Source organism: Odontesthes bonariensis, chromosome 20 (genome assembly GCF_027942865.1).
Source record: "Odontesthes bonariensis isolate fOdoBon6 chromosome 20, fOdoBon6.hap1, whole genome shotgun sequence".
NCBI classification, from domain to species: domain Eukaryota; kingdom Metazoa; phylum Chordata; class Actinopteri; order Atheriniformes; family Atherinopsidae; genus Odontesthes; species Odontesthes bonariensis.
This window is the reverse complement of record NC_134525.1, coordinates 24,004,577-24,076,665: the sequence shown is the minus strand read 5'-3', so window position 1 is coordinate 24,076,665 and position 72,089 is coordinate 24,004,577. Positions and strand designations below refer to the sequence as shown.

General features: G+C 42.8%; 1 protein-coding gene across 5 annotated transcripts; it reads right to left on the bottom strand.

The window, feature by feature from the left end:
* Positions 1-25,083: 25,083 nt before the first annotated feature.
* pfkpa (phosphofructokinase, platelet a) lies at positions 25,084-47,642 on the bottom strand. 5 transcript variants are annotated; one of them, XM_075452862.1, is made up of 23 exons: positions 47,366-47,642; positions 45,200-45,273; positions 44,193-44,270; positions 43,650-43,839; positions 43,252-43,417; positions 43,118-43,162; positions 42,905-43,013; positions 42,233-42,328; positions 41,428-41,520; positions 40,708-40,833; positions 40,085-40,149; positions 39,524-39,593; positions 38,579-38,725; positions 37,568-37,638; positions 37,276-37,363; positions 35,789-35,941; positions 33,936-34,088; positions 33,153-33,317; positions 29,169-29,230; positions 28,815-28,926; positions 26,908-27,007; positions 26,018-26,123; positions 25,084-25,924 (listed from the first exon to the last, which is right to left on the bottom strand). In XM_075452862.1, exons 1-23 carry the CDS (start codon positions 47,457-47,459, stop codon positions 25,768-25,770), a joined length of 2,520 nt encoding a protein of 839 aa, XP_075308977.1. In that variant the 5' UTR covers positions 47,460-47,642; the 3' UTR covers positions 25,084-25,767. The 5 variants fall into 5 exon arrangements, with proteins under 5 accessions (XP_075308977.1, XP_075308976.1, XP_075308974.1 ...); XM_075452861.1 differs by lacking the exons at positions 33,936-34,088; positions 42,233-42,328 and adding an exon at positions 42,628-42,723; XM_075452859.1 differs by lacking the exons at positions 35,789-35,941; positions 42,233-42,328 and adding an exon at positions 42,628-42,723.
* Positions 47,643-72,089: the final 24,447 nt, after the last annotated feature.

Genomic DNA, 72,089 nt, shown 5'->3' with positions numbered 1-72,089 from the left:
ATTTCCGTGGCAATTATTATGATTCTGATTATGTCAATCATTTCACTCTCTGCTCCATGTGGTATCAAACTGAAGTAACTCGAACTCCTTGCTTTTTTTGCCCGCCTCATGTGTCTGATGGCTGTTTGAGGTATATTCTCTTTTTAACAGAAGAAAAACTTTTTAAAAATTCATGCTCTGTTTGCCTCTAGCGCTATTACCTTTGAGCTCGGTAGCTCATTCCAAATTACTAACGGCCTGTATATGGTCCCCATAATGATCATTTTCACTGTGTGTCAGTAATAATTGCAAGGTTAGTTCTATTTTAGTGCAAGCTCAGGGCTTCTGGTTTTATCTCACTAGTGCTTGTATTATTCATGTCATCCTTGTGTCTTTGACTATTCCTACACTGCCTCCCATTTAAGCTTCAATTACTACTATTACCTCGTCCTATACTCCGGTAAAAAAAAAAAAGAATAAATGAAGGGGGGGGTTATTTTCTTCATTATCATCGTCATCGCTACCATCATCATCTATTTACTACACGATTCAATTAGTGAGCCATCAGATGAAAGGTCACAACTGTAATCAGTCCTTTGAGAACATGTTTCTTTTTCCCACCGCCCCTTCCACTGTCCCTGGCTTTACATCTTAGGATGGCTAATGACCTAGCTTTCCAGTTTTGTGACAGAGATGACTTGCCGTATCCACAGCAACAAAGGCGTTTGGCTGGGTGTCTTTAAAGCGACAAATACTTCCCACAGGATCAGCAGATATGCAGAGATTGGCAAGGCTTTATTCATGAACTTCTCAGATGATGTGTTATTTATTAAGCCCCTGCTTCCTGATTTAATTTTTCTTCCAAATTTTGCAAATGGATTGAACTGACTCAGGCCTAATGTGCAATTTTCCTGCTTGTGTCAGCGCTCCATTGAAGTGGATTTAGGTCTACCTGTACCTGGTGATGGATGTTTATTATCTTGTGTGGTGAATCTGCAGTTTAAACTGACTGAAACATCAACAGTAATATTTGCAGCTATTTGCTGTGCTTCAGAGATACAACTCCGGGCCTACACTTTAAAATCATATATTCATTATTTGCCTGTTCCTTACAAATTTAGGTACGCTTGAAGGCCAAATATTTTTGTTACAGGTTTTTTTTCTTTTTCAGTTGATATTACTGTAGCCTTAATTGACCCTTTGAGCAAAGATTAAGATATTACACTAGGAAAAAGAAATGTATCCAGTCTCCACTAAAATACCTTAAAAATGATGCGTGCTGCATTTCTTGATTCCCTGACTTTTCTGATTTTTTTTCTTTTTCTAAAATGTCAACACAACGGGATTGATTTGAATAGTCTGTTTAGCTTTGGAAGATTCCAAATTGACAGAAATGACCTGGGAGTATTTAAGTAGAAGCCACAATAAGAGCTGCCCAAATACTAAGTAAAAGCACTTCAATGCATGTACTATATGCTTTGGTGGACGAAACACTGCTAAAAAATATCCATCATGAAAGGAAAGGAGATAATATATTCATCTTTTCTTGACTGCAACATTCAAAGTGCTGCTTAATCATTTTCAACTATTTTTGTATTCATGTATATATATATATATATATATTTTAGGGCTGGGCAACGATTAAAATATTTAATCTAATTGATCACATGATTTCCCTGATTAATCACGATTAATCGCATTTGTATGCAAAATCGAAAAATGAATTCAAAAGTAGTGTATAGCTACTACGGTGATAAGACAATTCAACTTGGCAGTGTTTACAGATGACTTTGGTTCTGTCGACTCTGTCTGGAAGAACTTTAAAATGAAAATGGCCGTTCTATACCCTTCTCCATGTTTGGTGGATCCACCAAATACTTTCTTTTCCAGTTCCGAAGCAGACAGCAACAGACTTTTACAAAATAAAAGCCTGTGAGCAACAGACTTTTACAATAATAAAATAAATAATTAAATCTGCGTTAATGCGCGATTAAATATTTATCGACGTTAAATAATTATTGAGTTAACGCGATATAACGAGTTAACTCATTATTATCGCGAGTATGTATATATATCTATATATATATAGATATATATATATATATATATGAAGTCAGGAGGGTTAGTATGAGAAGCATACGTGAGCTGCTTTTTCTGAGTTACAAACCTTCATTGGGAAATTCTATTCTATATTAGTCTATCTCATAACTTATATTGTTACGTTTCTATTATAGTATTGTGATTTATATGATAAACCTTACATGATAAGAAAAATGAGATATGAACTCGTTGCCCTAAGTATTTAATGTGCTTTTTTGTGAAAAAAAAGCTCATTAAATGTGAATTTCTTAATTCTATTCAATTCACGGTAAGTGTACTCTGGATTTTGTTGAGCATGGCTTTCTTTTCCAAAATCTTTCTGAATTTCTCTGGCCATCTTTCTTAACCTCAAAATGACGTCCAATGAGGACCAGGGAAAGTCCTTAGGAAAACACGACAGGAGGTCATTTCTTCTGACAATTCAACCTTAACCCAAAAACTGCTGGAATGGTTGCAATGCAATTTGGTGAAGATACCCATGGTGCCAAGAGCCTCCCTAAACTGATTCGTCTTGACCTGTGAAACATTTCCTAAGGTAGTGCCAGCTGGTCAAATTTTGTAATTTGTAATTTTGAAATTGTAGCATCGAAATGCCTCCTTTAGCGATAATGGTACATGTAACAAATGTAGTCTTTTTGTAGTTTTGGAGGCGAGGTTATCTGAATTGGAAGCTCGGCTCTGCACTGTTGAAAATCAACCGATAGCGAGCCAGGCCCCTTTTGCCAGTGTGGAGCCACCTAGCGTAGCTAGCTCCATTAGCCTCCCCCTAGCAGAACCTGAGCAGCCAGGATTATATCGTGGCTGGGTGACAGTCAGGAAGAGGCATAGCTCTAAAGTCAAGCCCGTTGTTCACCATCGACCTGTCCACGCTTCAAACAGATTTTCCCCACTCAGCGACACACTCGCTGAGGACAAAACCCTGGTAATTGGCAGCTCTATAGTCAGAAACGTGGCATTAGAGACACCAGCGGCCATAGTCAAATGCATTCCAGGGGCCAGAGCGGGCGACATAGAATCCTATTTAAAACTGCTGGCTAAGGATAAACGTAAATATGGTAAAATAGTTATTCACGTCGGCGTTAATGACACCCGGTTACGCCAATCGGAGGTCACTAAAATTAATGTTGCATCGGTGTGTAATTTTGCCAAAACAATGTCGGACTCCGTAGTTTTCTCTGGACCCCTGCCAAATCTGACCAGTGATGACATGTTTAGCCGCATGTCGTCCTACAATCGCTGGTTCTCTAGATGGTGTCCAGCAAACAACGTGGGCTACATAGATAATTGGCAATCTTTCTGGAGAAAACCTGGTCTGATGAGGAGAGACGGCATCCATCCCACTTTGGAAGGAGCAGCTCTCATTTCTAGAAATATGGATGAATTTATTTGCCACCCTAAAACATGACAACCCAGGGTTCAGACCAGGATGCAGAGTTGTAGTCTTACACACTTCTCTGCAGCTTCCCACCTGCTGCTACCCACCCAATCAATTAACACAAAAGGAGCAAATCCTCTTGTCCAAAAAAAAAATATTAAAACAAAAACTTTAACTGAACAAAAACATCAAACTATTAAATGTGGTTTGCTGAATATCAGATCTCTCCTTTCGAAGTCTCTGTTAGTGAATGAGTTGATTTGTGATCATCATATTGATATATTTAGTCTTACAGAAACCTGGCTGCAGCAGGAGGATCATGTTAGCATTAATGAAGCAACTCCCTCGGACTGTTTAAATGTTCACGTTCCTCGAACCACAGGCAGAGGAGGAGGAGTGGCAGCTATTTTCAGATCAGGGTTACTCATCAGTCCCAGACCCAAGATTAGTTTGAGCTCTTTTGATTATCTGATTCTCAGTTTTTCCCACGCAAAGTGGAAATCCCAGAAACCTCTTGTGTTTGTTGTTGTGTATCGTCCACCTGGCCCTTATTCTGAGTTTCTGTCTGAATTCTCAGAGTTTTTATCCCAGTTAGTGCTGAGTACAGATAAAGTCATTGTAGTGGGTGACTTTAATATTCATGTAGATGTTGAAAATGACAGCCTGAATATGAACTTTAATTCTATATTGGACTCTATTGGATTTTCTCAGAGTGTACACAGACCGACTCACTGCCTTAATCACACCCTTGATCTTGTGCTGACTTATGGCATTGAGAGTGAGCAGTTAACAGTGTTCCCTCATAACCCTGTCTTATCTGACCATTTTCTGATAACCTTTGAGTTTACATTACTTGACTATACAGTTTCTGAGAAGAAATTTACGTATAGAAGGTGTTTATCAGAGGATGCTGTAACCAGATTTAACGAATTAATTCCATCATCCTTTTCTTCACTGCCATGTGCAGATATGACAGAAGACGACTACCTAAACTTTACTCCAGCAACACTTGACTCTCTTGTTGACAGCACTATAGTTTCAATGCGTACAGCACTGGACAATGTTGCCCCTCTGAAAAGGAAGGTAATCAGTCAGAAGAGATTGGCTCCTTGGTATAATTCACAGCTGCTTTGAAGCAGACTGCAAGAAAGCTGGAGAGACAGTGGCGTTCCTCTAATTTAGAAGAGTCTCAGTTAGTCTGGAAAGATAGTTTAACAATGTATAAGAAAGCCCTTCGTAAAGCTAGAACTGCTTATTATTCATCATTGATAGAAGAGAATAAGAATAATCCCAGGTTTCTTTTCAGCACTGTAGTCAGTCTGACTAAGAGTCCGAGCTCTGCTGAGCCAGGTATTCCTTTAACTCTCAGCAGTGATGATTTCATGAGCTTCTTTATTAATAAAATTGTTTCTATCAGAGAGAAGATTGATGGAGTCCTTCCCACTATTATCAGTGATGTATCATCAAGTGCAGCAGCTTTAGAAGTATCTTTAGAACCTGATTTGTATTTAGACGGCTTCTGCCCAGTTGATCTCTCTGAACTAACAACAGCAATAGTCTCTTCTAAACCATCAACTTGTGTTTTAGACCCAATCCCAACCAGACTGTTCAAGGAGGTTTTCCCATTAATTGACACTTCCATATTGGATTTGATCAATCTTTATTTGTTGACAGGATATGTACCTCAGACTTTTAAGGTTGCTGTAATTAAACCTTTACTTAAAAAACCTACTCTTGATTCAGAAGTGTTGGCTCATTATAGACCTATATCCAATCTCCCTTTTATGTCTAAAGTTCTTGAAAAAATAGTTGCAGCTCAGCTTTGTGATCATTTACACAGAAATAATCTGTTTGAAGAGTTTCAGTCAGGATTCAGAGTGCATCATAGCACAGAAAATGCACTGCTGAAAGTTACCAATGATCTCCTCTTAGCCTCTGATAGCGGACTTGTGTCTGTGCTTGTCCTGTTGGATCTCAGTGCTGCATTTGATACGGTCGATCACAGTATCTTATTACACAGACTTGAACATGTTATTGGGATTAAAGGAACTGCATTAGGCTGGTTTAAATCATATTTATCTGATAGATTTCAGTTTGTTCTTGTAAATGAAGAATCTTCCTCACACACCAGAGTAAGTCATGGAGTTCCCCAGGGTTCTGTGCTTGGACCGATTCTTTTTACTTTATACATGCTTCCATTAGGTAACATTATTAGACAGCATGGCATAAATTTCCATTGCTATGCTGATGATACTCAGCTGTACTTATCTATAAAACCAGATGAACCCAATAGGTTGGTCAGACTACAAGCATGTCTTAAAGACATAAAGACCTGGATGACTCAGAACTGTCTGCTGCTAAATTCAGACAAAACTGAAGTCGTTATCTTTGGACCTGAGCGTTTCAGGGAGAAATTGTCTAGCTATATAGTTACTCTAGATGGTATTTCCTTGGCTTCTAGTTCTACAGTGAGGAACCTTGGAGTTATTTTTTACCAGAACTTATCATTTGACTCGCATATAAAACAGGTTTCTAGGACTGCCTTCTTTCACCTTCGTAATATTGTTAAAATCAGGAACATCTTGTCTCAGAGTGATGCAGAAAAACTAATTCATGCATTTGTTACTTCAAGATTGGACTACTGTAATTCTTTATTATTGGGCTGTCCCACATATTCTCTGAAAAGCCTTCAGTTGATCCAAAATGCTGCAGCCAGAGTTTTGACGAGAACTAACAGGAGAGATCATATTTCTCCAGTTTTAGCTTCTCTTCATTGGCTCCCTGTTAAATTCAGAATAGAATTTAAGATTCTTCTCCTCACATATAAAGCTCTTAATGATCGAGCTCCATCATATCTTAAAGATCTCATTGTAAGATATTTTCCTAACAGAGCACTTCGTTCCCAAACTGCAGGTTTACTTGAGGTTCCCAGAGTTTCTAAAAGTAGAATGGGAGGCAGAGCCTTCAGTTATCAGGCCCCTCTATTGTGGAATAAGCTGCCAGTAAATGTCCGGGAAGCAGACACCCTTTCCACTTTTAAGACCAGGCTTAAAACTTTCCTTTTTGATAAAGCTTATAGTTAGGGATGGCTCAGGTGATCCTGAAACATCCCATAGTTAAGCTGCTATAGGCCTAGACTGCTGGGGGGCCTCATCTGACACACCTTTCCTCACTTTACTCTCTTTATGTATATGTGATATTATTGTGGTCATTAACTCGTGTTTCCCTGTTCCAACATATATCCTTTGAATGGTGTTACAGTGCCGCCGTCGTGGTGGCCCCCTGCCCCCCTCCCCCCCTCCCCCTTTCTGTCTTCTCAAACCCCAGCTGGTCGAGGCGGATGGCCACCCTTCCTGAGTCTGGTTCTGCCAGAGGTTTCTTCCTGTTAAAAGGGAGTCGTTTCTCTCCACAGTCGCCACAGGCACGCTCAGGCCGGGAGATTGGACCGAAAAACAAAAAGTTTTCAGTGCAATCTGTTGGTTTTCTTAGCTAAGAAATTGTTTATGAATTGGCTCTATATGAACGAATTGGATTATTTTATGAATTATGATTATTATTAATTAATTGAATTCCAATTGGCTTGAATTGGACTTACTATCTAAGTGCCTTGAGATGACATTTGTTGTATTTGGCACTATATAAATAAAAATGAATTGAATTGAATTGAAATTGAATTGAAATGAAAGCCGTGCAAATTTAGTGGTTTCTAACAAAAAATCCCTATACTTCGAAAGACAAGTCATGCCTTGAATAAGTACCCAAATACAGATGAGCTGAAGAGAATATTTTTTAGGATGCAGAGCAGAAACAAAATGAGAGGAAGGAAGAGGGAATTCAAACAAATTCTTCCTTTGATCAACATGGGAAATGTGAGATCACTAGCGGATGTGGCTCTGTCCTAGAGGCAGGTGGCCCGCTGCTGTAGCTTTGGACATATTGTGTCTTTCTTTGAATCTTCTTGAGATTTTCTAAAGCTTTTTTCTGTGAAAACACAGATTTCTGAAACATTTTCTGTGCTGGTTTGTTATGCTGCATAACATTGGCAACAGGAAAGTTATTAACCTGTTGGAGCAGCTAACTGAGCTTTCCAAAGCCAAGAAATGCCTGGGAGAAAAAAAAATCAAATCAAGAAGAGTTGAAGAGGAGATGTCTAGGATGCAGAGCTGGAACAAAGTGGAGAAAAAGATGAAAGAGGGTTCAACCTCTTCACTTGATCATCACTGAAAGTGTGAGATCACTGGCAGAAAAAATGGACAAGTGTGGGCCCCTGATGAGGAAACAGCAGGAAGATCAGGAAGAGACATGGCTGCAGGAACAACTCTAATACCTCTCTGCTCAGTTTTAAGATTATATGGGCAGATAGAGAATACAGACCAAGAGGTAACAGTGAAGGAGGAGAATTACAGTGCCTGTTGACAACAGATGGTGTTGGATTTCTACCACACCTTCCTCTCGGCTACACTCCCTACACTTTCTACATGTATGTCCGTTGATTTTTAGTTTAATTTTTTTTATCTATCTATAGCAAAACCATGTATTTAATTATAATTAATACTGCAGCAATATAATTTCTCTTCTGGGATTAATAAAGCATGAATTGAATTGAACTCAATTGAATTGAATAAACTGCACAAGCTTGGAGCCCCTACAGACAATTATTTCCACAGCTTATCTTTCCATATCATTCCATCAATCCACCCATCCATACATCCATCCATCCATCAATTCACACAGACATTGTGAGAGGTTGCATACAAACTAGATATGGCCATTTTTAGTCATTTCTAGGTCAACTAATCGAGCCAATTAAAGTCAATTAGTCGTGACATCATTATGATGTCATCATTAAACAAACATTAATCACCACGGCAGTAATTTGTTCCAGTTGTTTCCTGTCACTTGCTTATTTAGCTAAAATAAAACCACTCATTTTCCGTTGTCTTTCTGTCCGGTCTTTTTGCTCCTGAAGCACAGCATTCCTGTGATGGTTCAATGAGTCCTCATCGCTCTGCTAGAACCGCGGCAAGCTTGCTTCATCCCGCATCATGTACATTCGACTTTGTTGTCCAGTAAAATGAAACACTGCCATGCTTCGCTTCATTTTGTTGCTGTCTCTTGCTTCCACTATCGGTGAAAGTTCCGGCAGGAAAAGCACCGTAAACTTTAGCTTTGCATGTCTGCGTAGTGAAATATAAATCTCCTCCTGCCTCAAACCGGAATGACTTAAGTCTTGAAAAAATAGTCGACTATATGCGCCATTCCTACTCATCGAGTAATTGATTCGTGAACATCCCTAATACAAACCAAGTATGTAACCAGTAAATAACAAATTTAGCCCTTTCTTTGAATTCCTCATTTTCAATCTTAGCTCCTTGTTTTAGAAGCATATTATTACGTATGCTGAAATTAATATCAAGCTGAGCTCTATCAAGCATGACTTTAATTTGGGACACAGTACATTCCTTGCTTAAAGATAGAACAGCTGATTTTCACCTGTGAGCACATTCCTACATTCAAACTGGCAACATATAGATCATGACACGATTCAAAAAGCTCTAATCTTATAACTAATAAATCAAGGGAGACTTTTGACTTCAAGACTATTTTAGAGATTGGCAATTTAACACCGAGCCTTGATTAAAGGTATTCCTTTATTTTCATTATGTAATAGGGCGAGTGCTAATCAGCAAATATACTTTTATGACGTGTGATACAGCTGACACCCTCAGCAACAGCAACCCATATCTGAATTACAGCTGACGGACTGTTCCTTCTCACACACCCACATGGGTGTACGCACACAGCCATGATCACCACGAACATTAACATCTTATCTTTCCTGAAGTCCCTATACCAGGCCTGCCTGATCAAAGAAACAGTGTGTGTGTGTGTGCACGTGTGTGAGAGTCCATCTCGGCAGTTGCTCCGTCAGCATACTTTCCAGTCCAAAGGGGGGAGTTTGGGGGGGGGGGTTGGAGGGGAGGTCCACACAGCATGGCTGAAGAACTCATCAACAACCTCAGTCGCTGTGCTCGTGTGTGGGATGATATGCTGCAGACTCAGCCCCTCAGTCCACAGGAGCTCCCCTCCCCCCGTCACATACACAAACACATTATTATCATAAACCCGCCTGTTACACACATTAACATGCTTACTGTCTGCATTCATCCAGCAAATACGCTTGTTACCCAGGAGGACAGACATTTTTCAACGGGGGTTAAGACTGTGGAGTGTAGGAGCCTGTTATGAGAAACTAGAATTTGATTTGTTATGAATACAAAGCACAAAGCTAAAAGCTCTTGGGGTATTTAGTCTCCGGCTATAGGCTTAATGAGTCTGTGTGCGCGACGTGTACGTGCTTCATTAATGTGTGCAATGCGCGTGTGTGTATCAATATGTGTGAGTGCAAATCTGTGTTTGTTTTTGCACATGTCAAAAGACGAGAGCTCTCTCTAAGTGTAATACACTTATATGATGGCTAGTGGCTGAAGGCAGATAGTCTAATTCACTCTCAGAGGCTAATTTCATGCACACAAGTCAGTGATGCCACATGCTTGTCCTTGCCCACCACCCAGTGGGTTGGTCTCAAAGCAAAGCAATTAGCCAGCCTCACTCTGGATCTTAAAAAAGTCAACATAAACTTTTTACCCTCTTTTCCCTTGGAGGCTTTTGAAAAAGGGAGGTCCTTGAGGAGTATAAAGGGGCTGCCCGTTAACAAGCCTGTATCACTGTCATGAAAGACGTCTAGCAAATGACATCAAACACACAAGGCTAAGCTTCCTTGCTAATTAGCCAAAATAGCTATTTAGTGCCAAATCATCCAGCGAGCAAATTAACCCGTTTCTAATACACGAATGAGGAGATGAACAGAGCTTTAATGGACGCTTTTGTGGAAACTTTTTGGGCTCAATCACTGTGAGTTTGAAGAAAGAGGCAAACATGAAGGTGTCAGGTCTCGCTAAGTGGACTGACTTGACTGTGCAGGATTGCAGCAGTTCCACTGTGGGAGTTGCTAATTGGATAGTAATTAATGGAATGGAAGCCGATAAATACCTTTGTGAGCAGGCTTGTCAAGGACATGGAGGTGATGGGAGAGAGTTTGTGAACCAGAGTGGGAGAGTGAGATGGGGAGAAAGCTGCAGGACAGACACCCTTTCTCAGTCGTTCCTGCTAATCCTCCTCATCCCTTCATCTCGCTCCTCAATTGCTAAAACGAAACTACTCCCCTTCCTCATCACTCCTCCTCTTCCAGTCCTCTCCCTTCCTCTCTTTATCAGGCCCCCTGCCTGTTCTCCCCTGCCCCAACTTCACTTGTTTCCATGGAAACACAGGGTAAAAAGAGTTACTTCTCGATTAAATCAAAGATTTTGAAGTGCCGAAAATATTACAAGCTCTTTTGATCCGTGTTCCTTGAGTTCAGGATGATACTCTATTTTCTCCTTCCAGAAAGCGAGTGTGTGCCCCTGTCTCCGCTCTAAGAAAGCAGACAGAGCAGCACAACCTATTCACACTCACTGATGCAAACTGAAAGACCAGCCCTCTGTGGGACCGATGAATGGCTTGTGAGTTGACAGTTTTTCTTTCTGTTTCTTTTTCTCCTTTTTTGTTTATTTCAAGGCTTTGTAGGTGTCTCCCAAATCTGCCAAACCAATCTGTCAGCTGCTGCCGTCGAGGTCCAGTGGAAAATGGAATGCTTAATTGGGTATCCAGGCTAGAACGATAATGAATCCTGAAAAAATAAAATCTTGTGATCTCTTTATAGGATGGTGTTGTCTGATGAGGTTCCCTTGTCTTCAGACATAGTGCAGGTTACCTGACTGTCTTGTAAACCGCCTTGTCTTTAGCTGTCATCTCTTTGATCCCAATCTCCATTCAGAGCAATACAAAGAGTAGCGGGAGTAGCTGGCTCACCCAGCTTAAATAAACAGTAGCTGTGTGCTTCGGTGCTGTGCTGGTGGTGTTTGCTAGACTGCAGAACAGATAGCGACATTAGTCATGTCTGTCAACACTTCTTGATGCACATTTTGACTTTGCGTATCAGAAAAAGGCTGAGGACACAGCAAAATAAATGGATAAATCAAATGTCATGTGTCGTTAACCCTTAACGCCTGAATTTATATAGCTGTACATAAAAAAATCTTTTGTGTGTGTTTTAGCCTTTAAGTAGATGGTAAATAATGCTGAGATTATTAATGTCACTTTTGCACAAAAAATAAATAGAAATTTTGGTATGTTGCAAATTTGCGACAACAGGCATAATGGTCAATAATAAGATAACAACAACACAGTAATATAACAGTGAAAAAACAATGTTTTTTTATTCACCCTTTTTTTTTCACATATTTATTTATATAAATCTGCAACAGGAAATAGGTCCGTCACTTTGCGGTCCCACTAGAAACAAGTGCTATCTCAGCTGGTTGATTGAGTCAAACGGTTTGTAGCATAAATGCGACAATAGGCGTTAAGGGGTTAACCTGCACAGGTGCCAGTTATTTCATACTACTGATGCAGATTAAAGATCAAAATGTGGAAGGATTCCCTTTCTTACACCTGGCCACATTTCTTCTGCCAGCCTCAAGCGTGCTAGTGGTTCTGAACTTCTGTGGTTCTGACATGACGTGTGGCAAGAGATTTCATTTTATGGTCCTTTCCTAACCCAGTGAGTGATCACAGGGTTTGTCAACACTCTTGAAGGGCACAATAGAAGGGTACATAGAATAGATCACTTTGCCAAATGTCTGAACTATGTCTAAATTCAGTCCAAAAGTGGGAAATGAAAAGCTGTCTTATTCCCAATATAGAAAAAAGTCTTTTTTCGGGCAAATTAAGGGCAAAGTGACGTCCAGTGGTGGATAACTTGTGCCAATTTCAGTTCAGTTCAATTCAGTTGATCTAAATATCAGCAATTCACAACAAAAGTTATCTCAAGGTATTTTAAAGAGAAACCAGTCCTATTAGGCAGAGTTCAATCCTATCTTAATCCGATATGATCCAGTTCATTATGATCAAATTCAGTCCAGGACAGTATAATTGTGTTCATTTGATGCCAATCTATAGAAAGTTGCCGAGCTGAGCAAACCAACTAATCGGGTTGAAATTTCTCTTTGATTCAATCCCAAATCCTAAACATGCACGGGATGATGGATGACAGCGAAGGGAAAACTCCCTTTTAACAGTGAGAGACCTTCAGCATAACCCAACTCGGAAAAGAGCAGCCATCTGCCTGGAACTGTTGGGGGTGAGAGGACGCGAGAGACACATAACAGTAGGCCAGAGATACCTGCTGAGTTGGGGAAAAAAAAAGTCACGATTGTTTTCAGTTGTAAGCCAGTGAGACAGAATGTGAGACATTCCCAAATGATTTCTCAGGCTTCCCTTGGTGAACGGGCAAAAACAGGGGTATCTGAAAATGAAAGTGGTCCAATGTATTTTTAGTTTGAAAACGAAGAGTGAACTTCACTTATAGGGCCTGTGATCAGTTTATTTTATGAACGAGACAATAAATCTGCCTTCCACTGACTTAAATCATAGAAAAAAAAAGGAAACCTTGAAAAGCTGCTCACTGAACCATAAAACCTTTGGCGAACATTCAGCTTTTCTGACCACATGGCTATCTATGGCAGCCCCCCAAGTTACACATCAACTTTTTTCTACCAGCCCTTTCTGAAAATAATGGGCTAAAACCAGCCCTTGTCTCTAAATCTATGCCCACGAGAGCTGTCCCCCTTTAGTCATAGGAAAGCTTACAATATAACAAAGAATTTCTATTTCCTACCCACAGAAACACTGCACAGATCACAACACTGAGGATATACACTGATGAAAGTCCTGAAGCTTTGGCCATTGGGGAGTGCAGTTGCCATCCTGGGTGCATGGACTGAAACAATCTTTCAATGAGTGATGCACCTGGACCCGAGGCTCCCCTTGAAGGGCATAGAATTGTAATGAGATGATTTATTATTCGCTTTATGCTTTCTGTTCGGCACACAATCAGGTAATCAGAGCTGTAGCTGGCTTCCAACGTGGCCACACTGGAGCGCCACCGTGCCGCTGAGTGGAAACCACTGTCACTTGTCCAAATGCTCGGTGCAGAGGAGTGACAACAGATCCTCAGTGACACCGGTAGCATGTAAAGCTTTTATCAGAGGCCTGCTGAGCGTGTCCCTCCTTCACACATGGCTGAGTCCTGAAGGAGATGAAAGTGTGAGTTACCTGACAGGAGGCAGGCATGATCACATGTTCAAGGGCACAAACGTGCGCATGCTCACACGAGCAAAGTGGCGACTCAATTCACGCAGAGAACTTGCTCCACAATCCCACATAGGGGGCCATCTGAGTGGAGGCGGTCTACTTTACTCGCCGTCAAACTCGTCGGACTGCACTGATGTAACTTCTCTTCCCTGAACTATAACTTTTATGTATGATCAATTTTACATTGGACTGCGTCCCCTCTCCAACAGAGGAATCACGACAGTGTGAAATATCTCCAACGTGGGTGCCGTTAAATGCTGCAGGACATATACATTTTTTAATGCACACACTTTTTTTTTTTTGGTTGCATATTAACAGGGCCATATAACTTACATTGTCCCTTTTTCGTGGCTCTATTGTACTGCAGTCTCTGAGAGCAATAGCATGCTTCAGGGAGGAAGGATTTTACAGATTGGGCTGCTTTATTCTGCCTGTACCACCCCATAGAGTACAGTGGTGCAGAGCTACCACCCAGCAGAGAATGATTTATGAGGTACACACTCCCCAAATTACATCTAATGAATTGTATTGCTCCTGACTGAATTTAACACCCCTTTCATTTTGCTGCCTTTGGTAAACACGGGTTAACTGCCACAGGAATAGCAATCAATGCTGAAATGGTTAATGAGTAAACAGTGTGAGACAGTGAATATGAACGATTGATTTGCTTTTGCCCTAAGTGGGATTTATTGTGTGTGCTATCACTCGGAGCCTTAAGATCAGCTCCATTCTCTGAGTGTGTGCAGGTCCAGGCTCATGTTACTGTACCCATATGTTCCGCCTGTGATCTTGGAGAATGGCGTAAACAGATCCCACACACCTGTCCGCATGTCACATCTGCCTCGACCTTCTGCCCGTGACTGATCTTGGGATGGGGGGGGGGGGGGATACATTCAGCTTTGACACACACCTGCATCAAACTGTCGGACTCGACCGTGCCGCGGGTCAGCGTTGCGTAAATATCCCCCCGTTCTTGTTAAGGTGTCACGGCTTTTAATTGGGTCGACAAACAGCCCACCTGGGACTCATGGGGAAGGGTGGAGGCGGGTGAGGAGCACAAAACAGAACGCGGCCCGTCCGCTCCTGTCGTTATTTTTACAAGTCTTTACGACTCAATTTAGCGGCTGGGAAATAAAACAAGCGGGGTGTCGGAGCTCCGGGGCCTGAGATGAGTTAGTGGGGCTCCCTGAGCTGTCAGAGAGCTTGGTGGGGGTTGGGGATCAGAGGGAGGAACAGGGAGAGGTGAGGGAGTTTGGAGGGGAGGGGGGGTGCAAATCAACTAAGTTGATCCAGGTCAACAACAGACTTTAGCTTTGCTTCACATCTTTGCAACTTGGAGTATTAAAGAGGTGTTTTTTCCCCCTTTTCTGCAGGCACTGAGGTGTCGCTCCACATGCTATTAACATTGAGCTCTGGTAGTGCCATGTGTTAATGGCCCAGCATGTCCCTCAGAAAGCCCCCCCCCCTCCTTACTGTCATTTCAGACCAATTGGGAGCGCACACGCGGGAAGGGAGGAGAGGGCCGGTAATTAAAATTCTGTTCGGCACGACAACGCCGTTTCATGCCTCATTTCTGTGCGCACGTGGGATGAATTTGGGACCAGAGCGCAGACTTTAATTGCGCAAATAGACGCCTCTGGTGTGCACGTGGTGCCACCTCGAGGACCCGGGTGGAGGGCAGACTTATCAGCGACGTAGAGGCAAGAGGCTGGAATGTTTGAAGACAACGGCCGTAGCTTTGTGTTCAGTTTTGTGAGCGTGCAGGACAACATGCGCGTGCACGTGTGAGACAACGCTTTGCACTGCACGCTTGCTTGCGTGTGCTGATTCTGTGATGTGTTTACTCATTGAAAAGATGGGGTGGGGAGGGGCAACGCAGATCCTCCCGGGACCACATCTACAGGGCCTGTCAGTTACCGTCACTCAGTCATCAGCAGCCCACATCCCATGCTTCCCTGTTTTGACACCCCCCCCCCCCCTCCAACCTCCAAACAAAGACAGTGGCAGAGCCACAGCAGCTGCATCCAAAGGGACCATCACTCCACCAGTCTTTAACCTCTGGATCTCCTCCTCTCCTGCTCTCCTTCATCAAAGCATTTCTGGCTATTTTGTTTCCCAGCTCTGCAGAGAGTTATTGCTCACGACAACGATCACAGTCGTTTATTTTTCCTTCTCTCTGCAGCCCGGCCTCTGCGTGCACGCCGGGCTAGTGTTACCCTATGATATTCAAGCGCTCTCTATTAAATATGCATGAACCCTGGAGATGAAAATTAATTTTGGGAATGTTTGTCTCCCTCTTTTCTCCCCCCTCGCTCCCTCTTTGAATGTTCAAATATGCCTCCATCCGCCTTTGTGTCAGGCCGTGAATTCATTATTTCATTTGCCGGTGAATGGCGTAACACAACACGATGTGCGAGGGCGATATTGATCTTGCTCAAGCAAGGGGCGACGACAAAAACAGCTCCAGCCAAAACACGCGTAGCAGGATGCGAGTTTCCACACAGTCGCCAAGTTTTGGGAAAGTTTGCCCTGAGCTCTTATCACTCATGAATATTTAGGGGCCTTAAAGTGGGAAAATATTACATTGAATTATGCATGTAAGAAGCGATGGAAATCTGCAGCAGGACACTGCAGCTTTTCTGCTGTCTGCCATCATCTCGGCAAAAACTGTAACTCATTGCCTGCCCCAGCGACCTCGAGACTCCAGACTCGAGCGTGCTTTTTTTGGGGGTGCCGAGACACTGCTGCTCATTCTGCCGCGCGCTAAATTGCAGTATTCCTCGATAGGCTGCGCGCAGGAGAGAGAGTGAACATCAAATACGCTGCAGACAACAAACAAGCCAGTTGAGCAGGCTGTGTAGGAGGTGAAGGCAACACAAGATGAGGGATAAAACAAGAAAAGGAGCCCAAGAAGGCTGCTGAGTGCGGTGACACTGTAGTTTCATCATAGTCAAAGATAATTTTAGCTGTTACTTTGTTTCAATGTTGCCAGATAAGTTGTCAAGTGAGCATTGTTAGGCTACTTTACACCAACACTGAAAGTGGACCTGATGAAAACAGGAATAATGATGCTGCAGGCCGTGATTAAGGATGCAGCTTTAGTGAGTGGCAGATGTTAAACGGCCTGGGACATTCTGGGAAAATGCATTCTCTTGCCAAGAGTTAAATGAGAAAATTGAAACTAGAGTCATGTCTGTTCACCGAGGCCAAATATATACCTGTTTTTAATGAGGACTTTGAGTATGATGGCTGCCTCGCGCGTCTCAATTTTCCTTAGAAATGAATGCAATGTGCAAAGATGTAGTATGCAGGTGACCTATGGGGGGCAGTGTAGCGGAAAATAGAACCAGATCACCAGGGTCACAAGGTCAGCAGCCCCGTCTAAGATACCACCACTGCCAATTCTAATTCTGTGATTTCAATATCCACTAAGTTCTAATTTCCTCCTTTGCTGCTTGGTGCCGGTCACCTGTTACTAGGGATGGAAATTGATAAGATTTTATTGATTCCAAAGTCATTATCGATGCTTCTGATCAATCTGGTTCTTTATCGATTCCACTATTGATTCTTGACCCAATTTTCCAGAGGAAACAAGTCCACTACAAAGGTTTTCAGCATCAACACAACTCCTTACTATCTGAAGTCTGAAACAGAATAAACTTTGGGCTTCGTTTCCCTGTCAATGCGTTATGAGAATGAAAATCAAACCATTTAGAAAGTCAACAAGCAGCATGACCATTCTAAATCATTTTAGCCCTCTACTTTTCTAAATGTCTTATTTTCACATCAGACTTTAAAGGACTATGTAACCTGACCTCCCTGAAAAGTGGATCTTCTACTTTTGACAAATGGTGCAAGCATTTCCCAACTGTCTTTATGACAGAACGGTGACACTCCTTCAGCCTTTTCATCAACCTGCCTGCGCAGCAAACATGATGGGAGCTGTCAGCAGTGAACATTAGCAAGCGTTTCTCAGTCAACACCTAAAAAGCACGAAATTTAGATGGTGTTGTTTTCATTTTGAAAAAAAAAAACGAGCTAACCGTGGTGTTACCTTTATGATGACGCTGGATATCTACTGATACAGTTGATCTTTTCATTGATAAACAGCAGAACTCGTGCTGTGCACGTATGTCGTGTCATCGTGGCACTTTCTGCATTCTGCTTCGTTCAGCCCCTCACACAGCTGGCTTCTCCGCTACTCCCTTCTGTTGATTTCGGTGATATGTACATGCACCAGGATGTTTCGGAGAGGAGAGTAAAAGCGATAGAATGTCTCCAACTTTTTCTCACAAGGACACGGCTACCTTTCACGAAAACAGCAGGGCCGAGACGGAGAGAGGTGTCTCAATCTGGCTGGGGTTTAAATCAGCAAGTTGGCAAGACTGCCAATGTTTCTTTCCTCTTTTTTTTTTGTCTCCTAACATCATAAGTCTTGAATTAGTTTTTCACTGTATGAGAGTGTGGGAAAAGAGTGATTTGTGTCTCACATTCAGTGCTGACTTGAGATCTGTTGTTGATACAATCAGTTTGCATTTGCCTGCATCTATGATGATCTAATATAATATTATATATAATATATACTGTATATAATAATCTTGTATGTGTATATATATATTATATATATATATATAATCATCTAACTGACGGCTCACAGGTGTTTGATTTTGATGTTTCAGATCTAGTGGAACTGGTTGAAAATCTATCAATTAAATCTGCTTGTTTGTCTCCGTGCAGACAAATGTTGTCATTATTTCAGGCAAATTTCCAATTTTGAAAGCCGCTTTCATTGACAAGTTTGTCGCAGAGTTCCTTTTGTCAAACAGTGAAACAAGACGAAAATTGTAACTGAAAGGTTCCCCTTTAAGATTACAAGTCAACCCTCCGTCTGTATCATGGAGGCATTTTGAGAGTCTTGCTCTGCTCTGAGAAAAAGAAAACATCCCCATTCATTACTGCGGGGCACCTTCCGAAATCCAAATAATTTAAAGACATTTGTGCTGTGATTTTACAATATACTGTGTATTGTGCAATGATCTCCCAGGAAGAAAGTCTCTGCCTTTGACACAGCAGCACAGCAGCAACAGAGAGAGCTTTTCCTGCTGTTCCTTCATGGGATGTTTGTGCCCAAAAAAGTCACTGAGATGATCTTAAAAATCACAGAAACTTGTAAAGGCTAAAAGCATGAAGCTTGAGAGCACTGATCCTGCAATATGTTGGTGCAGATTCTCAGTCATCCGGGCCATTGTCTGGTCAGCTTGAATAGGGGCTACTGGACTTATTCTTCTTGGTTCTTGAACCATCAGGGTTCTCTTGGGTGCCCCTAGTGAAATGGTCCAGTAATGGGTATAGAATATAAAAATAAGTATGTAAACAACTTCCCCCTCAACAGAGCTGGTTTTAGATGTGAGTTCATGGCTAAAAGCAAATATATCTCTGACCTTACTACACAGCGAAAGCCACAGCTGGTTAGTATAGCTCGGTATTGCCCGAAGGTTACAATGTCCACCTAACTCCCTTCAAAGGGATTACAGTGTATGATGCGGCCTCTGGGTGGGCTTATCTTCTAATTTCAAGGTTGGCGGTTAGATCCCCGGCTCCTCCTGCCCACATGCCGGGGTGTCTCAGCAGGGCTCTGAACCCCCTACATTGTTCCTTGCAAAGGCAGGCGAGGATCTTGTACAGCTGCCAAAACTGATGTGTGAATATTCCAATGTTTTATTGTATGGATACTGTGAATTTTTTTTGTTACTGTTTTTTTCCCCCGGAGCCAAGCAGCTGTGTTCCTAACAGTAACCTCAAGGACACACTGAAAGGAGTAAACTTTGGCTTTCCAAATTTTTACTGACACAGTTTAGGTTGCCCTACAGACTATAGCTACGAGCTATAGGTAGCAACTAGCTATAAGTAGCAGCTAGCTATGTTACAAGGTTTAACAGCTTTAACACAAGGACAGCATTCTCTGCTGACACGCATGCATTCTTTTTCTGGAGGAGTTTCCCTCCTCAAAGCGATGCACGTTCCATTGTCTTTAGATTAATTATGCTTCTCTAAAATTTAGCGTTCATCTTGGCTCTCTAGCACATGCTAGACCTCTGACCAAGATTTTGTTTTAGAATCTCGGACCCTCGTGGATATGAACAGTATAACGCCCCTCACCGGCACCGTCTCTACGGAAACCGTGTGCTAGGTACCTTTGCCCACTTGCTCTAAATGTAACGGTGTCACAACTCGTGGTTGTAAATTGTGAGAGGGTTACTCATCTGTAGGCCGATGTTTTCCGTCGAGTGGGGTTGAGTAAACATGTTGAGTAAAATAACTAAGCCATGAACATGTAGATTTTTGTACCTGTCTAATCGTGTACTTTAAACTCTTAACCCCGAACCACCTGCAGATGAGAGTGCAGTGGGGAAGTACGACATTGCAAGAGGGAGTGAGAAGAAAAGTAAAAAAGACTTTTGAGGAAAACATTCTTAAAAAAGTCTTAGAAACACATGAGAGTTTGTGGATTTGTACCTTCCACCATTACCCCCTTCCTCCCTTATATGCATTTGTAGCCGATGTAAAACTGCTGAGATGTGGACATCATCATGTAGGAAGCAGGAGGAAAACAGGGGGGCTGGGGAATGGAAACTTCAGCTTCTCGTGTAGGGACAGAGTGAGAAAAATGCAGTAATGCATAGTCACGATATCCGGTGGCCCGAATAAATGTGACTGAGAGCAGTGAAGTTAGAGGCAATAAACCAAGCAATGACCTCCAATATGCTACAATGCCCAACAGAGCTGTAGAAAACTGTGGAACTGGATAATCATCCATTTTTCATGGGATTAGGTTGATAATGGCAACTTTTTATTTTCGGCTTCATCACCTCATTGTTGTCAGCAAATTAGTTTTGTGTCATTAATTCCCGTCTCAACTCCGCTTTGACTTCCTCACTTGAATGAAAATTTGTCTGTCTTTTTTCTGTCAGACACTTTATGCAAACACCAGCTCGGCTGCATTTTGGGGGAAATTCGGTGGATGGAGAATGGTCAACGAATCCTTTAAAACTCTGACATTCGCCTTAATGGAGGATGACCTCCCCAAGAGCCCCGCTAGACTGCAAATTTATGTCTTTTCAAATATTTGCAAACACAATTAGCACTATGCATTATTGTATTTTAGAGCCACCGGGAGGGGGCTGTTGCCTGGAAGAGCTGCCTGTTCAGCAGAGGGGGGAGCTTTGGGCTGCCCTGCATCAGCCCCCTATGGCCTGTATTCAGTCACCCCGAGTCCATCTGCATAACTGCATCTTTCATGAGATGTGGTCAATGCCCAATCCATACTGTGTGTGTGTGTGCGAGCTGAGGTGAATGTGTCTAAGCCTGCATTATATTTTCCCTTTTCGTCTCTCTGTTTCTTGCATTTGTGTTCTGGTGTCTGTCCGTTTCTGACCTGTTTGGGTCACATTCCTTCCAGTCTGGTGCAGACTAATTGTTCGGGTCAGCAAATGAATGGGCCCTGGTTTCGATTTGCTCCGAATTAACACTCTCACCTGTATCTCTTCATCACCTTCATGGTTTCTACTAGTGGCACCTTGTTTAAGCCCAGTCAATATTGGCAGAGAGGGATGTGGGTGCTAGTAGCTGGAAGACGACCCCTGTAGTTCTTATCAAGTAAAGTGGTTTTTGATTAGTGTTAATGGCCGGGACTAAATAGCCTTCAGGTTCTCCACTGGCAACACTTGCTCTCATGTGTGCGTGTCGCCGCTCTGCTCAAGGGCATGCGAGCAATTCATCAAGCTGAAAAAGCTATATCTGCTCTGCAGGGATGAACAGGCTTTATATCTAAACCTGCTCCCTTAACTGCACCCTTTACACTGTCTTTTTTTTTCTTCCTTTTACCTATTTAAAGAATGCTGTTGGGCTGCAAAGTGCCCCCCTGCAGGCAGCCACAGCAGTGGAGTTTCAGCGTGTCAGCACAGCTACAGTATACAGACAGTAAGAAAAAGGCTTTTTCTTGCCCGTGCATACTTCAGCCATGATCTAGCCGTGGCCCAGAAAGACAGGCTGCAGCACCCGCTCTCCAAAACGCTCGGCATCTGGTGCAACAGACAGCCCTGCATGTTAATGCCGAGTTAATATTATTCTTATGAACTGCGAGTGACTTCGCATGTTAGTGAGCGCTCTGTCAAATTAATGTCAGTTCCATTAATGCCGGCGTCTATTTCGTGTCACACTCGTGCCAGGCTCGCTCTGCCTGCACACGCACGCACACACACACACACACACACACACACGCACGCACGCACGCACAAGCTCATGCAAAGATTTACACCCCTGCATCTCGACAGTGGATACACGCGGTATTTACGCACGCACTCACGCGCACGTCACCCCCCCACTCCCTCCACAAGCAACAGAGGAGAGGAAAATTAATGTCCCGACTCATTTATCACATAGCCCCAAAAGTACAGATGAATCCAGTGATGAAAATCTGTCCTGAGAAATGTCAGGAAGATATTAACTCCAATACATCAAAGTGGAGCTGCAGTCTCTGAGCTGACTGCCAGCCCATGCTCCAAGCCTTTGGTTAAATAGCACCAGTGACAATGTAATTTTTGCCAACTCTGACCATTTGTCACACAGAAACGAGTAAATAAAGACACAAGTCACTTCCATCCAAAGATTAACATCCGAAATGGTGCAGAGCGAATTTCATTAGCGCGCAAATGCCATTCTTTAGATCTGTCTGATCTCAGTGAAGTGTGAGGGAGTGAAGGGAAAGAAAGGAAGAGGGAAATTGCCTTTTCATGTAGATTTCACTAATCACTTCCCTAACAAAATACGGCAGACTTGTACTAATAAGTAAGTTAAGGCTCAGTGGACAGATAGAGTGAAACAGCACAGAGGCTAATGGAATTGAGAGCTTTCCATGCCTCCATGGGCGTCTTAATTGTCAAAAGGAGATTCTCGGATGAGCATTTCAGAGCTGTTGCCTGCTGGATTTTGGGAAGCCTAAATTGGAGGGCGACCCACAGGACTTGTTTTAAGTCTGAGCTTCTCTCGCGTGTGCGAGGTGGATCAAATCCTCCTATCCAATGTCTGGAAACGGCTCCTGTAATTCACGCTTGCTTGTTTGGAGGCCAGCACCAGCAACGTGTACGTTTTTTAAGGCAGCCAATGGGGACTGCAGCTGGCTCACATAAAGGAAAAATCTATAACTTGTGCCGTTCTGTTCTTTTTCATCCTGCAATGGATGCATTATGGGCCTGTTCATTTTTGCATAGATTTATCTTTTCATAAATATTCATTCTGAATGCCACATCTGAGAAAGGAAAAAAAAAAAAAAAGTATATTGCTTTTTCAATCACAGCCAGCTAGGATTTATTGGCTCTCGTTGCTATTGTTAACATCAGGCTACCTTTACAGTGATCTATTTTAGCACCGCTGCTTCCTGCCGGTTATTACAGCACTGGAATCCAACCACTGTGGTTCATTAGGAGCGAAATTAGAGTGCGGGGGAGTCCATGAGAAGTACAAAATGCGCTTTTAATCTAAAAAGGTCAATGTGCACGAGCTATTTTGGAGATTCACTGCGAGCTTATAATTGGGGCCTTGTCTGAAGACAACAAAGAATTAAACGAAGACAAAGTTACGCAGCTTGCGCTTGGCCTTTGATGAGAATCAGGAGGTGAAGACCCTTCATTTGCAACCTTTAATCAGTCCAGTGAGATCAGACTCACGTGTGATTATAGAAGAAAAGAAAGTGTGGGGGGGGGGGATGAAATGGTAATTAGTATTGATTACCTATGTGCATATGACCCCGTGCTCTCCCCTTGCATTCTTAAATCAACCCAGATTATTGGATTTTCTAATTTCATGCTCAGAGAGAAGCGACCAACAACGTGAAGCCGCCTCCACAATGGACCATGTGGCTGTTGAGGTCTCAGAAAATTATAACAAAGAGAAACCAGTCTTCTTTTTGCCACGAGCGATGGGTGTGAACTGGAATTAACCACACTGGTTAAAGTCAGGGATACTAATTATTCTCGGGCAGTCTGTGGGGAGTAAAGGTGGTTCAGGTAGCTTTTTCTCCAAATTACATTTCACATCACTCCACGTGTGTAATCGCTCACAGTTAGCACAGGAAAAAAAGGTCCATTTAGCCAGGAAAAAAAGGAGCCCAATTACATGTATACACAATTATTACTCCCATGGGAAATTGAAATTTTCTTTCAAATGATAAGATTAATTCCTAATTATGGCTGCACACATACTCGTGCACGCTCGCACAAGGCCTCACACGGTTAATCTTCTTTGGTAATAAGCCACCATGCACCAAAACTGTGCAGAGAGAGGAAGTGGACAGAAAGTGACGGAGGGAATCCGTGTCACAGTGGACCCGGTGAACCGGGGGGCCGCGTGGCTGTGATGGTGCGCTGCCGCCACCTGCTGGCTTTCAGCTGCAGCGTGAAAAGGCTCGTGGGAGCATCATCACCGAGGTGTTTTTCCTCAAAAATGAGAAAATGTTCATGTTCTGTTGCTATGCTGAATACTAACAGGCCGTTATCAGAGCATCTCTCCTCACTAACACCGAAGTTTTGTGAGACAGGGAAACCACACGCCCTGACTGAAAAAGACCTCAAACAAAGACATCTTCCAAACATTTCTTCTCTTTTTGTAGTCGTTTTGAGTTTCTTTGTAGCCGTTTGCCTCTTTGAGGTCATTCTGCATCTCCTTTTTGATAATGTTGCCGTTGCTTTACCCCTTTTTGCGGCCACTTCAAGTCTCTGCACTTGATTTCCACATTGCATTTCTCTGTACTGTAATTGTTTCCTTTGTGTGTCTGTGTCTCATCTCATTCCTTTTGCATCTCTTTGTTGATAGTGTTTTGCTCGCTTTGCGCATTAGTGTGGTTGATTAAAGTCCCTTCGATACGTTTTCACATTTCACGTCTCAGTGAATGTTTATTTTGAACCTCTCTGAAGCCGGTTTGTGTCTTTGTGGTTTTTGTGGTCGCTTTGCATGATTTTCTAGCTGGTTTGTATTTCTTTGTTGTCGTTCTTAAACTTGGAATCAAAACAAAGCCTCTGGCCAAGAAACTTGTGACACATTTCCCCGTACACATCTTTAGTAAACCTTCCAAATATCGCATTGTTAGTCCAACATCTGGTCAAACGGGCTGAAATTAGCAAATGTTGCCAAAGACGGCGCACATTTCCAACAGAATACTTGTAAAAAAGTCAATCGTTTTACGCAGTTGTCTAAATTATCTGTTAAAGGAGTGGCAGCGTCATCATTTCACAAACACCAGCTATTCATGCGTTAAGGGTGGAAAGCAAAGATCTGCTCAGTTTTTAGGCCCAATAAAAAGAAGAAAGACAAGCCATTGGTTACACTTCTCTAGTCTGATTTTATTCTGTGGTAAACCTTGGTCTCGTACACGTCTAACTTGTTGGTGCAATGACAGACAGCTACTCGGAACAGCAGTGCCTACAGCACAGTTATTATTATTTCCATGTTTACAAGCAAAAATAAACAACGTTAAAAAGATAAATATTACTTTTCAGTGGAGAGCACAGCACGCAGTTCTTCCGACTGGCAGCAGTGGAACTATGTTGCATCAGTTTCATATAAATATGCTGAACCTCACGCTCATGCTAGGCAGAAACACTCTCTGGTTTTTACTGCAGATACAGTTTTCTACTCTGTCCTTGTGCAGCTCTGCAATCAGAGCCCGTCTTCGCAACTTGAGACAGAGAAAGTGCAATTTAAAAACAACTATGACACTAAAACATTCAGGACGACGAGGGAACACAGATGCATGGCAGCACAGCTGTGTGTGTGTGTTTGATAATAGGAGTGACTTCAGGGGGGGAAGGTTACAGTTCATGAGTCATAATTTCAAGACAGAACAGTAAGGAGTGAGACTGAGGGTGAGGACAGGAAGTGAACACGGTTATGTTGCCTAACAGTTAGGGCTGCTCACTGCAGCTCTTTTAGAACACACGGGCTGACGCCTCACACGCTTTGAAGTCTCGCACGCAGACTGGACTTTGCGGGACACCGCACGGCCTTCACATGGCTACCGAAGCGTCCGACTCTTTGGGCCGGGTGTGGATGACGTGCTCCAGCTGTCCCGAGTCGGACACGTCGTAGCTCGTCTTGTACTTGGCCAAGATCTTCATCAGAGGACGAAGCTTCAGCCACCACTGCTCTTTGGGGATCCTGTGACTGCAGACAGACAAAGAAATATGGTAGACATGCGTTGCAATACTGATCTCCCTGTGCTGAGCACACTGATCCGTGTGTTGCTGCGGTACGTACATAAAGTCAGTCTCCTCCCTCAGCTGCACAACGGGTTGGAAGACCAGAGTCCTGGCGCGCATCCCCAGCAGACAGCAGGAGTCCTCCGTGTTGGCGAACACTCGGCCTGAAGGAAACGTCGTAGCATTCAGAGGCGGAAAAGCAGGAAACCAACACTGAAGACAGGCTTAACATTGTGCAGTGCTTATGGGGCCGGGGAGGGGGTGATGTTCTTTTTTTTCTTACTAGCTAGATGATGACACAGAACATAGAATCATGACAAAGAATCATAACTAGAACTAAGAAGCAAGTAAAGCAACCTAAAGCACCGAAGACAAACAAGAAAATGTGGGGCAAAGCAGCCAAAATAAAGGTTTTATCCACCCAGCCCATGACTAACTTTCCAGACATTAAACTAGATTTAGTATGGTATGGAGGCTGCTGATAAATAAGCCCGTCGCTGTACCCCACATGGACCCGGACAGGATGAGCGCTTCGGTAGGATACACGGCACAAAATGACACACAGGGACATGGAGCTACATATAAACATGGTCATGGAGCCAGCAGCAAAAAAAAAAAAAAAAAAGATTTACCTTCGTCTTATGTCATCCATGTGTAAGGGAAAGATAAAAAAGAAAGAGCAGTTTTAACTTTAATTGTGGCCTTTCTCATCATCACAGCTGTTAATATCACTCAGAATCTTTTGTTTTTTTTCTCACTAATATGTTACATTGACGAGTGTAAATGATCAACAGTTAACGTCCTCAGAGAGGAGAAAAAAAATATCTCTGAGTGTCAGACAGAGTGACTCCATGACAGGTCTGCCACGTCTCTGCAGGGAGGGAGGATCCACTACGGGACCACAGCTCAGCTCAGCTAACGACACGCACGGGGAAACAGCAACCATACCTCGCCTGAACGTCTCCTCCAGCTTCTGCGACAGCCACTGCATCGCCTTGGCGGAGATCTTGGTCCCGAAGTTGCGGTCGAACGGGGATGGCGCTCCTCCCTTTCAAAGGAACGGGGAGGCTTCACTCAGGAAGTTGTGTCATCTTTAAAACCCTTTCATAACTTCTTCATATCATCCTTTCTTTCTAAATCTAAAACCTAACTTAGACTACGCATATAAGCTGGGTATATGCAGGCATGCAAACTGGTCAGGGGTGAAAAAGGTGACAAGGGTACACGGACACACGGCACGCGCGGAAAAGCGGAAACATGAGACGCATTAAGTTGTAAATTATACAAAATATATATTATAAAATATACAATATGTCCCATTTGCATTAAGTAGAGAACAGCTGTGCAGCATAAAGATGAATTTATAGGTACAGTAGGCCTATCAATTGCATTTACTGTACTATTATGTGTTTGATATATAACATCACAGGTCTTCAAAAGCATTTAACTGTAGTATCATACATTTAATTACATTAAATTTAACGAAAAAGTTAGTCCCATGGTCCTTAAATGGATACTACAAGTATGTAGGATTAAAAGTTTAATTAATTACTGCCCCAAGACAGCCTATGCTTAGTAATAGCCTGAACGATAACTCTCCCGACCACTTTCGCGGTCCGCTGTCATTAAACCATGAAAGTGAACGTTTGGCATGCCGAGCCAAACGAGCTCCACGGGAAAAACTTATATCAGCAATTCACTTGACGTACCGCCAGAGACAAATTTGTATCGACAGCTGGCACTCTAACATGAAAAACATTCTCGCGGCAAGCTTAGTTAAACGGCATTTTTTCATGACACTGTAAATTTTGAGACATGCATGCCACGAGCACTACGTAATCCTACATTGTGCCCCTTTTAACTTCGATTGATGGTGCATCATACTGGATGAACACGAGTGCACCTGTAGGCTGTCATCATCAACGGGGGTTTGGGCGAACAGCGAGGGGATGGGGGTCGCACTCTCAAATACGACCTGTGGCAGAGCTCTCCGGACTCTGCATTGATAAACTCACGACGAATGAAACGACCTCCTCAAATGGGCAAAATGTTCCCTTTCCGTGATTATCGGAGGGTATTATGAAGGGGCATACCTCGTTAAAAAGCCAAGTCCGGCGACAATTAAGGTCTCCATTGACATTGGCTAAAAGTATTAGCAAAGCCCTGAACTTGTGTTGGAGGCGCTAGTTAGCCACTCTACAGTTACCTCGAGTAGCACTAACACAAACAGCGTTCTGTGAGGCGGTGAAATATCGAGGAATTGTAGACTATTTCAAGTCTGTTATCAAGACATTTAGCTGACACTTGTATTAAAGACACTATTAAAAGCACATTAATTGATCTAACGACACAATTCGTTATGAAGACTATTTCAGGACATCAGTCAAATTGTAGCATTTTAGCTTCAGAAGTTAACTGTGAACATTAATCCCTACCTGTCCTTGTCGCAATTTCCACCGTGTGGGGTCCGGGGGAATTGGGGGGGGGGGAATTGGGGTCCGGGGGGGGGGGGGGAAATAGGGGTTCGCCCTCCTCACTTCTGATTGGTGATAGTGCTTCTCTCACACGCCACTCTTGTCAGTCATTTGTTGTCACGAGAAGAGAGCGGCGGTGATAGGTCTAGTGTAGTTTTGAGGTTCACAGTTCCACTCGCTAGTTGACATGCTCACCCCCCCCCCCCCCCCCCCCCCCCCCCCCCCCCCCATTTTTTTTTCTCCTCGGATCTACGCGATTCAGAAGAATGACCCATTTTGATTTCAAAACGGCGAATTTCGCCGAAAGGTGGCAAGTTTGCATGCCTGTATATGTTTCCAACACAAATACAGGTCATTTGTTTGTGGAGAGTTTGCTGGTACCTGCTGCATGTGTCCCAGGACATTCTTCCTGCAGTCAAACACTCCCTTCCCTTCTTCTGTGTACAGCTGATAAATGAAGTCTGTCGTGTAGTTCTCGTTGCTGTTCTCATTCCTGCACACACGGACATTACATAAGGCGTCACCGGGGGCACGTTTACATCGTGTTTTAGGTGTTCAGGCTCGTGTTTTAAGGACGTCGACACGAGTGCGGCTCCGCCAAATGTCAACTGTCGAACCGTTGACATCATCACAGAATCATGTTTACGATACAAGAACAAGCGGCTTAAGGCAACTACTGAGGGCTGGAAAAAATGTCACTCTCACCGGGAGATTGCAGCGCTGGCATTTTCTCACCTGAGGACCAGTCCTCTTTGAATGCTGGTCTTCATTTTCTCTGTCAGATGTTCAACATTCGCCTGTGAGGAAGAAATGGGAGTGCGTGTGTGTGAGAACAGCTAACCAGCAGGGGGCACTCTGCAGCCCTGAGTCTAAATCACCTGCTCGGGTCTGAGCTCGCTTTAAAGGGATAATCCGGAGTAAAATGCACTTTAGATCAGTTTGCGGGATGTTGGGAGTACATACGTTGAGTTGACATCAAAATCATGTCATTCGGATGTGTTTTGAGAATTTCGATTTGACCGTTTTTAGCCAAAAGTTGTTAGCCTGGAAGTCAGAGGGGCATTTCGTTTTGCCGCTACAAAACGCTATTTTTATACCTCTTCTACAGCTCCAAACAACAGAACACTTACATGGTAGTGAGTAGAGGGTCCCTAAAGCCAAACCGAAGTGTCCCGAGGTCTTCATGTGGTCGGATATAGAGTCCAGAATGAATTTTTCTTCCAAACGCCTACTTCAAAAAACTCGACTCAGCTATACTAACATATATTTGGAATGGGAAAAAGCCACGACTGCGGAAAGATTATTTTCAAAAACCCAAGCAAGAAGGCGGAATGGCCCTTCCAAATCATAGATATTACTACTGGGCAACCAATTTGTGGTATCTTTCTTTCTGGACAGAATATTGGTCTGATAAAAGAAATCCTGCTTGGGTTGGAATGGAGAAGGGGTCTTGTGATCCTTTTTCTTTAGCATCAGTAATTGGAGCACCATCATTCTCAATTATGGAACGAACATTTACCAACCCTGTAGTTAGCAATTCCATTAAAATCTATTTGCAGTTCCAAAAAAAATTTGGCCTTCAGGATATGAACCTTTCCAATCCAATAGCCTCAAATGCCTTTTTCCTCCCGTCAATACAAGATGTCACTTTTAATACCTGGTCTAAGAAAGGTCTGAGGTGTTTTAAAGACCTTTTTATTGAAAACAAATTTGCCTCTTTTGCACAGTTGTCTTCCAAATTTAATCTCGTCTGACTTTTTTAGATACCTACAGGTAAGACATTATGTTTCAGGTTTCATCCCCGGGTTCCCAGACCAACCAGCTGATAGTATAATTGGCGAATTAATATCGCTGAATCCAACTAAAAAGGGAGCGATTTCAATAATTATGAGGAAGATCCTTGGTTTACATACACCTCTGGCCTCTCCGGTTAAGGCAGCTTGGGAGCAAGATTTGCAAGTCACAATCAATGAGGTAACCTGGGCTAAAGTTCTTAAGAAAATTCACTCGTCCTCCATGTGTGCCAGACACTCCCTTATCCAATTTAAGGTTGTCCATCGGATGCACCTCCATAAATCTAAATTGGCCAAGATGTATCCAGAAGTAGATTCAACTTGTGATAGATGTGAATCTGAAGAAGCAAATTTGATCCACATGTTTTGGAGGTGTCCTAAAATACGACAATTTTGGGGTGGAGTTTGTAAAACGCTTTCCAGTGTTCTGGCAGTAAAATTTACTTTAAATCCAATTATGATGCTTTTTGGCGTTGTTCCTGGGGGGCTAGGATTGCCGGTGGGGGGACACAAGGTTGTTGCTTTTTCAACTCTACTGGCGCGCCGTTTGATTCTTCTGGCGTGGAGCGATGCTGGCCCTCCCACAGTGCAGCATTGGATCAGGGATGTATTATCCACTTTGAAACTGGAGAAAATCAGATGTGTAATGAGAGGCTCTGAAAAGAAATTCTACCAGACTTGGAACACCTTTATTCTGTTTTTCAATCAACCCTCAACAAAGGTTCAGGAATAGTCAAATTTTAATCATAAGGTTGATCTGGTATAATTAGTAATATATACTATTTATATTTTCTGTACAGTATTTGATTTGTATGACAGTGAGGACTGGTTTTGTTTATTTTAAGGGGTGGGCTTCCTTTTTTTTTTTTTTTTATTTACTTAGTTTGCTTTCCTTTTTTTTATTATTATTTATTTATTTCCTTTTTTTTTTCTGTTCATGGTTCTTGTTAATCGATATTTCATATTTCTTGATTTGATGGAGAACTGTGAGTTTGTACTTCTGTAAAGAAAAATGTTCAATAAATATATATTAAACAAAATGAATTTAATCAAGCCAGTACCTTTCCGGAAATGTGTCTGAAGTTGGTTTGATATTGGATATTCGACAGATATTCACAATAAGGAAATAAGGTGTCTTTTTTTTCAAACCAATATCAAACCAACTTCACCACGGTCTGTAGCGGCAGCTGCAGCAGACACATTTCCGGAAAGGTACTGGCTTGATTAAATTCATTCTGGACTCTATATCCGACCACATGAAGACCTCGGGACACTTCGGTTTGGCTTTAGGGACCCTCTACTCACTACCACGTAAGTGTTATGTTGTTTGGAGCCGTAGAAGAGGTATTAAAATAGCGTTTTGTAGCGGTGACATGATTTGCCCCATTCACCTCCAGGCTAACGACTTTTGGCTAAAAACGGTCAAATCGAAATTCTCAAAACACATCCGAATGACATGATTTTGATGTCAACTCAACGTATGTACTCCCAACATCCCGTAAATGGATCTAAAGTGCATTTTATTCCGGATTATCCCTTTAATTCACACTGATCAGCCATGATATTATGAACATTGACGGGCGAGGTGAAAAACACCGATTATCTGGTTAGATGGGCATCTTTCAGTGGGTGGGATGTGTTAGCTCGAGGAACAAAGTTTCTAAAAGTTTAAAAAGTGTATGGCTTGGATAGACTTTAGCTGGCCTGGTCTGATAAATCACCTTTTTGTGCGAATGGCGTGTAAGACGCAGCACTAAGACGCACTATCAAAATCAAATCAAAGCAAATTTATTTGTATAGCACATTTCATGTACAGAACAATTCAAAGTGCTTTACATAAAATAAAAGCATTGCAGCAGGGAGTGGAAGAAGCATTAAAAATACATAAAAGAATATAAAGAGAAATGTCTTTAACCTGGATTTAAAAATGTCTACATTTGGTGAAAGTTTAATCTCCACTGGCAGTTTGTTCCACTTGTTTGCAGCATAACAGCTAAATGCTGCTTCTCCATGTTTAGTCTGGACTCTGGACTGGACCAGCTGACCTGAGTCCTTGGATCTCAGAGGTCTGCTGGGTTTATATTCTCTGAACATATCACAGATGTATTTTGGGCCTAAACCGTTCTGGGATTTGTAAACCATCAGCAGGCTTTTAAAATCTATTCTGTGACTGACTGGAAGCCAGAGTAAAGATTTTAAAGCTGCTGTGATGTGTTCAGATCTCTTAGTCCGGGTTAAAACTCTAGCAGCAGCGTTCTGGATGAGCTGCAGATGTTTAATGCTCTTTTTGGGAAGTCCAGTTAAAAGAGCATTACAGTGATCGAGTCTAATGAAGATGAATGCATGGATGAGTTTCTCCTGGTCTTTTTGGGAGAGGAAACCTTTAATTCTGTTGATGTTTCTGAGATACTGTGGGGAAGAAGGCCAGCTGATGTGGACTGCGTGGTGCTTTGGGCTGCGTTCAGCTGGGAAATCTTGGACCCTGCCGTTCAGGTGGATGACACTTTGACTCATGCCACCTACATCAACATTACTGCTGAGGAAGTACGCCTCTCAGAGCAGTTTTCCCTCTTTAAGCTGGATAATGCACCCTGCCACTATGCAGAAAATGGTTTAAGGATGACTTGAGGAAAGCAAGTTTGAGTTGTTGATTTGGCCACCAGTTCTCCAGACTTCAATCCAATTAGGAGTCTGCGAGATGTGCAAGACAAAAAAGTCCAATCCACCAAGGTTTCATGTTTCCATGACCTTAAAAGACCTTTATCTTTGCCGGATACCCTGGCAAAGCATCGGTCACGTCGGGTCCATGCCCTCACAAGTCAGAGCTGTTTTGGCAGCAAACTGGGACCAGCTCAATAATAGCGCGGGTGAATCATAATATTATGGCTGATCAGCGCATACAGTCTAAATGCTGTCTTGGCGTTACCTGCAGTTCTCTGATGTCAAACGGCTCCTCGTAGATGTAGGCTGCGTCTGCCCCTGCAGCCAGGCCTCCGACAGTGGCCAGGTAGCCACAGTATCCGCCCATGGTCTCAATGATGAACACGCGTCTCTTGGTCCCGCTGGCTGACTGCTTGATGCGGTCGCAGGTCTAACACGTGCACATGAGCCCACAAAGTCAGTACGGGGTAAGGATTCACAACTAGCTAAATGATTCAGCTCTGTGTATGCAGCACTGTGTGTCTGAGCTACTGAGTTCTTATTGAGCATGCCGTCTCAGAGTGGTAAGAAATCCAACCAGCGGGAGCACGAGTGTGGTGATAAGCACTCGCACTGTTAGCACAAGATATTCCACGAGGGAAAACAACAGCAAATCAGCATGCTGGTCATTTAAATGAATCACAGATTGAGGCTAATCGCTGCTTTCAGAGTCCTTCAGAGCATAAGAGAACACGTCAAATGGCAAATGTTCTCGTTTAAATGTGAAACACTTTGCTAAACTCGCAGGTGGAGAATTTTTCTTTCTTCTGACAGCCCAGTGCTGATAATCACATACATACCAGGTGACTGCTGGTCCAGAAACTACAACAGTACTGACAGTTAAAAGACTACGTGTAGGGTTTGACTGCAGTTAAGATTGAAGTTCATGTTAATTACATTCATGTTGCACTACATGTGGCTTTTTTAACTTGAACTTTTTGGACCTCTTTGACAAGCATCTTAAACAAGGCGGTCAGAGCTGTATCGGTGGCGGTTCGAACTGCCTTACCTCCACGATAGCATTGAGGGCCGTGTCTGCCCCAATACTTAGGTTTGTGCCCGGTATATTGTTACTTATGGTGGCAGGCAGCATACACATCGGGATGCAAAACTCCTCAAAGGTAGCACGAGCCTCATACAGCTGCAGCAGACATTCAAGCGCCTGAAGCGTCAGTGCATAAAAAAACAAAAATTGCATTAGAGCCACTCGAATAAGGGCCGGCCACTAAGAGAGGGGTGAGTCTCTCTCAGCTTGTGGGAGCGTATCCTGACATTCCGGCTTTTTCCGTGTGATAGCCGCTGTGGCTTCCCTTTGGCAGAGAGGAAGAAGAGGACGGGGATGTGAGCAGAGTGGAGCAGAAGACAGTGAAGAGGGGAAACTAGGGGGGGGGGCGACAACTGGGGGAGGACAACTGGAGACGGTACAGAAAGAAGAAAGAGGGAACGACAGACAAAGATCTGTGTTTGTGAGCCTCAGCAACTCAATGCAGCAACACGGCATGGAGCAGCCGCATGACGGCTCTATGAGCTGTGGGAGGCTTTATGCACTGCAGGCAGGACAAGCAGCAGTAGCTGCATACACAGCAGGAGGATGAGGAAACAAAGAAGATGATAATGGATCTAAGACTCAGTCTCACATTTTACCGTGTTTAAATCTGTTTCTTTGTTCTTACGACCAGTGCATGTTAGGCTGGACTCCATAGATGCAACACAATAGCCGCATTCGCACAGTAGGAACCTTTGGCAGTTCCTATAACCTTTTCAGGAACGGGGCCATTTTTTCCCCGCATTCGCACATACAGGAACTCGGGACCCCGGCCCTCAGTTCCTATAACCATTTTAGCTCCTTCTCCTCAGCTGGGTCTTTTCAGGGTTCTATAGGAACACATCTGACGGAGGTGTTTGGTGGTCGGTAGCTACGCCCCATGTCATGTTGTAATGGCTGAAATGTTTACTCATACGACACAGACACAACCGGTGCGTGTTTAATAAGTTAAACTTACACGTCGTCTCCTTTGTCTGCAGCGCTCTGCTCTCCTTCCTTCATGAAATGAAAAAGTATGGCCTGCGCTCGATCCTTCGTCTCCTGACCCTCTGTGTGCTCTTCCAGCCTTGATATTAGACGCCTGATGTGATCGCCCATGATTGATATCACCATCATGCAGACCATGAACACGGTGGCCTCCCCGTTCTCCATGTTAGCTTCTTTGTGGTGTTTTTTCCTTCTCTCCTTACTTTTCGCAGGTTTTGTTTTGTTTTGTTGTTGAATGTGGCGCTTAAGTAATACGTCACTGTCGCAGACGGGTGCGTCGAATCAGTCCCGACTCATGTGCAAATGCAGACTGAAACAGTTCCACTGGGGAAGGACAGTTATCAGAACGAAATTCGAGGAGGACCGTTCTTAGAACGGCGTTCTTAGAACTGCTCTGTCCGAATGCGGCTAATGTGTGAAGGAACTACGCAGCATCCAAACCGAAGTTCTGTTCGGCTCTTATCTTCAGCTTTCAGATGTGGGAGGACACACACAGTGAAAGGGGAGGGGCAGGCAGAGCAAACATGGCGGTAACGACGCTTGTGCACCTGAAAGCATGCCACCATGTTGTCACTTGCTTACTCACCTGTTCGGGAAGGGAGGGACATTACTGTGCACCCCAGCTTTCACCAGTCATGCCTCACAGCAGAAACGCAGAGTCACTGGTGTAAAGGGCGGACTTTTTCTATGTAAGCACGTATGTGGATTTCATGCTCGTCTGCTCGTGTGTGTGCGTGCGTGCAAGTGTGTGTGTGTGTGTGTGTGTGTGTGTGTTGCATCTTCGTGCTGCTGAGGTCATCTAAACTTTGTCGCCAGGCCCCATCACTTACAGTAGTGATGGCGTTCAGAGCCGTGTCAGCGCCAATGCTGAGATCTGTGCCAGGCACATTGTTGGAGACAGTGGCTGGAACCATGACCATGGGCACACAGAACTCGCCATATTTCCCACGAGCCGTTAACAATTCCAGCAGTGACAGGAAGGCCTGCAGGGCAGAGCCAAGGGCTTTAGTAGTGTCTGCAAGGGTGGAACTTTGGCAGGTTGCTTTGCTTGAGAGGTGCTACTTGCCACAAGAAGGGGAAAGGCTTAAGTGGAGAGTGCCAAGGGGAGGAGCCGGGTCTATCACAACGGACAGCAGCGAAACAGACAGGTACCACTCCACATTCACCCCCAAAAACACACTCATATGTACAGAGGAAAACGCATTTACTTGCATACATCACAGGAAGATTAAAGCTGGTGAGCATCTAAACGGGACTGCGTGAAATGGCTGGAGAAAAAGCAGGTGTTTCTCTGTCTTTAGTGAAAAAAGTTAATAAATCGTCACATTCTCTGCAATTCGGTTGGTTCACTTTTTATCTAAATGAGTCGAGGATCCTTGATCCTCGCGATACAAACTGTGTTTCCAGAAAAGTGGGCATGTGTTCTAAGGTGTCACCGAAAAAAAACAGCAAGAAAAAAAAATGTAATTTATTCATTCGGCAGCTGTTTCCAGCCTTTACACCCTGAGACTCGTTCTCACCGTTCGAATATGGATTGTAAATATGCTCTGTTCTCTGGGATCTTCCACTGGCAAATGTGTTTTGGTGCTTAGTGGCTGAGTGTGGCGCTCAGTGGTGAGCTGACCTTCCTCAGAAAGACTTAGCCTTTGGTGGATGATCCTTTTACACCCAATCCTGACACCCTCACATGACACTATTTAATCTGCTGAACCCTCCAGAATGACTCTGTCTCTCAAAAGGATGTTTGTGCATGTCGCTCGCATCAAATACCATATATATATATATTTTTTTTTTTTTTCTTTGTTACAATGATGGAGCACCTAGACACTGAAAATTATATCCTTTGTGGTTACATTTCTCACATAAGGGTTCACACAAATAAGAAATGACAGAATCTGGTTGCTGTTGCCTTTAAGAAACCTTTTGGAAAAACACAACCTTTCTGAAAATGCAGTTTGCACATTTAGAAGGAAAAGTGAACCAACTTCATGTTGCACTTCTTTTAACTTTAGCTCTGTGGTTCATGTGTGAGGCAGAGGACCGACTCTGAGCCATGGTTATTTACACAAGAACCATATGGCGGTGTGCTGGCGTGAAATGAGGTAGGACTGATGGAGAACATTAACGCTCCACTGTTAACTGTGATATGCGGCACATTATGTGTAAAGCAGAATGTTTGAATGATAACAATGTCGGCTAAGTCGGGAATATCAGTCATTAAGGAGCTCATAAGCTTGGAGACAAAAATCTAAGACAAATCATCATCAGCAAAACTGAAGCTAAAACAGTCACAGCGACAAAGGGCATTTAAACATACCTCAAATCCACCAATAACCAGCAGTGCATTTATATTGTGCTTTCGCATCTGCTCAGCAATTTTATCAACATGTTTTGCAGGAAGTGTTCTAGGGAGGAGAAATAAAAACATCAGGGGCATAGTTACAGAATCAAACAGCTGTGAATATGTTCCGTGAAGCATAACTCTATCTGCTCACGACGTCAGCAGCAGTACGCTGAACTCCATCATCTATATCACACACTTTGACCAATATTAATCCCCAAAACAAAGCAAACACCAAAAAAAAAGGCTCAATAGATTCCACTTTTACCTTTTGGTTCCCAACAGGGAGCCGCCCTGTCCCGTCCATCCTCCAACATCACCCCATTTAATCTCCTTTATCTGGAAGGAGACACAAACATTCTTACGTTTCTCATGTGGCATTCCATCGTGTTAGCTATCACTAACTGTTGATTTTCTAACAATCAGGCATTTTGGTTTGTTTTGCATAAAGTAGCGGGGTGACGTCTCCAGTTGAAAACAAGAAAACCAGAGAATGCTATCACTGAGTCACACAGGCCCATTTCTCCCCCTGGAGTGATCCTCTTATGGTCAGCTGTTCTATCTGGTCAGAGCTCACACGTAATGTCCACCTAACCGGTGATACCAGAGACATTTGGAAGAAGATACGGGGTTGGAACATTTGTTAAGCGCCCTTCTCAGAATGAGACGACTCGTTCTCGTGAACTGGAGCGTTTTCAGGTTTCTCACTGGAGCAAACACAAAAGAGGCGCAGCAGAGGGAATGTGGAACCGGTTCCACTAGAAATGGGAAAAGAAGTAGGTTAAACTCAGGTTACACACTGGAGCAGGTTTATGACTGTCAGACAACGCATGCATTTGCCTTCATCCAAAACCCCGTCTCCCTCAGAGAGAATCATTCAAAATCATCCCAGAGCTGTGCTTTACTGTCTGCTCCAGCCATAATCAACTAAGTTCTGTTGCCACCTACTGGTTCATTGTAGTACTGCATGTACGAAGGCCGAGCACAGCAGCAGAGGGAGTCTGGGAAATTGGTTTACATTAATCTGTGCAGATTATCCCAAGGGTTTCCCTGATTATTCTTCAGTGGGGACGCTAACTGTGATTGTACACCGTCTGACTCATCGAGCTAAGTTAATTCTCTCTGAGTTATTAATAAGAAAAATGCAAGTCGTGCGCAGAATATGTTTATTAGGCTTCTTGGGTCTGTTATGACCAGATTTAAATCAAAACGTGAAATCTCTTTGCGGTGATGACTCCCCTATGTATACCAGAATGTATAGCAGCACCACAGTGCTCACCTGTCCTTTGTAGAATCCTTCAAATCCATCGTTAACGGCAAACATTTTGTGCCCCTCAGAGATTCCCACCCTGACGGCCGAACGGACAGCTGCATTCATGCCCGCAGCGGGGGCTCCGACGTTCAGCACCGCCACATTGAAGTTGCTCTGTGGGTTCAAAATACACAGCGACCGGTTACACATGCACTGCAAGCAAATCTGACATCAAATGTGACAGTTTAATCTTTCTAATTGCAGCTTAACTAATCTCACAGAATAAGTAGCACACTGTGCGTTGGGAGGACAGTTGCTTTGGCCTACAGAGGGAGATCAATACATGTCCTCTGGTGTGCTCCCAGCTGCATGCTGGGCTTATAGAGGCCATCATTACAGATGCAGGGGGAGCCAAACCCTGAGGCGAGTGCCACAGCGGGGAGTCTGCCACGCTGCCTCAAACACCTCAATAACCTTCAGTCTGAGCCGCCTCCTGCAGCCTGCTGCTGGCAGGGTTGAACAAGTCATCTCTCAGCGGGGGGGTCAGGTGTCATCTGATATCATTGCACACCAGACCACGACTAATCCACCTGAAGCCTACCATGACTACATTTTATAGGTTTTCAGCAGGCAGGTAAAAGCAGCTAATTATTTTCAACGAACAGCTGGAATCCACGGGCTTAATATGACGTATAGAGAAATGCTCACATTGGGGTTTGGCCAGCCCACTTTTTAAGAGGAATTCTTTATTGATTGGGCCTTGTTTTGCCAAGAATATCTCTGAAACTAGCAGCAGGGCCCGTTAAGACTGCAGTAAATGGGTCCATATTTCCAGCTCTAACCTCAAGACAGTGAGATAAAATGTTCAACGCATCAGGGGAGGCCGACTTCACTCGCTGGGAAACAACCTGCTTTCCAAGCATCGAGTGCAGGGAGCGTGCGGCCCTCCTCTCTCCTGTGTGTTGGACCTACCGTTGGCAGTTCAGATTCCGGTTTACGATGAGCCAGCAGTTTGTACGTCCTCAAGTTGTTTTCAAAGCTCCTGCAAAACAACCAACGACAGTCAGTTCTTCTCTTTAGATCAGAGATACTCATTGCGTGGCTCCTCAAGCTTTAATTTTTTTCAAATAACACACAGCGAATACTGCACAGTATTAAGTATTTTTATCAAGTATTTTTCCGCTCATCCCAGTATTAAGGTAAATATGGTCTGAATTGAAAATGTATTGGCTGTGTTGTTTCTTTTTTTTGTGGGGTGTTTTATATGTAGAAATGCATATTTGCAAAAGGGGACTCAGTATGTTGGCGTAAAAGTGGCTCTTCCCTTGATTTTGCTCTGCCAATGTGGCTCTTGTGAAAGAAATAGTGAGTATCACTGCTTTAGATAAACAGGCGGTGCATATCTGTGGGACGTGTTGCATGAGGAGGGCCTTTTTTTTTTTGTTTTGTGTTTCGCTCCTCATACGCTTGGCTTTAAACAACATTCTAGAATAAGACAGTGATTGCTGCATCAAACCGGTTCGTCGATCATACCTGCCCCGAAGCTTAACAGCCTCCTCGAAGCATTTCTGGTCCATAGCCTTCTGGACTTCTTGAGTCTGAGGAAAAACAGAAGGCTTTTTTTACATTTGCTGCTCAATTTCTATCCACCAAATTCAAACATCTACAGGCAAAAAGTGACATTTTTGAAGTGTCTGTTTTAACGTGTGACAATCCCTGCCTGGTGGACAAACAGAGTAAACTCCAGGAAGAAAAGCACCGACAGGCTACCCTGTTCTGACCTGTAGTGGAACACTAGCCACATCGTCCCCCTGAGATCTATCAAATTCCAAACATGACAGGCAACAAAGCTCATTTGTGTGTTTCTATGGAGATGCCTTGCTCTTACATCATCGCTGGCAGACATCGACGGGCCTTCCAAAAGCTTCAGATGATCATTAACCAGAAACAACTGCACCTCGAACAATGCTGTTCTCTTGTGAGCATTAGTGCCACTCTGAGCCCCGTTTGGCTGTGCTGAGCATCGTCTCTTAAACTCGTTGTCCCCACTGACCGCCTCTTACTCCTCAGCTTCTGTACTTTTGGAACCACAAGAGTGCGTGTGCACGCGCACTGAAAGTGTGTCATATTTTTTTGGACTGTTTCCCTGCACTTACCATCTGTACGCACTCCATCAGAGGCAGGCGCACCGACTGGTTCCCGCACAGTGAGACCACACAGGCCGGCGTGTTGGCTGTGGTCTCCAGAAGGGCAAGAACGGCCTCCACACCCATGCGGCTGGCCTGCGTGAGCCGACAAACACACACACACACACACACACACACAGACACACACACAGAGATAAAAGTGCCTCTTTGTTTCTCCGGCTCACTCATGTTCACCAACACAATTTTGCCCTGTTTTCTTCTTTCCTTCTCATTTGAATCATTTGAATTGGACGTCTTTTTCTTTTTCTTATTCTGCCACCTTTTGCCTTGGTTCGTGGTTAACATGAAAGGATCTGCGTGTGCATCCCTTTCCCGAGCTGAGCCATTAATCTGGTAATGTGCTTAACTTAAAACCTGAGGCCGGTTTGCCTCAGACACACACACACACACAGGCTCTGGGGAACTACTACCACTCCAAATAAAAGGTCACAATTCACACAGCAGTGAATATAAAGGTCAAGTACATTAAATAAATCAGATATTAACAATCAGATCCTTTCTTTAAGGGGTCGCAAGCTACCGATTCTTTTTTTTATGTCATCAATTTGAGAACAAAATGGAAAGAAAATTGCAACATTTTTCTATCATGAAATGCAAAAATTATCGCGTTAGAAGGTGTGCATCCAACAAATGTAAAACATAGTCGACTAACCGACTTGATGTACCTACCAAGATGCGATCAAAGGCAGACGGGGTCCCCCCTCTCTGCACATGCCCCAAGATTGTCACTCGCGTGTCGAATCCCAGGCATTTGACCACAAGCTACGAGGATAAAAGGAAGGGTTTTTGCATTTTCACTCTTTGTGAGAGTTTCTGCACAAATGCGATCGCTCAAAACGTGCAAAAAACAAATCAATGCATTTCTCACACACAACTTAACGCAAACTTGCAGTTCACCGATTTGACTGAAGAGTACAAACGTGTACAGAAGAAATAAAAAAAATGGACAAGCACACACATCACACAGTGGACCACAAATGCAAAATAATAGCTGAAGAGAAGGGGAAACAGCAAAGCACAAGCAAGCCATTCTAATTTTTCAGTCATGTTAGCGGGGAGCTCGTAGCCCGCAGAGGATCCCAGGCAGAGAGTGCTGCATGAAAGCTACTTTTAAAGAATAAAATGTCCAATGAATTAAAAAAAAAAAAGGTTAGTTGGAGGGTTCGTGACAAAGTGTGATAATCCCTCTCAGCAAATTTACAGTGAGAGTATCCAAAACTGCTGAAAAAAGAACTATGTGTGAAGCAAAACAATATTGGGTTTGACAAATACCTTGCTGTGAGGTTTAGTGAGGAAGGTCCTACAGCATGTTAAGAGTACAGGACCGTGAAAGCTGCCTTACCAAACTAGCGAGTGTGCCTGATAGAGCAGTCCAGAAACACAGCCACAGAGTCAAAGCCACACCAGGGCAGCAGTACAGTAGTAGAAGTCATACAGGAGGCTGGGGGCTTGGCACACAGAGATCTGTACTTACATCCTTAACATAGTCAGTGGTAATGGGTGTGTTGTTACGATCAATCGCCCCTTCGGCTATAATTATGATATTCAGCCTTTTCATCCCTGCGCGGTTCTACAAGAAGGGCGTGGTGGAGAGACAACATGACAGAAAAACTGAGAGTGTGGCTGTGACGTGGGCTTTCAGAAGCACGGGGGCCAGATGATGATGACAGCCTGGGAGCCCCCAGGACGGGCGCCGTCGCAGCGGAAGGCGAGCTGACACAGCAGCCTGTGATCGTCAGCGCCTCGCGTTTATGGTCGCTTGCCTACGCTACATTGCTACTGGATAACAACTCTGGCTCACGAGGCTGGTTTCCATCGGGCGGCTCTCCGTGCTTCTGGCTTCCCCTTTCTTCACACTGAGATACTCACATCCTTGACAAAACTAGAAGTTATTGGTTTCCCATGCCTGTCAATGGCTCCCTCTGCAACTATGATTATGTTCAGCCTTGTGCCCCTGGAACGGGTCTGAATCATAGATCAGAACATGTTTTCAAAGCAGAAAAAACCAAAGTGAAACATCATATCTTCATTTCAGTCTGAACTTAATTTCCTCTTTGGAGAAAAACAGCATAGAAAAACATTACACGTGGTGGACTTTGGTATTGTGTTTGGATTTGATGTGCCGGAACAAATCTGACTGAGTTACCGCAGACAGTTTCTGACACATCTTCTCCTCCCAGCCGTCCTCTGGAGGCATTTCAGGGATCAACACCCAATCTGCCCCGCAAGCCAGCGCGCTCACCAGCGCCAGGTAGCTTCGAGGACACACACAAACAAAACACTTTGTGATAATGGTCTCTGTCTCTGCCTTTAGGCCATGAAGATATGTGGATCCGCTCCAAAGTTTATGCATTCTTACCCACAGTGTCTGCCCATGACCTCCAGCACAAATGTCCTCTGGTGGCTGAAAGATAACAGAGTAAAGCCAACTGAGCACGGGGCCGACGTGTTCGCCAACAGAGGTTTAAAGCGTGGCTAAATCCTCCCTCTCACCTCTGTGCAGTCGTCATAATAGCGTCCACCACCTCGATGATTCTGTGCAAAGCCGAGTCCGTGCCGATGGTCATGTCAGTTCCGCAGAAGTCGTTATCGATGGAGCCCACCATCCCCACGATGTGAAGGGCCGAGTACTTCTGAACCGCGTCGGCTTCGATCAGTCCTGAAATGTTTAGGAGGTTCGGGGGTTAAACTCGAGCGTATTCCATTGAATGTGAAGACTTCTCGCCACAGCTTGTTGCCATAACATTACAGGACTGGAAACAATGGAAGCCGCTGAGTTAAGGCACAAATCTAAACAGCGATTCGCAGCAAGAACTGTTTCTGTGTGCTTAAGATTATTCCCACTATGCCCAGTTAGTGTAGGAATTATTCTCTGTGAGTTGTGTTTCTACCTTGCTCAACCAGCTCTCCCAGCAGCCCGCTCCACTCCTCCCTGAAGAGGTTGGCTCCAGTCAAGCTGCCGTCTCCACCGATCACACACAGGTTGGTGATGCCGCGCTGCACCAGGTTGTGCGCTGCCTTCAGGCGCCCCTCGTGGGAGCGGAACTCTTTGCAGCGGGCGCTGCCGATCACGGTCCCACCCTGATGACAGCACAGCAAAAGAGTGACCAAGTGTCCTCAGTGTGACTTTAACAAGAGAAACAGCCCCGGTGAACAAACACTCTGTGCTGGGACATCAGGAGAGGATATCTCTAAAAAAAACAAGCAGCATTATCTTTAATCTCACAGGACTTGCATGACTTACGCACTCTGCAAGATAACTGCGATAACTCCCTGTTCACATTTGAAAGTTTAAAGAAGTGAAAAAATACTAATGCATTTTCTTTTTAACATCAAAAAGACAGAATCCCCAGATGGGAGAGCAACCTGTGACAGTGCCAAAACTCTTAGCAAAGTCTAATCAGAGATCAGAGCTTCTCGCGGTAATTACTCACCACTTGTAGCATGCTAGACACACTTTCCCATTTGGCTTCCCTTATGTTCTCCCCACCATCAACCATACCCTGGTATCCCTGATAAAAAAAAAAGGAAGAATAAGCCTCTTAGTCAACAAAATACCAGAGATTAGCAAACAAACACTTAAAACAACATTAGGCTGGGATGAGCTCAGTGTTCTCCGCAAGTGTCCCATCAGGCCAGCATCGCTCCGGATAAAAGGATCATTTTCTCAAAACACTGTTATTCTTTTAGCAGTTTAAAGTCAGTCCATTGGTATTCTCTGACTTGCAGTCGTGTGCGGGGGCACACCGACGGCACTTTGCCTGCTGAGCAGGGGTGGGGAGGGTTCATATGAGGCATCTGCTAAACCTCATTTCGCTTATGTAAGAGGACACCAGCCCAGATGTGCTGGGATCGCAGTGGGAGCAGGCAGGGCGCAGCGCTCGCTTCCCAAAGCTCATCCAGCATCTGCTGCATGAATATGAGCATTCCTGCATTGACGCACGGAGGTCGGGATGCTGCTGTTGTTGGTATACAACTGAGTCGCATGCCTTTATTCGTGTAATACTGAAATCTGGTTCAAAATTAATCAGGAATGATGTGGCTTCACATTTACATGTCAAAGTTAAACTCAATTCCCTTAAATCAGTTACAGGGGGCAGCGTGGTATGGTTAGCGCAGCGCCGTGATGAGCACAGTCGACTCCGAGCAAGAAGGTGTAACAAAGCATGCATGCGTGGCTTTTTCTCTGTGTGCTCCGGCTTTCTCGCACAGTCATGCATGCGAGGTTAATGAGTGATTCTAAGCAGGACGGGAGTGTGAGCGTGCATGGCTGCCTGACTCTCTGTGTCAGCCCTGGCAACAGGTCCAGGATCGGCCCGGTTCAGCTGGGACAGAACCCGGCGACCCTCTGCAGGAGCCAGCAGCTGTAGTCAGTGGACGGCTGGACAGACAGTATTCGCATGTATCACATAAAAAAACAAATATGAAGGTATAGGCTCACCTCGTGAATAAAATAAACTTTTGCACCCACGTATAGCCCCATTCGAACCACAGCACGTACAGCAGCATTCATTCCTGGGGGGGAAAAAAATAAATAAATAGAGCAGCTTTTGTGCAAAACAATGCAGTGCCGGCTAAAAAGTTGTGTGAGACTATGTGTGTTTAATCGCAGGCTATCTGTCTGTCTGTGGCTTTTTTTTCTCCTTTACGCCCTCATCCCAGAGCTTTCCCACGTCCCCTTAAGAGTCGCTCAGTTACTCTGCAGTCGGTCCAAGCGGACTCATTAGCTGAGCCCGGTGTGTGCGCCTGAACACCAACGGTGAGGACAAAAGACACCGCTTCACCCACTGCAGGCCGACAGGAACTTGGCTGGCTGGAAGAACTCTAAAGCTAAGCTTTCTCAGAAAAACGGGTGCACGGTTTTGCGGTGTTGTTACTACGCAACAAAGGGCAGAAGTCTTCCTATCACGTCTTGTTCTTTTTAACATAAGCAGCAAAACATCACATTATCATGAGAAAAGAACTGACAGTACTGCCCAGTGTTAGCAACCCGTGACCTTTTGTCTTGTTACATAACTCGAAATGCACAGCCTGCTTCAATCACTGAAGCAGAGAAAGGAAAGTAACCTCCATTTCGCTTGTTGAAAGTTTGCAAGTCCCTCATTCTGCACGACTGACACTCTCGCCGGCCAATGCCGCACAATGGCCTCTGACACCGGCGCTCAGCTCCTGTCGTGCATGCAGCAGCCTCGCTGATGTGCCCCGGGGGCCTTCCCACTGACTTATTTCTGCGTGCTGTATGTTTTCTACACTCCATTTCAAAACAGCCTACATAATACAATTTCACAGCCCGCCAACGAACAGGTCGGCCATTTTTTAAGGCTTTTCTTTCACGGTGGACACGGTGGACACTATAGACACGTCGGAACGTTAGGACTTCATTCAGTTACACCTGAATCCTTCATATGTTACAGATTGTAACAGGTGGTTTTCCATAAATCAGCAGCTGAGTTGTTAAAATTGTGTTTTTAAACAGTAGTGTGGCAAAAAAAACTCCAAAGATTGGAGAAAAGTTGTCTGGAAAGTCCTACTCTCCTTTTGGGATTCAGTTATGGCAGGTGTAAATGACTAAAGTGGACACCATTGACATCATATTAGGAATCTCACCACCAGAATCAAGAGGTGAAAACAGTTTTATATTCGTTGGGAATATTTACAGCTGCAGCACTCCATCAAATAACCAGGAGTCAGATAAAAACCTTCGAACTCTATCTTTTGTGGTATGTTTTGTGAATTAAATAAATGGTGAAGTAGAAATAAAAGCTTTGGAATAATAAAAAAAAAAAAAGAAGAAGAAGATGGTAATAGTCAATGTGTTTATTGTTTTATCAAAAAAAAAAAAAAAAAAAACTATTTCTGGGTGATTCGGAGATGTTAATTCCCACAAAATGTAGCAGTCTCCGGTGGTATTTGATGGACATTTGCGTTTGAGTCACGAGCACATGACCAGGGTTTTCCTCTCTGACGTAAAGGCGGCCAGAAGCGACGTAGCGGACTGGGTGCCTCTCATCACGTACACAGGATGCAGGCATCCAACCGCTGGCCCGTTATCTGCTGCCTATACATCAAGTCTAATCTCTGTCAATCTTAACCCAAGTGTCAACCCTCCTTGTCGGCGGTCTACACTTTCACATGCATCGTATACTGCGGTCCCCTGCACTTCCGCCACTCTTGCTTCTTCATGAAAATGTACTGGACTGTGAGATAGTTAAAGACTTGGCCTAAGACCGTCTGTAATAAGGTACCAATAGACGGAATCGTGTTAACAGGAAAAACCAGGCGCATTTTGACCTTGACATCTCTGAACTGATGGCGTGGAGTGTCGACGAGTATGATGATGCAGTTAGCGAGTTAGCGAGAAGTTAGCATGTAAGCTAACTACCCGGCTTCCTGGAAGAATTGAACAGAATGTACAGTTATACAGTTATACTGTACATGTCTCTGCTGCCCTAAGCTGCGGATATAGATTGTTCTAAACGGACGACTCACCGCTTCGCTGACAGAGCAGCATCACACTACTGAAAACGTGTATTTTCGCCCTCTACGGGCCTGTCCATACTAACACTACGACACATCTATGACATTCTATCTGTGAGCGTGAGTTTACCTTGCGCATCCCCTCCGCTTGTCAGCACTGCGATGGCTTTCCCCGCTCCCGACAGGTTCTCAAAGAATATTTTCTTACTGTCTGGCTGCGCCATTTTCACAGCGGTTCAGTGTTTATCTCGGGCCAATTCGGTTTAAAAAAAAAATACGATTCCAAAGGGGGTTTCAATTATGTTACTGTGTGCTGAAATGATGAAGGGCAACAGTCTTCTGCCCCCTCTGCTTCTGGTATGCCCGCTTTGCTCTCCTTCTCCCTCTTCCGCAGATAGTCGTTTATTTGCATTGACGGCGCGTGGGCAGTTACTGACATCACAATGGGCCAATCAAATATTCGCACTATGGCCTCAGCCTAGTGTTAAACCAATCAGATGAAAAGTAGCTCTTGTGTAGGCGGGTCGATCAGTTGAAGGTACGTGCGTCGTTCTGACTTAGGTCGTTGAGGAGTATTAGTTTATATTTTCTCTAATTGCAGTATCAGTTCGAAATGGATCACAGCTCACTTTCACAAGGTCAGCTCAACTAAGCGAATACGCCATTATTATTATTATTATTACGATTATTATTATTATTATTATTATTATTATTACTACACTGTTATTGTTACATATAGTATACCTAGAGGCCCACTCATACATTTAAATAAGAAACACAGACTCAGACTAATCTTTAAGATGTTTGCTTCATATGGCATCACTGGTCATTTTCCATCTCCCTGTGGTTGTTTTTGTGCCATTTTTTTCTCTTTGTGCCACTTGATATCCACCCATCCATTTTCTATACACTCTAAATCAAATTTGGGGTTAGTGGCCATTTTCCATCATTAAGTTTGTTTTGTGCACATTGAATCTAATATCGACTATTTAGTGGTCCCTCTGTGTCTCATATTGTTATTTTGGTGTCTCGGTTTGGGTTTTAAATCTCTTTATGGTTATTTGTTGTCCAATTCTGGTGATTTTGTGTTTCATTGAGACCATTTAGTATGTCTTTTTGTTTGTTTCTTGTGTTCAATGGCTGACAGTTTTTTTTTTCTTTTCTCTCTTCGGATTTATATCAGGTTATATAATAAGACCAGGGGCCCTGACTCCTTGGGCTCCTGAGCACAAGCCACAAGTATAATGCTTCAAAACTGCTATTCTGCTAGTCGGCATATTGCTGATTTTTACGTATTACATGTGTTTGTAATGTTCAGTCTTTACCTCCTTCATTTTGTCAAAACTTTGTCTGTTTCTGATCTCAAGTATGGCAGTTGTTGATTCGTTAATGGCAATGACTCCCTGAGAACCCCTTTTTCCAATGCTTAGATGTTCAGAGGCTACCACTGAAGTCTGTTGCCGCCTGACAACATATGTCATACTCATCGGTCTCACCTTGCAGATGTTTGCATCAGTTTCAAGGCAGAATTTGCTGGAAATCCACCCTGAAAAGAGAAGATTCAATGAGAGGAAACTTAGATTCTAGCGTAATGTCGCCCTCGTGTGGCTGTAAAGTGAAACTACAAGTTTGTGCAAAAAAAATTCAAGGGTTGAATATATTATTTTTGCTCCATCTGTTAATGGTCAGATAAATAGTTACTAAAATACTAAGATTTACATCTGCTGACTTGTTTTGTCTACTTTACATACTATTTGCTAAAACTCAGTGAAAATATGATTATCTTTCAGGGTACACATAATCAGTCATCATACAGCAGCACCATCAACACTTAGAGTAGCTGTTCTGTAGTGAACTATTATATTATTTTACATTATATATGACAAATACTATATCCTATATACTATATTCTGGTTACTAAAATAAATTAATACACCATTCTTCTTCTGTTCCTCTGAATCCTGCAAAGGCAGCAATGTTTACAATCATAATTAATTTAGTTAACATTTATTTATGTTGGGGGCTCCAGTGAGAGCAAGTATACAGCATACATAGACACACATATTACGCTGTAGAAAAGACATGGTGATAGAATGGTGACGCGTATACAATGAATGCAATTAAACCAAGCCAACACTGACTTTAAAGTTTTTATTTTTAAAGGGGAAGTTCGTTTTTTTAAAACCTGGACCTTGTTTCTGGCATAAAATACATTCATCTACTCAACGATAACAGTTTGGTGAAAGTCGGCGTCCTTCGGAAGATATTTAGATTATTTAGAAGTTGGCCGACATTCACAGAGCACGGAGTGAATGAGCTGTGCTGCAGCGGGCGCAGTTTTTCTGGCAGCTGAAAAACAAACGAGACGGAACAGTTAAATCAGAGCGATAAATCATAAGCTCTCCTTGTTTTCTCAGTCATTTAGCTCTCAGGCACATAAAAAAGAGTGCCCATAACCCGGTGAAAACACGTAAGATTGGGATTATAAAGGAATGGAATTGACGAGCGCTTCCTTCTGTCTCTACCGCTGGGCGGGAGACAGTTGAGAAGATACATCACTGACACCCCACAGATATATGGAACATGTTTTAGTTGAAACAGCTGAAGCCAACTTCTTGATTAGCAGGCTGCTTGATCCAGCGAGGCCCCGTCGTCTCCACTGTGGACAGCCGGGCAAGCAGCGGTTTTGATAAGAAAGAAGAAATTGGAGCAGTAAAATGTTAATTCACAGTGTTTTCAAAGCAATTATGTTCCAAGGCCCAAATAACCCAATCTCCATCATCAGCTTGTAAATTGGATGGTATTATTTTCAAATCCTATAAACTCCTTTGTCTTTCTTTTTCTTTGATTCTCTCGTAGCTTTTTTTGAGTGTGTCGTTGGCATCAGATGCCAGGTTTGTTTCTATTTTCTTGATACAATGGCGATGATCACGAAAGGCTTGTGTCTGTTAAATATAGGGTCATATAAATATTGTTATAATAATGTTAAATATTGTTAACAAATAACTGTTATTATCCATCACTTTTATCATTCCTTGAAAAGTTTTTGATATTAATAAATGCCAGTCGCCAAGTTGGTCGGTAGAAAACATAGATCTGGGAGGCCAATTCTTTAGGTGGTGTGATCATTGTGTCAAAAATAACATCACCACAAACGACAAGTTTTGGGATCTCCTTCCTCTGGGAGATAGAACTGCTGCCTTTACATGCGCATGTCTGCTTTGCCCTCAGGCGCTTTCAGAGATCATATGCTCTCACTCGACACGGCAGCTGAGAGGATGGCTTTGGTGGAGTTTGCTGAAATGACGCTGCCGGCTGAAACTTGACGCAGAGCCCCTTCGTCTGTCTCTTATCTGCACTCATCACTTTTATGCCTTTGGTTCTCCGGTTCGCATTTCATCGAAAGCTGTCATAGAATGTCATCTGTCGCAGCATGCCATTTGAATACAGCTTGCGAATTACAAAAGAAAAGTTCAATCCCGGTAACAAATTAAGCAAGTTAAATACACTGCAAATGTTTTAGATTTATTTGTGCAGCTGCAACATATCGTACAGGATTGCAAAATTATAGCATGCGGTATGCGTCCATTAAGGGTTTAAGTGGCAGGTAGGATTCTCAAGCTTCCAATTATACTAATCACAAAAATGAGAGTGAGACAACAGTATGATCTGTCTTGTTGAACCATTTTAACAGCCTTAAATAAGCTCTCACTGTGTCTCTACTCCACTCTACTCACTCCATCCCAGAAGCCTGTGGTGGAAATGGTGGTACACAATGAATTAAATAGGTTTACGTTGTGGTCATGGTAAGTTTGAGCGTGCAGATGCAGTATCTGAGCTGAATGGAAGACCTTAAAGGAGAAGTTTGTTAGCGTGCGTCAATGAAGACATCCCACTAGATGTGTGTAGAAAGCTCCCATAAGCCCCCCTGATAGCCCCCAATAACAATAACATAAAATAAAGACAGATAATGCCTTATTTAGAGGCTGTATTGTCTATGCCCTGTTCTCTCCTGTTACATGGATATGTATGCCGAACTAGAGTAATCTAAATATCTTCAGAAGGACGCCGACTTTCACCAAACTGTGATCGGTAGGTAGATGAATGTATTTTATGCCAGAAATAAGGTCCAGGTTTAAAAAAAAAAAAAACGAACTTCCCCTTTTAGACACAGGGCACCTTCAGCCATCAGTCAGACAGCAGCCATTGCTGGATTTTCTCTAAAGTGTTTTTCCTCTAAGTAGGCTAGTCTGTTCGGAACTGCAAAATATGCCACTTCAGGTGCACCAGTCCCTGTCTTACCTCCATATTGAGCTGCCAGAGAATTCTAACAGAAAATGTGTAGTTCTCAGTGGTGTAAGTAGATTATTATTCAGCTGAAGGAGTGTGCATTTGGCATAACAATATCACATGGGGTAACTTTAAAGAGGAACATTATAAGTAAACCTAATTTTTGCCAAAAACCTCTTTTTTTGTCCTTTGGTCAGGTGTACAACACTTTATAATGAGTCAACAATACTAACTTCAAGTGATAAAATTAAAACGCTCAAATAATGTCTAGTGTTATGAGCTTGTTTTTACAGTTTTTTAATTACAAAAATGGGAATAAGACATTTATGAGCTAAGTTTAGCAACAGGTGTGAGCCTGCTAATATGCTAACAGCGACAGTGCTAACATCCTGATGATTAGCAGGTATAATGTAAAGTTCTCCTACTTTAGTGTTTTAGTATGATGTTCACGTTTGTTCACGCCTAAATGCTCAAATGGCTTTCCAAACACACCTGTAGTTAGCTTGCTTTTATTGATAATTAGCATTAAATTAAGTGAAACTGAGGCAGAAGGGAATAAGTTTTACCTAAGTATGTAAATCTGACCCTATTACCATTCGTGCTCAAGATGGTCATAAATGTATGTACCTAATTAATTCAGAAGTAATAATTTAGATGGTGCCCGAGGAAAGACAGAGAACGTGTGGAATCAGTGAGCTATTTAAAGGGATTGTTCGCCTCTTTTGACATGAAGCTGTATGACATCCCATAATAGCAATATCATTTCTTAAATTTGACTTACCCCCTGCTGCGTCCTGTGAGCTGAGTTCCAGCCTCGTTTTGGCGTTGACGATTCCGGCTAGTTGGCTGGGGCCACAAAAATAAAGCGTTTTGCTTCTCAAAACAATATGCGTTCAAAAGAGTAATACATTTGCATCACAAAATCGTCCCTCCAGAAAAAGTCTGACCTCACAATCGCTTGGCGCTATTTCTCTCTACCTTCATATCAATGCGTTCAGCCACCTAGCGATAGCCGCACCTGTTACGGTGTTTACTGCTCGGAAGCAGGGGACTGCTCGGTCTGCACTTCGGTCTGCACAGTTTACGCAGCATGCAGTGAGAAAAAATAGCGCGAAGCGATTGTGAGGTCTAACCTTTTCTGGATGAACGATTTTGTGATGCAAATGTATTACTCTTTTGAACGCATATTGTTTTGAGAAGCAAAACACTTTATTTTTGTGACCCCAGTCAACTAGCCGGAACTCGGCTCACAGGACGCAGCAGGGGGTAAGTCAAATTTAATAAATGATATTGCTAGTATGGGATGTCATACAGCTTCATGTTAAAATAGGCTTTAAGCTGAGAAAGAAGCAGAATTTGATAAAACTCCATGATAAAGCAAGACCGGTAATATATATGACTTTGCCTGTCATGTCGCAGTAGAAATACAGCGGCCCATTTGTTTCGAACACAAATCGGCATACATTTTATTTAATTATATGTGTGCCTTTGATTCTGTTTATTCTGGTGTTTTTTAATGGCCTTCCCAAAATATTCATACAAAAGTGGTTCATTTGCGCTCATTTTATTTGAAATGAGCTTTTGATATTCAGAGGTGCTAATAAGTCCGAACAGAGGTGGAAATGAAAAGTGAAACATAAGCTGATCACCAACACCAGTACATTATCTGTTTTAAATGTCATGGTTATTACTGTGATGGTTGCTGACACATTTTGGTCTGGACCAATTAAACTGTCTTACAATATACGATCTGAATTAGATGCATTATTATTACCATCAGTGACACAGTCTGAAACTGATTGTAAACCATTACCTCCCAGCAGAGGTCACTCACGACACCATCTAGTGTCCCAGCAGCCATCTGTCCATTAAGCAGAAACTCAGTCTGTCAAATTACATTTCCTGCCTGGTCATTTTACACCACAAACCAGGTTCCTTATTGCATCGCTCATTACTACTTGTATCCCAGGGGAAATCATGTGCTAATCTGAGCAGGTTTCTGCAATATAGGCTCACATTGATTGTTTGTTTATTGGCTGCAGGTTGCCATTTAGATTGCTTCTTTTTGTTAGGATTAGTTTTTAGCAGATTTTGTGACCCGAAGGGACAGAGCTCAATCTTTAGCCATTCCTCGCAGGAGAGAAACGGCTGCCTCTAAAGCTGGACTGAATGGAGCAAGTGTTTGCAAAGCTTTATTTCCTCCTCCTTTTTCAACTGCTAAATATAGACACTGAAATATCCGTGCTGCCAACCAGTTTCAACTGTTTTTCTTGGCTTGTTCTTAAGGTAAAAATATTATTGTATCCTACTATTATTAGGCAAGAAAAAGATAGGTACATAAAAAAGATATATATATATATATAAATATAAGATACTGTAGATTTGTATATAGTGAATGTTTATTCACTATTTTTGTTTTATTTTATTTTATCTTTATTTATTTTATTTTATTCTATTCTATTTGCTTGTTTTTACTTTAATCGTTTTCATATCTTTTAGTGTATGCTGCAACAAAATAATTTCCCAAATTGGGATGAATAAAGTATCTATCTATCTATCTATCTATCTATCTATCTATCTATCTATCTATCTATCTATCTATCTATCTATCTATCTATATCTTTTTTATATACCTAACTTATTAACGCGTTATTATCGCGTTAATAAGTTAACGCGATAATAACCAGTTAACTCGCCCAGCCCTAAAAAATATATATATATCATAAAAACTACAAGATGACAAATGTTTCTAGGATGTAGTGCATTAATATCGACAACACGCTTTCCAAAAGCAAGTTGTGTTTCTAGACATTTTTAAATTTGAAGTTGGGTTGTTTTCTTTAAGGCTTCCTATTGATACCCCATTTGTAATAAATGTAAGCTCAGTTCCAAAAAAAGTTGGGACACTTTGTGAAATGTAAATAAAAACAGAATGCATATCTCATCAGCCAACGCATGATTCACATGAACATGTTGGAGCTCTTAATTGGCCGCAGGTCAGTAACATGATTTGGCATGAAAAGAGCACCTGAGAAAAGCAGAGTATCTCAGAAGCAAAGATGGGTTCATCAATCTGCAAAAAAACACATTGTGGAATAATGTTATATTTAACCATCCATCCATCCATCCATTTTCTATACCCACTTAATCTAACTCAGGGTTGCAGGGTGGGGGCTGGAGCCTATTCCAGCTATCACTTGACTATATGAAGGGTATATGAAACTATGTCATATTGACTATTCAACATAATATTGTCAAAAGACACCAAAAATCTGGAGACATCTGTGTGTACATGGGAAACAGCGGAAAATCTCGGATATTGGATACCCACAAACTTCTGGCCCTCAGCTGGCAGAGACACGATTGAGTATTCAACATCTCTCCATGGGCTCAGGAACACTTCCAGAAATCACTGTCTGTTCACCGTGCCATCCATAAAAGCAGGTTAAAGCTCTATCATGCAAAGAAGAAGCCATGTGTGAACACGATGCAGAAATGCCACCGACTTCAACGCTCATTCAAAGTAAACGGACAAAACTGAAAACTGTTCTGTGGTCAGATGAATCAAAAATTTGAATTCTTTTCAGAATTAATGGACCCCATTCAGCTTGTTTTCAGTGCTCAGTTCAAAAGCCTGCATCTCTGATGGTGTAGGGGTCCGAAGGTGGCTACGGAAGTGGCAACGTACACTCCCATCCAGATGATGTCTTTTTCAGCGAGGTCCTTGCACATTCAAGCCAGTCAGAGCTAAACCACACTCTACATGTATTACAACAGCATGGCTTGGCAGTAGAATAGTCCAGGTGCTGGACTAGCCTGTCTGCAGTCCACACCGTTAACCAACTGAAACCGCTTGGGAGCACCATGAAACACAAAATATGACAATGAAGACCCAGGACTGTTGAGCAGATAGAGTCTTATTACAGACAAGAATAGGACAACAGGCCTCTCCCAAAGGTCCAGCAACTGTTTTCCTCAATTTCCCAGACATTTACAGGCTGTTGTTAAATGAATAGAAGACGCTACACAGTGGTAAATATTACTCCAACCCAACTTTTCTGAGACATGTTCAATCAAATTCAAGATGAGCTACATTTTTCATGAAATAGTAAAATGCCTCTTTCAACATGACATGACATGTTTCCTATGTCAAATATTAGTTTATGAAATTTCCAAATCATTGCATTCTGTTCTCTGATCTGTTACCTTTTTGTTTCCTCTCTTTTAAGCATTCTCTTAAAATGAGGTAATAACTTTAAACATTAATAAAGGGACCTTGTCTTTGTGGTGTGACATTGCACGCTGAAGTGAGCTTCATGGACACGTGCAGAAGCCAGGACACGTGCGTTTAGATTTCTTCTCTTCCTCATTTTGAAGAACTCAGATCCACTTATTTCTGTCTTCTACTTCAACGTTGGATCAAGTGGAGCGCACGCCGGACAGACATTGTGAGCAAATGATGTGTAAAAGGTGCAGAGGCATGAACAATGTCCTCCATGAACAGAATATTATTGTGCTTGTCATCCATGTCTGCTGGTGTGATGCATCATTTAGGCTGATATGAGACTTGTTCAAATCCAGCTGCTATTAAAGATGTCTAATAGCAGGGCATTTCACAGCTGATTTTGACACGCAGCACAGGGAACATACAGTAACCAAGCTCATTAGTAGAAATAAGAATAACTTTTTTTTTTTTTAAAGAAAGCATTTAATTGAGGGTATTATTAACACTGTAGGTACAAAACTGGGGTTAATTGAGGCCACATTTGGCATCAGGAACATATAGTTGCACCTGCAAAATCACAAAGAAGAAGGGAAAAAATGCGGAGAAAAGTAACAAAAGATTACAATAAGACGGTTTATAATGTCAGGTAATAGCATAAAGGTTGTGAACTGATTTCTTTTCCTCTCTGATTGCCACATGGGAACAAACGAACGAGCTGCCAATCTGCTGGACTGATTTCGGGGGGCCTCAGGTTGCTGATTAATGAAATGTGGGAGGACAAAAAAACCACTGTGAGCAGCGCCACAATCCCTCACTGCTTTTTCTGATTGGGCTAATCACCCTATTGTCCCCCAGCACTTTGAATCCGGGATTTTTGACGGCAAGAAGAAAAGGCAGAGGAAAGGAAGTGCAGAGGGAAACTGCATTTCCTTTTGTCGCCTTTATCCTCCCACCATCTCCCCCTTTCTCCTGTTTCCAATCTTGCACCATTAGCTCCAGTTTTTCCATAACGCCTCGTGTGTCATCCATCTACCTCACTTTAATGGAAGCCTCATAATTATTTAGATGATTATGTGTTGCAAGCCATTTAGCATGCTCAATGACACATGTGTAATTTATTTGCTGCTGCAGCTTCTCATTCAGGAACAGAGGCTCGAGCTGAATATGGCCGACGGTGGTGTTCCCGGTAGTGAAGCAAATCAGAGCCGAAATTGTTTGATAAATTGCAGCTGTTGGTATAATATGCTATGCCACATCAAAGAGCTAATGTGATACAAATAAGGTATGCTTTGTGTAGCATTTGCAAGGCGACGTTTGCTCGGGCTAATGACGTGTGTCCTGGTTGACCAGTGAACCCGCATGACAGACTGCACCATTGAGCAAGCTATTAGGACATGATAATGGGCAGAGGAGCCCGATGCCGAGCATTCTCTCATTTCCTTCGAGTCCTGCTGAAAGCAAACAGGAAACACGGCAAAAGTTTCCTGCCCCCGTTTCAAGACTGCGTCTTGATTTGGAGAAAATTGAAATATTTTAACCTTAAAGGAAAAATGATTTCAGGTGGTCTGTAGAGTTCAGACATATGTGAAAATGTCATTTTGGCAGAGGAAAGTGGGATTAAGGAAAGTACATTGACAAATATATAAATATATATATATATATATACATTAAAAAAAGAGCTTTGAGAATTCTTGGAGTGGTCTGTGAGGCTGCAATGATGTCAATTGACCATTAGAGGGGAGCACAGGCCCACTGAATGGTGAATAGGACACTGAGCCCCTATATTTCCATCAGTGTTTAAGGCTTTAAAACCATGTTTTAGCATCTTGTCAGTGTGTTTCTGTTTATTCACTTCTTTATTCGTTCTTTATGAGTTACCAGCAGTCAAGAAGAACTTGTCGGCGGACATTACAATCTGAATATATATTTGAGTTTCATTGTAAAGAAAACGTTGCTTGTGTTTAAAAGCCATTTCCACTCAAAATGTGTTTTTCTCAGAGTCTGAGAGGCAGAAGGAAGCTGCTCTCAGCTGTGTGGGATGTTCATAGAAAAAATAGATTGCCATCTTGGGCATTTTTAAGAAACAGAACATTTATTGAATGATCATCCTTCTAATAAGAGTCTTCTCTGTGCATTAAAACAATTCCGTTTGGCATTGATGAGCACAAATAGTTTCTCTCCGCTTGACGAGCACAGGCTGAGCAGCACAGCCTGCAGACGCGACGTCGGGTGCAGTGTGCTGCAGCTGGGTCTTGACATGAGCTGAAGCCTGTCAGTGTGCTCCAGGACCGCTCTGTCATCTCCAGCATCTGCCGTGACTTCTTGTTGGAAAAGCTTCTGGAACAATCGCAGTTCTCTGGTTGTCAGCACCTGGCGTTCCTGTCTGCTTCTCCCACAACATGTCAGCCTCAACCTCAGCAAATATCCACGCAGGCACACAAATTTAACCGCTTGTGTCCTGGAAACAGGTGAGCATGTTGGCCTTTTGAAGGCCCCACTGCCTTTATCAACACGGCCTCGAGTAGAACTCTGACTTTAACGATGCTGTTTGACAATTTCATGCTTAAAATGCAACCGAACACAATTCAATTCTTGTGCATTTGTAAAATGAAAGATGTGTTATTGTTTAACAATAACATGGCGTTTACATGGCATACAGGTAAATGTACAAGGTAAACATAAGGGAGTGGTATAACATAGTAAAAAGCCAAATCTTGCTTGCGTAAAAGTATGATCAGGAAAATCAAATGAAACGCATCAAAAACAAATTACTTGTGCAGTGAAAGAGTCTCTGCTGCCGCTACATATTTCGGACCGAAGCCTCAATATTTAGGCAGATTTAATTTAGATGGTTAAACTGGAAGTAGTCCCAACTAAAAAGGTCTCTTTGGGATCTCAAATGGTTACTAAAATAAAACTTTAAAGTGGCGTTCTTGGTGTGTCACAGACATCCGAAACGTCTTGGACAAGGCAAGGCAAGGCAATTTTATTTGTAGAGCACAATTCGTACACAAGGCAATTCAAAGTGCTTTACAGCTACATAAAATCACAAGAAAGCAATGAAATCATTAAAAAAAAAAAACAGAAAAAATAATTTAAATCAATTTAAAAGTGAAGAGTGCAGATAAAATACTTTCAGGTGTCATATGCACATATAAATAGAACTGTTTTCAGCCTGGATTTAAACATTGTTAGAGTTGAGGCCTGTCTCACATCTTCTGGAAGGCTGTTCCAGATTTTAGGAGCATAAAATTGAAAAGCAGCCTCAGACTCAGCCTCAGCAGAACCCAGACTGCAACGGTGCCCTCGTGTGCAGGGCCTGAAAGTTTTCTTTCCTCTGTTCCAGCCTGTTGTGATGCTGAAAAGCATAAAAAGCAAAAACCTTGCATTGATACTTTTAATAATGGACGGTACTCTCCCCTTTCTCTTCAGTCCGTATACCTCAGACTCAGCATCACCCCATCTTGAGCACAAACAAAACTAGAGATGATTGTGGATTTTAGGAGGACCAGGAACAAGCCAAACGCTGCCTCTATCCTCGGTGACGAGGTGGAGGTGGTTGAGGAATACAGAGACCGGGTCTGAAAATGCAACACCGGGGCTGTCTTTAAGAGAGGACGTAACACGGTGTATTTCTGAATGAAGCTTAGATCCGTCATTGTCCACACTGAGATGCTGCAAATCTTCTACAAGTCTCTGGTGAGGAGTGCAATCTGCTTTGCAGCCATCTGTTTGGGCAGCAGCATCAGAGACCAGTGACACTAACACTCAACACTCAACAAACTGATAAAGAAGGCTGGCTCTGCGCTGGGGTTTGATCTGGAGCCCCTGCACCTGATTGCATTAGGAACAACCTGATCAACCTGAACTGACCACTCTCTGCGTAACGCTGTGTTGAAGCAACGGAGCTTGATCAGCACGAGGCTTTCTTTAATTACGATGTAAACCCAGAGATATACGGAACGTCATTATTTAATGAATAATTATGATTACAATTAATTGAATTCCAATTGGCTTGAATTGGACTTTATTATTTAAGTGCCTTGAGATGACATTTGTTGTATTTGGCACTATATAAGTAAAAATGAATTGAATTGAATTCCTTCCAGCAGCAATACGAATACATAATGAAAGATTATGATTAAAAAACACATTTAATACAAAAAGAGAGAGACGTAAAAGGAAATAACCTACAAGACAGTCATTCTGACCTTTCAACAACAATTTTGTCACTAAAAATTCAAGGTAAAAAAAAAAAAAGGAAAGAAATCGAGGCTTCAGAGTACAACCTCCCTCCAAAATAAAAATTAAGTTTGAAAGAAAATATAGCATGTAATGTAAGAAGAAACACAACAATCTTAAAAACTATTATTCTATTCACAGCAGAACATTGAAAGCGTGTGAGTCGTTAAAGTAAGACATTTCACCATTTCATGACAGCATTGTCTCACCTTAGATTTGATGATTTTCATGTAATAACCACTGTGTTGCTCTACTTTTGGAGAATCATCGCACGCGTTGTATGTGTGAGGGGGTACTCGTGGTGTGACAAGAAGGCTCGGGGGGTACTCGGGCCGAAAAAGGTTGGGAAACACTGTTATAGAGGACTCTCTGCTCAACATCTGCTCAACATTCCTGGGCCTTCTTTGTCGAGTTGTGTTTCGTGATGTGGCGAACGTTTTCAATCGGTGAGAGGTCGGGACTGCGGGTAGACCAGTAAAACACCTAGCCTTTACGAAGCCATGCTGCTGTATTAGATGCAGTATGAGGTTTAGCGTTGTCTTGCTGAAATTTCAGACGTCTTCCCTGGAAAAGATTATACTGTAATTACTGTATATATTATAATATACTGAAATTATGTGTAGATTTCAGTATATTTCGCAATGATGGGGCCTTCCCAGATCCACAAATGCACCCTCATATCATCAAAGATGCATCCTTTTGGACAGAGTGCTGACAACAAGCTGGATGGTCCCTCTTCTCTTCAGTCCGGAGGACACGCTGTCCATGATTTCCAAATAGAATTTCAAATTTCATTTTTTCTGAGTCCACTTTGTCTCAGTCCATTTTAAATTAACTTTGGCCCAGAGAGAATAACAGCATTTCTGAGACGTGTTCACATATGATAGAGCTTTAACCTGGAATTATGGATGGCACAGGGAACTGTGTGAACAGACAGTGAATTCTGGAAGTGTTCCTGAACCCAGACAATGATTTCTGGAAGTGTTCCTGAACCCAGACAGTGAATTCTGGAAGTGTTCCTGAACCCAGTCAGTGATTTCTGGAAGTGTTCCTGAACCCAGTCAGTGATTTCCATGGAATCATGGAATGCAGTGTCACCCGAGGGTCCGAATGGCTCGGGCATCCGATATTGATTTTCTGATGTGTTTCTTACACAAAGAGGTGTGTCCTCTACATCTTTTGGTGATATGATGTACTTTAGATGATCAAAGTATTTGCAATTTTATGCTGAGGAACATTTTCCAAGATTGAGGAGCTTCTGCTCATCTTTACTTCAGATACTCCGCCTCTCTGAAGGGCTCTTTTTATGCCCAATCATGTTCCTGGTCTGTAGGAACATATTGCGATTAATTATGGTCATTTCATAATTAATCGCAATATGTACCTACAGTTGTTGTTGCTTTTTTAGTTACAGCTTAATTTCCAGCCTTTTAAGACCCCCTATCCCCATCTTCTTGAGATGGTGGGGAGGAGAAATAATAAATTTTGACTTGCCATCGTTTCAAGTGACAAACAACTGCCCACTGAGATTAGAAAACTTGCTCATAGAGATGTCTTTGCGTTTCCATATGAACCAACTGGCTAAGCTGTCCTGAAATGTCCATTCCACAAAGGTACACTAGAAAAAAATGCCCCTCCAAAAATAAGTAAGAAAAACAACAAACACAAGACGTTTTTGCTTGAAATAAGCAAAAAAAATCTGTCAATGGAACTAGTGAAAATCGGTTTGTCAAGATTTCTTGAAATAAGATGTGATATTTGGGACTTTTGAGATAAAAGTGATCTTGAAATTAGCTTAAAAACCAGGATATTAAATATTCAGGATGTTAAATTAGTAACGCGCTGCTAAAATGAAACACACACTGAGAAATACTTCATGCCATGTGTTTCTTACCCCTTGTAGGATTGCAGAGAAAAACAGTCAAGCGTCACAATTAATAAGTCAGTATTTTTTAAAGCAAAATAAAAGCCAGAACCTGTTCCCCAATCTGAAATTCCAGGGCAGCCAACTTCTTGCTCAAGGGAAAAAATTCCAACATTTAGGCTCCGAGATGAGAGGCTGCTCACCCAGAGACAGCCCAGACCTGGTCCAGAGGACTGTTTGTGTCCAACGATGTCCCTAATCTGGGAGAGGCGTCTGGGCGCCTTCATGAATTCATCATCAGTGTCTTTTCTTAATAACTAGTTTTTTCTAGCCCCTTATCCAGGACAAATTTGCCTTGGGAGACCCTAACAAGGGCAAACTGTCCCCCATCAGCACAGCTCCTGGGATCATCGAGTATTTAAACCTCGCCATCGCAAAAAAAGTGTTGATTAATGTAGCGACAAAAGAAAAAAAAAAAAGAACTACTTACTCTTGTCTTCTGAGTTGAACAGAAAAAATTGAACCTATTTCCTACAGAATGTATTTCCCTGTTCGTCCAAACCCTGCTGCCTTGTAAAGTCATTACGTGGCGATGTCATCCTGGAATTGATTCATTTAAATGGAATGCGTACACCTGCTCCCTGTAAGGAAAAAAGAAGGACTGCCGGAACATCGTGCTCTGTTTGCTGTGAATGAAAACTTTACATTTTTTGAAAATATAGACAAAAACGAAAACTTTAAATTTCATCCGATCCCACTCATCGCCAAACACCCCCCCCCACCACCTCTTCCCTTCAATCCATCTAGAGCAGAAACACTGAAAAAGCTTCTGAATAAGAAAAGGAAAGGCTTGAAGTAAGAGGCGAGAAGACGCACTTAGATTCCCACAAAGAAACCCATTCGGTGGATTCAGGGCCGCCTTCCCTTCAAAGTGAATTTACACCATTAACCAAACACGCTCACCTCTTTTCTTTGCCGAGTTCGCCTCAGCAGCTCGGATATGTGCTTTAACAGGAGAAAAGGAAAGTATCTTAACCCTCTGTGACTAACACTTTCCAAACTCTGGAGGTATTTTCAGCCTCTTCAAAAGTTCACACAGCTCTGCAGACAGATTTTTTGTTTTTACCCGATATCTAAAGAGGAGTGCTGTGGAGTCACATCTCTTCCTCATCACTATTAATTAATGAATAAATTATGATCGAAAGTTCCTTCAGCTGACTGCTTATGGAGATGTATTTAGTCTACTGATTGAAGTCTCTCAATCAGCAGCTAAGTCTGTAATCAACACCTTGATTATAACATGCAAACATGCAGCGTTCCTCATCCTCCCAGCCCCATTCTAAATATCATCTTTCTATTTATTTCAATTAATCAGTTAATGATGTTAAGGTCAGTAACTGTCATATTCTGCCTTTTTTTCTCTGCAGCCTGAACCAGCCCAGCGCCGCTCCACTGCCTCATCAAACAACACTTAAAGCAAAGTAGTGGCTGATAACCTTCGGCGTCATTTTTGTCTCAGTGACTGATTGGCAAGTCAGGAGGCAGTGAAAGCTGCTAACTTCCCAGATAAACTGATGCCGTACCCAAAATACTCCTCACATTTGACTACTCACATGTGTTGCAAACTCTGGAAGAAAGTCACACAAAGTTGTTCCTGAATTGTATGAACATATGGTGCAAAACATGACATGCAAATGGTTGACATCAGATTTATATTTTAAGGTAAGACTGAAGATTTGACCTGCGCTTGCATGTGCCCATGCCAGTCTCACAGTAAAACTTAAACATAGTCCATCCATCCATTTTTCATACCTGCCTAATCAAACTGTAGGTTCACATGGGGGGCTGAAGTCTATCCCAGCTGTCATTGGGCAAGAGGCAGGAAACACCCTGGACAGGTCACTAGTTCATCACAGGGCCACACAGAGACAAACAACCACAGACCCACACCCACTCCATGGGACAATTTAGGGACACTAATTAACCTGACATGCATGCTTTTGGTGGGAGGAAGATGGAGTGCCCAGAGAGAACCCACCCATACACGGGGAGAAAATGCAAACTCCACACAGAAAGGCTGGGAATTGAACCTGGAACCCTCTTGCTGTGAGGTGATGGTGCTAACCTCCACACCACCGTGCAGCCCCTTAAACACAGTCATGTAGTTTAAATCATAATGATTTGTGTCCATCGACTCAAAAATCTATCATTGTCATCAAATCAATTCAAGGTGGGTGTCACGATCTACGTTTTATTATGTTTTCTGTCTAAGTTCAGTCTTGCCATTTTCCTCACCTTTTTCCTTCAGTTCCCTCCGGTCTGGTCATCAGCTCCACTCGCTTCACCTGTGCTCACTTTTCCTCAGCTGTACCGTGTAATCAGTCTCTCCACAGCATTTAATCTCCCGGTTTCCTTCACTCCTTGTCAGATCCTCCGTTGTTATTCCCATGGTTTTTCCCATCAGTCTTGGTACCACTTCTGCTTAACATACAGTCTGTTTTTTGTTATTTTCTTAGGTGTTTGTTGCTTTACTAGTTTAGCTTTTTGGTATTCCAGCTTGGCTGTGATTTTCATTTCTATTCAAAGATAAACTGAGTTTTAAGTTACCTCCTGCTCCGTGTCTGCACCTGGGTCCTACTTCCTCGCATCCACTCCATACCGTGACAGTGGGTGCATGTTTTTGACTCTATGAAGTTACTCTGAGGGTGGAAATGTACTTGTTGTGTCACCTTGCGTTCACGTGTGCAACCATCTCCATTCTCAGTGCAACTGCTCTCATACTTGCCTGTATAGTGCGCTTGTTACCGAAGGATTCCACAAGGGGGCACTGCTGCTCACTCAGAGTGGAAGAAGCTGCTTCCAGATTTAGAAGGCGTAGACAAGCACTCTGGTAAATGGTAAACATGGCGTCAATAGAAGAGGCTAGCATTTTATTAATTATAAGACCACAACAGAAAAGGCAAAAAGTGCCATTATCGTAGATGGTATGTGAGGTCCCTACGCCCAGCACATTGCGACAGTGGCGAGTATTTGTCACTCAGTCTGCCAATGAAAGAAATTGATATTAAAAAAATCAAAAAACGAGCCCTACACTCCCCTTCCAGTCACCTAGACATTGCAGCTTGTGTACGTGTAATATTACTTTCTGAGGACGTGTTCAACCAACACACCAAAACAAACGCGATACTCCACGATAAACACGTGTAGTTAACAGCACGTATATTTCTAGCCTTAATTAACCTTAACGGAGCAAGTTTCCCCATAAAATTGCATCATTTGAGAAATAATGTAAAACATCTAAAGTATGAACAAAGAAACAATGAGTTCCACCATCTTACTGAGGATACAAAACAAAGAATCTTTCAACTTTAAAGGTGACATTTTTGCTCTTTTTTTTTTAACAATTTGACACAATTTTCTGCGGTCTCACTGAGATATATGAGAAAGGCTTTGGTCAAAATATCTGTTGGTTTCAGCTCAGTAACTGGTCTGTCTCAGCCCGATGTGACGCCTCTCTGTTATCCGTCTGGTTTTGGGGTGGAGTTTTAGCACAAGCTTACCCCCACCCTTTTGATGAGGTCAGCAGCTACTTAAGAAAATCACTAAGCTTGTTTAATGAGGCACTTTTAAACAAAGGAGTACTAAAACAAAATGGTACAGCTTTGCCCAGCGCTTTCAGCCACGGACCTTCGTTTGACGTGAGCTTGAGATCAAAATGTGCCATCAAAACGCATATCGGGGAAGCAGAGGCAATGATCGGGGTTACGGCTAAAATACATTATTCTTAAATGGATTGTTCGCCTCTTTTGACATGAAGCTGTATGACACACCATATTGTATCACTGCGTGCCGTGTAGACCATGCAGACTGAAGTGCAGACCTGCTTCCGAGCAGCAAACACAGTAACAGGCACGGCTATTGGCAGGTGGCAGTGCGCAGTGATATGAAGGGAGAGAAAATAGCGCCAAGCGATTGTGAGGTCTGACTTTTTCCTGCACAACGATTTTGTGATGCAAATGTATTACTCTTTTGAACGCATATTGTTTTGAGAAGCAAAACCCTTTTTTTTCGCGACTCCAGCCAACTAGCCGGACTACCTTCGTCAATGCCAAAAATGAGGCTGGAACTCGGCTCACAGGACGCAGCAGGGGGTAAGAAAATGTTTATAAATGATATTGCTAATATGGGATGTCATACAGCTTCATGTCAAAAGAGGTGAACTATCCCTTTAACAGCGCAACCACGCAGCGGTGGTGGTTTACATGTAAACACAACAAAAAATTTAATTTCTTTGTCAGATTTGGCAATAGCATGGCTGATGTTTAAAGTAATTCAACTGTATGCCATATTGACTAAATATAGGCAACACCTCTTCAGCTAGGTCTCTGAGTCATTAAAATCACAGCTTCACATCAGTGAAAACCTTATAGTCTCTAGTAAAGCAGCTGCACTCACTGAATTAGACATGTCATAAGGTTTTCCAAAGACACAGTAATTGAGATTCACCTACATCTACGACAGAGTTTTAGGGTTTACACTCTCTGGCTTGTGTTGCCAAAATCCAGCATTCTATCCTGGCTCTGAAACCGAGGATAGGTCACTGTGATTTGCTTCCTGGGAAGAATTATACTGAGATACTGATTACCTGACAGGGGGAAATGAGACTATGGCAAGTGTTAGTGGGTTTTTTCCAAATCTGAATTGACAAGGCGGAGGTGGGTGGTTAGGTTCAATCCACTATCGCTGATGAGCAGGCTGATTTCCATTAACCTAGAGCCTCCAGATCAAACACACTGTTCCATGCTGCTGCTGCAGAGAGGGAAAGAGAGGGTGACTATGCCACCAAACTTTTATGACACAGAAAGTATGCTTAATGGGCTGGAAGACTCTTCCCGTTCAGCCCTGTGCGGAAATAAAAGGAAGCTGGTCGGTGTTTGGGAAAAATGGCTGCTTCCAGTTAAGATCCCCAGTGGATAGAGAATTAGGAAATTACGAGCAGAGCGATCAATCATGGAGGAGTGTGTGCTATGGCACGAAACGTAGCAGTATTCTCCAAGATGTGAGGATACATAGTGACGTAACACCTCATCAGGTGCATCACCTCCTGTCCTATTAGCGCGACCAGACAGGGCAGGTTCACAGAGCCGATCCCTGACAGACGACAGAGACTCTTTCACTTGCTGCCATCGGTGTTATTTCTCATTTTGACTGGTGTCTGTCATATTTTCTCCCTAAATGTCCCCTAAAAGCAAGCATTTGTGTTGATTCTTGTTTACACCACATCATGTTGGATCCAGTCAGACAAGAAGCCTCCTGGCAATAAACAACCACAACATCTAGTTTTAAAAAAGATTGAAGTTTTGTCTCCCAACCTCCCTTTGTGTGACAGCCAGAGCCCCAGAACATGAGCAGACAGAGCCAGGAGCGGGAGCAGATCTGGAATAACTGAAAGGCAAAGCAGGAATCCGCATGGATAAGGAGAAATAATGTCAGCTGTGGTTTTATGGGTTGGAGCAAGGAATATTGATGGAAAACACTCCTGACAAACAAGATGCAAATTGTCATCATAAACAATCAAACATTCATCACAGCTGATGGTTCGGGATGTTTGACTGATGCTGAGTCAAAAGTATTAGAATAAAAGTACACAATTATATGAATTTTAAGCTGCTACATTCATTATTTGGGGGAGCTAGAACAACAGAAGAATGTAGCAAATACACAAATGCAATTAACCTACAGTAACAGGAGATCAGTTTGACTACAAGCTATGCTACCCTTTGGATTTTAAATGGAATGTATCATACAAACGGCGGGGATCTTGGGCCCTTTCATAGATAGATCACACTCTATCACCTCAAACTAGAAGCCCTCCTTAAAGGATAAGACCGTTTTTTTGACATTGGGCCCTTGATTTCACATTATAACATGATGTTCTACTCACCCCTGCTTGTTGTTGGTAATTTGGAGCTGTTCCGAAGATATTCGAGAGGCGTCTGGCTGCTCTCTTGAGATATTCGGCCATGAAACGGTTTCCTATGGGCAAGTTTATACAGGCACAAACTATGCTGTTTATAATTTATTAATTACTCTACACTAGCACTGATAACGTGGAGGTGCGTCGCTTACTTAAAAAAATCCGGGTTACTAATTTTGAATTTTAGCCGAATGAATAAATAGGCAGCAGGTCTGTGGGCTGTCTGTGGTAGTAGCACGACGATGACGTCAGTAACACCCACTTTACGACAAAAATTCAAAATTACAGTAACCCGGATTTTTTTAAGTAAGCGACGCACCTCCACGTTATCAGTGCTAGTGTAGAGTAATTAATAAATTATAAACAGCATAGTTTGTGCCTGTATAAACTTGCCCATAGGAAACCGTTTCATGGCCGAATATCTCAAGAGAGCAGCCAGACGCCTCTCGAATATCTTCGGAACAGCTCCAAATGACCAACAACAAGCAGGGGTGAGTAGAACATCATGTTATAATGTGAAATCAAGGGCCCAATGTCAAAAAACCGGTCTTATCCTTTAAGTCAAGATGGCTCACCTTCTCGATGCCAGCATTGCGGAATCAAAAGAAATGACAACAGCATCAGTGTCTAGATCAATGTGGTCCCCCATGCAAGCTCACCCTTACACAAGTAATAACTCTTGATCTCCATACTCTTGCCCAAATATGGTCACTTCTGGCTCTAGAAAGACCAACTTGGGGGCAGCCAAGTAAGAAACCCGTGGCTTTAAAATGTCAGTCCACACACCAATGGGAAATGGAAAAAGGTGGAAGTGTCTATTCAGTTACTGAAAATACAGCTTATGCTCCACACTCCATCGCACTGCCAGCAAAACAGCAAGGTGCAGTGAAGGTAACAGCCCCACCTTGAATGGGGACTGTGAAAAGGATTTATGCTTTGACATGTGGAGACAGCTGTCAGTGTGACTATTTCCAATCATACCCCTCCTCAAGCCCTAATATCTCCCCAACTCTGAGTGTATTATGTACTTTAATACACACATACAGTCACGTGGAAAAGAAAGTAGACAAAAAAATATCCGGTCCTTCAGTACATAGGTTCGTTCTTTGTCAGATGAATGATGACCTAGGTGATATGAAGTGTAATATGTCATGTGTTTTGAATTTATCTGAGGTTGTGCTTAAACGATTTTAAGACTTAAGTGCCAGATGATATTTGTTATGTCCTGATATGAAAAATCTGAGAACTGAAAGAGGATGTCCTTTTTTCAACACGCCGAGCAGCAGAGCCATGATACCCCCAATGTCTCTAGAGCCTAAGTTTCCTCGGAGTGACCAGTACCACCTGTCCATTACTGGAATGGCATTTTTCAAGTGGTGCTGTGGCTGACAGAAATGAATTGGTAAGCCACTGAATTTCCTTTTCCTTTGGAAGCTTGTCTCCTCCTCTCAGCCCACAGATAAACCTCATCTTTGACGCCGCCTCATACGAGAGTAGCCCGGACTGGCCCAGGGGGTATTTGCTTGGCCCAATGCCCTGGCTCCGACCTTCAGGGGAAACCTGATCGAGCCCTTCTTAAGCCCTGAAAATAAGAGCGCAGATGCTATTGACCCCAACTCACTATCCCATCTCAAGCTATTGAGTTGAATTAAGGATGTTTTCTACATGATGTCATGGCTGTTATTTCTTCAGATTCTGTGGATACTGAGCTAGTTTTTAAATATTTGAAACTGTTTGAAATCATGGAATCTCACATAACGCACCTTTTGATTTTGGCTGTGCCTTACAAGTTTGCCATGTTAAAAACAAAAATACACAATTTATTTACATTCAAATTTGACCACCTAAAACCACTTTTAGATGTTTCAAAGATAAGAAGTCGTCCAGGAGTTGGAAGGTTGGTGGCCCTGGCTTCTCCAGGCCACATGTCAAAATGTCCTGAAGCACTGAATCCTATACAGCCTCTGATGTGTGAGTATGTGTGAGAGTTTGTGTGATAAAGACTGTATGGCTATGGCTATAAACTGTATAGTTGAGGGCCTCTACTACACTACTCTGACAACTTGTGTGAAAAATATCTCAGTCCAGAGGAGAACACAGAAATTCCCACAAAATAATAATACTCCGAGCCAGTAGGTAGCGATAACTTCTACATTAATGACCCGTCAAAAGAGAAGAGGAGAACATTAGGTGCGTGCCAAGTGAGCTGATTTCATGAAAATTTCCCAACCAGAACAGTAGTTTGTGTAGTTGTGAAGCTAGAAACACAAATTCCATTCATGTCTGTGGACAGTCAAAGTCGAGTTTTTTCGCTCAAGGTGACGTTACAGTAAAAAGCAACGAAAGCAGAAAGAAAACATCAAGTTTCCAGCACGGGCTCATCCCACAAAGGCCGAGACGCCCCAAAACCCTCCTTTATTGTGTACACGTGGAAACACAGAGAACTGTTGAAAGCATCTTTAAAAAACGTCCTTTTTTTTTCTGACTTAAAAAGCTGTTTGAATGTGGTTGAGAGGTAGCCTGGCTGACGCGTCCACATCTCGATGAGATGGTGGTCTGGGAACTAGGTGTGCATTTTTTCGTATTTGAGGCGTGGTTTACGAATGCCTGGGCCGTTTATTGGGCGCTACGAATGTCTATCAAATGGCGTCTGGTTCTTCCCATGCTGCTTTGCGCGCGATTCATAGCCAATTGTATCACTTATGTATGATAAGTACATACATGCCCAGTAATATTGTTGTAATGTTTTAAACACTTGAACGCAGTTTTTCTAGAGAAGATTAATTGTGTTGTGTATGGGATTATCGTCCATCGACTCTTTTGGGCTTTCACATGCGTGAGCGTACAAATATCCGGTGAGTGACATGCTGTTTATAAAGTAGTTTTGTAACGTCCCCATGCCAGTAATGTGAGAACCATGCATATGGTTTTGATGGTAAGGCTTGTGACTTTATTGTCGGATGGTTTATAAAGTGGTGTGACGTTTCTGCAGTGTGCAAGTTGTTGTTTTACGTGGAAGGGTTAGCGCTTGCCCCTAGCCACCACGTATTAGCCTCGCATGACAGGCTGCGCAAACAGCGCCATCTCCACACAGGGAGCGCAGATTTGCACCAGTCTGTGTCCTACAATCAGTATTTCACAACCTCTAGCAATGGAAACGCGCTTCAAATGCCCCGGAGTTTTCCTTTAACTTGGGTGGATGCTGAAAAATGGCATAAAATAAAACATAGTGGGTTCATTCAAAATCTGAGATAAGTTTGAGTGCAACTTGACAAAATTTGAAAATTTTAGATTTCGGGAAGTTTTCTGACCACAAAACAATTCAAGAGATATCACTTTGGGACTCAAAATGTTGGTGTTTTGAGTTGTATTTCAGTGGGTATTTCCACAAGGATGGAAATGACTTAAAATAATTTCAGTATAGCAAAAGAGTTTAAAGTTTGACTAGCTTGCAGGCCTAAAATAGATGGTGAAACGTTTTATGTAGCCTCCACAGTGGGCACCAAGTAGCAATGTTGGAAATGTTGGCCTCTGCTGAGATTCCCTGCACCACTTCTTCACCACCCATGCCGCTTTTCTAATGACTTGCAAGGCCAAACATCACAGAGTACAATTCTTCACAGCCATTTCCACTCACATGGATTATTTCAGGATTGTTGGCTCCAGCAGTTTTCCTGTGATTCATTGCACTCATTACTTGTCACCATTTTAAGCCTTTGGACTAAATAACGGTCAGTTCTTCAGAGCTCAAGTAGCTTAGGTCAGTGTAATATGGCAGCCCCCATCCTGTCTTTATGTTTTGCAGTAAATCCTCTGTCAGGACCTGATAAATCACACCCGAGAAATAGTTAATAAATTAATGTCTGGATGGTTTTGGTAAGAGAAGGACAGAGTATTAATGTTGTGAAACAGCCCCCGTGATGAAAATAGGCCCTGTGATGAAAGGTGTGGGCAGGAAAATCTTCTTTATAAATTGTCTGTATGGGGTGAAGATGAGAAGTGAGGAAGACACACAGGGGGTAATGGGCACAGGGCTGAGAGATGTCTGCGATAGCTATAGGATCAGAGAGAAAGGACTGTATGTGCGAGTGTGTGTGTGTGTGCAGCAGCCTGCACAAGGAGCTGCCGTAGCGGCTGTGTGCTGATCATTCATGATGGCACCTTAGAGGCCATTCTGTAAGGAAGAAAAATGAAAACTATTAAAGGCTCACTGGGCTATGTTGGCTTTGGCGTGTCAGCAATTATTAGCCAGGGAC

Coding starts and splice junctions, on each gene's coding strand:
- pfkpa (XM_075452862.1), bottom strand. CDS start 47,459: ATGGCGCAGCCAGACAGTAAGAAAATATTCTTTGAGAACCTGTCGGGA. Junction 43,418..43,649: donor GGGAGAGCTGGTTGAGCAAG/GTAGAAACACAA, acceptor TAAACATTTCAG/GACTGATCGAAGCCGACGCG. Junction 42,329..42,904: donor TGTGTCAGAAACTGTCTGCG/GTAACTCAGTCA, acceptor CCCTTCTTGTAG/AACCGCGCAGGGATGAAAAG.